The 56,320-nt window shown below is 31.8% G+C and overlaps 6 protein-coding genes across 12 annotated transcripts; 5 read left to right on the top strand and 1 right to left on the bottom strand.

Moving 5' to 3' along the window:
• Positions 10,573-12,290, top strand: LOC109332084 (probable aspartyl protease At4g16563). 3 transcript variants are annotated; one of them, XM_019566903.1, is made up of 2 exons: positions 10,573-11,246; positions 11,436-12,290. In XM_019566903.1, exons 1-2 carry the CDS (start codon positions 10,670-10,672, stop codon positions 12,107-12,109), a joined length of 1,251 nt encoding a protein of 416 aa, XP_019422448.1. In that variant the 5' UTR covers positions 10,573-10,669; the 3' UTR covers positions 12,110-12,290. The 3 variants fall into 3 exon arrangements, with proteins under 3 accessions (XP_019422448.1, XP_019422447.1, XP_019422446.1); XM_019566902.1 differs by having other exon boundaries at positions 11,331-12,290; XM_019566901.1 differs by having other exon boundaries at positions 10,573-12,290.
• LOC109333498 (phosphatidylinositol/phosphatidylcholine transfer protein SFH11) lies at positions 17,224-22,195 on the top strand. 4 transcript variants are annotated; one of them, XM_019569008.1, is made up of 12 exons: positions 17,224-17,386; positions 17,962-18,325; positions 18,677-18,776; positions 19,529-19,795; positions 20,127-20,204; positions 20,870-20,971; positions 21,094-21,143; positions 21,291-21,399; positions 21,500-21,571; positions 21,645-21,761; positions 21,850-21,897; positions 21,970-22,193. In XM_019569008.1, exons 2-12 carry the CDS (start codon positions 18,000-18,002, stop codon positions 22,009-22,011), a joined length of 1,311 nt encoding a protein of 436 aa, XP_019424553.1. In that variant the 5' UTR covers positions 17,224-17,386; positions 17,962-17,999; the 3' UTR covers positions 22,012-22,193. The 4 variants fall into 4 exon arrangements, with proteins under 4 accessions (XP_019424553.1, XP_019424552.1, XP_019424554.1 ...); XM_019569007.1 differs by having other exon boundaries at positions 17,225-17,386; positions 21,850-21,894; positions 21,967-22,193; XM_019569009.1 differs by having other exon boundaries at positions 17,226-17,386; positions 21,853-21,894; positions 21,967-22,195.
• Positions 23,108-26,639, top strand: LOC109333499 (vesicle-associated protein 1-2-like). Of its 2 annotated transcripts, none has more exons than XM_019569011.1 (7): positions 23,108-23,370; positions 23,480-23,550; positions 23,928-24,009; positions 24,133-24,248; positions 24,338-24,502; positions 25,084-25,161; positions 25,937-26,639. In XM_019569011.1, the coding sequence occupies exons 1-7, from the start codon at positions 23,319-23,321 to the stop codon at positions 26,045-26,047; spliced, it is 675 nt and encodes a 224-aa protein (XP_019424556.1). In that variant the 5' UTR covers positions 23,108-23,318; the 3' UTR covers positions 26,048-26,639. The 2 variants fall into 2 exon arrangements, with proteins under 2 accessions (XP_019424556.1, XP_019424557.1); XM_019569012.1 differs by lacking the exon at positions 25,937-26,639 and adding an exon at positions 25,369-25,564.
• LOC109333489 (autophagy-related protein 8f-like) lies at positions 27,860-30,754 on the top strand. Its single transcript, XM_019568991.1, has 5 exons — positions 27,860-28,260; positions 28,364-28,419; positions 29,615-29,667; positions 30,264-30,382; positions 30,488-30,754. The coding sequence occupies exons 1-5, from the start codon at positions 28,206-28,208 to the stop codon at positions 30,577-30,579; spliced, it is 375 nt and encodes a 124-aa protein (XP_019424536.1). The 5' UTR covers positions 27,860-28,205; the 3' UTR covers positions 30,580-30,754.
• LOC109333488 lies at positions 31,732-34,051 on the top strand. Its single transcript, XM_019568990.1, has 4 exons — positions 31,732-32,089; positions 32,242-32,329; positions 32,737-32,792; positions 33,468-34,051. The coding sequence occupies exons 1-4, from the start codon at positions 31,973-31,975 to the stop codon at positions 33,612-33,614; spliced, it is 408 nt and encodes a 135-aa protein (XP_019424535.1). The 5' UTR covers positions 31,732-31,972; the 3' UTR covers positions 33,615-34,051.
• Positions 35,324-51,345, bottom strand: LOC109332576 (oxysterol-binding protein-related protein 2A-like). Its single transcript, XM_019567554.1, has 14 exons — positions 50,750-51,345; positions 47,961-48,323; positions 47,334-47,482; positions 47,050-47,102; positions 42,872-43,347; positions 40,083-40,445; positions 39,508-39,604; positions 38,200-38,609; positions 37,716-37,871; positions 36,895-37,062; positions 36,596-36,736; positions 36,207-36,434; positions 35,972-36,085; positions 35,324-35,678 (listed from the first exon to the last, which is right to left on the bottom strand). Exons 1-14 carry the CDS (start codon positions 51,134-51,136, stop codon positions 35,499-35,501), a joined length of 3,285 nt encoding a protein of 1,094 aa, XP_019423099.1. The 5' UTR covers positions 51,137-51,345; the 3' UTR covers positions 35,324-35,498.

Raw genomic sequence — 56,320 nt, 5'->3', positions numbered from 1 at the left:
TTTATAAAAGTTGTGAGCACCCTTGTATAGCTAAGATTTTCCATAGATCACCATTATACTGATGAAGCCATCTTGTGACTTAACCAAAATTGAGTCATTGAAATTCACATGGTTTTACCCTTTGAGGCTTCCCATGTTTATTCGTAAATAATGAATGAGTGTCCTACTTTTTTGTTGACTCAGCTTCACGAAGGTGTAAAAAAATCAGGCATCTTGGGTTTTTGTGATCCATGTCCAGAAGAACCTAAAAAATATCTTGGGGTATTAACAGTGTGCTCATGTTACTGTTTTCAAATTTTGTATTATATATAAATCACATTAGTGATCCATTATTTATGATATAGAATTATGATGTCGTTCGATTAATGTAATCGACCCCACATAAAAACAGGCTTGGTTGTTGTTATGTTGTATAAACCACTTTTATTTGGTTGATACATGGGCATGGGCTAATTCAAAATTTGAATTATTGTTATACGAATCAGTAACATTGTTAGCTCTTGCAGTTTTGCCTGGCTTACATAGATGCTTGAGGTATATCATGGCAAATAAGCTATAATAGGCTTTTTGTTATACAGGGTGTCCTTTTACTTCAGTGACAATCACAGAAATTGAAGAGCTTTCATCCACAACTATTTCGTCTACAATTAATATGTCCAATAAGGTAAAGTAGGCCCTTTGTTATAAAAAAAGTTAATAAACAAGAAAGTTGAGCAAACAGTGTTCAAAACAGTTTGTACATTTTTAAAATAGACTTAATATACCTAAAAGGGTAAGCAGTGGGGACAAAACTAGGAGAGTGAATTAGTGAACCAATCAGAAGTTGATTAAATGGTATAAAATCTCACTAGATCCTCAAGCAATTATCATATTTATGGTTAAAAATTTGATTCATGTAAGCTTGAGAAGGGTAGTAACATAATGACACACCGAAAAATGACCGATGAAATACCATTAATTACACCAAAAAAACTAACAAAATCAAAGATTTGGAGTTGGTAGGAAAAGGTCCATCTCTGATAATATCGTCCACAGAAATGAATGCAGATCCCCTATTCAATGCTTATCATTAGACAAAACCTTTTGCACCAAAATCTCATAAGCAACCCCCACAACATTTATATCAAAGTATAGAAGTTAACAAGTTAACCCGATAGCTTAGCGGGTAGATTTGGGATTGAAAATTGTTCACTAGATTGCCAGTTCGAACGGCTATTGTGGAATTCAAATGATTTTAGCCAGAATAACTCATAACTATTTTTAATAGGATGAGTATATTTGTGATTCGTACAAAATATTGAAATTCTTATGAATGCATATTGATTCAAATGGGAAAGAACTTGTTCCAATAGTGTGTTTGTAAGTTGATAGAAAGGTTGAAAATGGTTGAGAATCATCTTTAATATTTTTGCATACAAAAAAAATCTCAAGTTTTACGCAAATAAGTGAATGGGTTGATTTAGTTATGTAAAATTCACTAAATTTCATTTACTATCTCACAAGTTTAATTCTTAAAAGTAATATTTGTTAAGAAAACGATTACCTTTTTCTTTATAACAAAACAAAGGAACGATGCCGTGAAGGCAAAAAGAATCTGGTCACGAATATTTAATGTCGGTGTGAGTTAAAAAACTTCCAAATAAATGATTAGACGTGTTGGCTTTTCGGGGAATGGTCTCATATTTCATAGTAGCTTCTGAATTGTCTATGTACCCACCTTCATTATCTTCATTTTGGTCTTCCCCTACCATTCATAATTTCATGGAAACATTATAATTTTATAAATTATAATTCCTACACTAGCGGTAGATGGAAGATCCCTCACCCCATACAACAAGCAGAATCAGACAATACATACCACTTTTATGATTGGAATCAATCCTCGCTAGAAGAAATAGTGTGCTCATATTATTCTCTTGACTGCATTAATTGTCACAAAGATTAAAGATAATAAACCCAATCATAAAGAAAAGGAGAGCATGCAATTTATATTCACATAACTTCATACCAACCAAGGCATGATAGAGACTAATATATTGGGGGATTGAAATACTCTCTACTTAGCCCAGATTCTAACATATGGTACCAAAAATCTAATGATGTATAACTTTTTATTATTTTGGGCCTAAATTATTTTTACTTTCTCTTAATCACATTCGAGTAGTGTAGACTATAGAGGAACTATACACTATAATGGGCTGAGCCAACATCATGACAGATTAAAAGAATTTTGAAGATTTAGTTAGGTCTTAGTTTCTTTAGTGACCATGCAAGAACAGAATGAAATTGAAAGAGCAAAAAGGAGAAGAAAAGAATTGAACTTTTATTATTGTAATTGATTATACATAAAGGCAAAGTGTAGAGAATTTATACAATGGAAAAAATTGGTAGTTATTTGAAATTCAAGCTACCATTTAAAGTAAAACTAATTTTAACTACCATAACTGAAAACTATCTAGAATGAGTCATCTCCATCTTTAACACTAGGTAAAGTATTAGTAAGATGTGGTTAAGAAAGTGTAGATATGTCAATTTTTGGTAGTGTTAGTTATTCATTCAATTATATAAAAAAAATTAAGATTTTTATTTTAGTTTATAGAACATTTTTAAAGTACCTTTATTTACTCAAAGCATTACTCTTTTTCAAACTAAACATTTTACTACCTGTCCAAAATAGCTATCATCCACTGAAAAACATGAAACTGGCCTGAACCTGAGTTGGTGGAATATAATTGCACAGCAATTTTAATAGTCATTGTTTGCACCACCTCAGCCAAGAAGTGGGCACATTCTAAGTTTAACATTTATACATTTTTTAAATAATTAATAGATTATTTATCTATATTGTTTTTTAAGAATTAATGATAATTAATATATGAAGAGTAAATAATACGTGGATAATATAAAAATGAATCGAAAATTTTCTCAACTGATATATAGCCATATTGCACACATTTGCAGAAAAACATAATGAATGTGAATGTCAATACTAAAAAACATTTTTGTTTAATCACGTTGGCTTTTGCAGTCAATGTCCACGTTCATTTATTTTGTCCACATTATGCTATTTTGTCTTTCTATTGTTTTTTTAGTGGAAAACATTGTTTCATAGAAGCCTTTCACTATCCAAGGGAAGAGGCTTGAACTCAATTTTCATATATGTGAATGATAATAAAACTTTGTTATTAGTAATATTAAATGGGTTAAATTACATTTAATATATGTGAATGCAATTTATCCAATTAATGAAAATATAAATTAAAAACATAAAATAAATTAAACATTCTTGGGTTGTGACTTGGGAGTGGAAAAATATATATTAGATAAACTAAGGTTTTTTCATTTTTGGGATAAATGTTTCCCCGTCTTGAATGGTAATAAAAAAATAGATTTCACTCTAAAATTGCTCCCTGTGCTTGCTGTCATTCTCCTTCTTTGGGTAAAATGGGCTTTTGATTCATCTAAATTGATGTTCTTGTCGTTAGAGTTTGGTTGCTCATTTATTAATTGTTCTCATCAAAACCAAGGTAAGGAAAATGACTATGGGAAATAGAGGTTCACAACATCCTCTATCACACAAAGTGTGATATCTATTGTAGTGTGAGTATAATATTTATATATAGTGAGAATTTCGAGAACTGATATCGGTAGTAAGATTATGAAAAAAGAATTGGTACATGTAGTTATATTGTGAGTATTTTGAGAGAATTAATACTAGTAATCATATTATGGTGGTACATTCGATGTCGATTCTTACAGTAAGAAATCGAATAACAAAAATTAGACTATTTTATTATGGGGATAGTTGATAGTCTACTTGGAGTGAGCATTTTCCTTTATCTAATACTAGTGTGTTGATCGTTACTTCGTGTCTATCAATCCACATTCTTATTTTTTTGTTATGTATCATTTTATGTTACATATTTTAAAGAAAAATAATTTAATATAAGAAATGTTAAATAGAAAATCAATAGAGACGAAATATGTTAAAAAAAGAAAAGATAAAAATAAGAAAATGTGTGGAAGAATAATGATGTATTGTGAAAAAATAAAAGTAATATATATTTGAAAGTTTATAATGTCTATTAATGGAGGAGTTACAAAATGGTAATTTTAAAATGTAAAAAATTATACCATATAGTTATTTGTAGTTTGACTTTATATATATTATAGAAATATAGATATTATTAAAAATGGCCAATCAACCTTAAAATCTCAATCATATCAATTATATATCAAATCCTATCTAATACTAGATAATGTGACATTTTTATAACTTCAATATAATTAAGTGACACTTTTATAGTTTTATTGTTTAATTTGAGTAATAAACAATAATTTGAAATGATTGTTTTGCATCATTAATTATTGAGGTTCAATTGGTTGTTTTGTTTCCCAACCAGCCAGCCGTCGCCAGTCAATAAAGTCACACTCATTACTTGTCTACGCATAAATGTATGAGTTTTGTTTATTAATAAAAGTACAGAAAAAACTTTCATTATAAAATATAATCCTTCTTCTCATCCTAACGCTAGCTATTTAAGCTAATTGTAACAAACAAAGGGTAAGCCAAACTCGGACAAGGATCATCTGTTCAGTAATTTTTCTGTTTTTCTGTCTTAGACTAATCAAATATCATGCTAAAGTAATCTGTTAAAGTTTTAAAGTAATCTCTTAATTTATGAGGGTTTTTTTTGCTACCTTTGGTAAATTGACTGAATAACTTGTTGAAGAATGAAAAATTGGTTGAATACAGAAAAACTAGAAAGTGGAGATAGTAAAATATTTGTAGATTTTGAAGGTTATGCTCCTCCTTAGGCAAATGGCCTCAAATCCACTTCTGAATCATTTCTATTCCCTCCCCCGCACTATCTCCTTATATTCTTATTCTGCCCCCATCCTCTAACATTTCCCATGTGAAATTTCTAAGAAATATGTGGTTATGCTAATGTTATTGTTATGTGGACTCACAAATGATTATAATAAATGTTTTAAATATGGGACCACAAGTGGTTGAAGGAGTAGTTGATACCATATCGTGATCACGATCGTGACTATCGACTACAGATCCCTGCAATTGTTCGAAATGTTAGGATTTTGGAAGTTCCTGAAACCATTATTTAAAAATTCGATTACTCGTGAGGGTCTTTTATGCATTAGCAGACGTTTAGGAGGTCTTTGGCATGTCGTCCTTTTGACATTGGTATTTAAGATACTCTCATACCCTAGTATCTTCAAGTGAAGATACTTGTGAGTTGTAGATTTCTCTATTATCCTATGTTTTTCATATAACAGGGGAACCGAAGGTGCTAGCTGTTTTAAATACACAAGTGCAGTCCAAATAAGAATTTATATGTATAACAGTTGCATGCACTGGTGCATTTTTGCGTAGTTCAACTTTTCAAGAAATTACATGTCTAGATGCAGCCATACCTATACCCTTTTTGCTGAATTCTATTGAATTGAACAATATCGTGGTTAACATCTTCCCTGGGGAAAATATTCGAGCAGGTTCAAAAAGCAATGGTTGCATCAGAGAAAGCTCAGAAATCACTACAAAATGTTGCTACTAGGAAAAGAAACAAACAACTATGAATAGAATTATTGCACTAAATATACATAATATGCAGAACACACAGCAAAAGTTTAATATTATTGAATAAAACCAAATGTTTCCATCAGGATGCAGTGTCCAAGGACATGGTAAGGTTCCTAACTTCCTATATATGATTTTTTTTTGTGTTTTTGAGCCTTTTTCACCAATGAGGCAAATTTCTATTTAATTATTATTACTGAGTTTATGGCTTTATGCGCTTGTCATTTTATAAAAGTTGTGAGCACCCTTGTATAGCTAAGATTTTCCATAGATCACCATTATACTGATGAAGCCATCTTGTGACTTAACCAAAATTGAGTCATTGAAATTCACATGGTTTTACCCTTTGAGGCTTCCCATGTTTATTCGTAAATAATGAATGAGTGTCCTACTTTTTTGTTGACTCAGCTTCACGAAGGTGTAAAAAAATCAGGCATCTTGGGTTTTTGTGATCCATGTCCAGAAGAACCTAAAAAATATCTTGGGGTATTAACAGTGTGCTCATGTTACTGTTTTCAAATTTTGTATTATATATAAATCACATTAGTGATCCATTATTTATGATATAGAATTATGATGTCGTTCGATTAATGTAATCGACCCCACATAAAAACAGGCTTGGTTGTTGTTATGTTGTATAAACCACTTTTATTTGGTTGATACATGGGCATGGGCTAATTCAAAATTTGAATTATTGTTATACGAATCAGTAACATTGTTAGCTCTTGCAGTTTTGCCTGGCTTACATAGATGCTTGAGGTATATCATGGCAAATAAGCTATAATAGGCTTTTTGTTATACAGGGTGTCCTTTTACTTCAGTGACAATCACAGAAATTGAAGAGCTTTCATCCACAACTATTTCGTCTACAATTAATATGTCCAATAAGGTAAAGTAGGCCCTTTGTTATAAAAAAAGTTAATAAACAAGAAAGTTGAGCAAACAGTGTTCAAAACAGTTTGTACATTTTTAAAATAGACTTAATATACCTAAAAGGGTAAGCAGTGGGGACAAAACTAGGAGAGTGAATTAGTGAACCAATCAGAAGTTGATTAAATGGTATAAAATCTCACTAGATCCTCAAGCAATTATCATATTTATGGTTAAAAATTTGATTCATGTAAGCTTGAGAAGGGTAGTAACATAATGACACACCGAAAAATGACCGATGAAATACCATTAATTACACCAAAAAAACTAACAAAATCAAAGATTTGGAGTTGGTAGGAAAAGGTCCATCTCTGATAATATCGTCCACAGAAATGAATGCAGATCCCCTATTCAATGCTTATCATTAGACAAAACCTTTTGCACCAAAATCTCATAAGCAACCCCCACAACATTTATATCAAAGTATAGAAGTTAACAAGTTAACCCGATAGCTTAGCGGGTAGATTTGGGATTGAAAATTGTTCACTAGATTGCCAGTTCGAACGGCTATTGTGGAATTCAAATGATTTTAGCCAGAATAACTCATAACTATTTTTAATAGGATGAGTATATTTGTGATTCGTACAAAATATTGAAATTCTTATGAATGCATATTGATTCAAATGGGAAAGAACTTGTTCCAATAGTGTGTTTGTAAGTTGATAGAAAGGTTGAAAATGGTTGAGAATCATCTTTAATATTTTTGCATACAAAAAAAATCTCAAGTTTTACGCAAATAAGTGAATGGGTTGATTTAGTTATGTAAAATTCACTAAATTTCATTTACTATCTCACAAGTTTAATTCTTAAAAGTAATATTTGTTAAGAAAACGATTACCTTTTTCTTTATAACAAAACAAAGGAACGATGCCGTGAAGGCAAAAAGAATCTGGTCACGAATATTTAATGTCGGTGTGAGTTAAAAAACTTCCAAATAAATGATTAGACGTGTTGGCTTTTCGGGGAATGGTCTCATATTTCATAGTAGCTTCTGAATTGTCTATGTACCCACCTTCATTATCTTCATTTTGGTCTTCCCCTACCATTCATAATTTCATGGAAACATTATAATTTTATAAATTATAATTCCTACACTAGCGGTAGATGGAAGATCCCTCACCCCATACAACAAGCAGAATCAGACAATACATACCACTTTTATGATTGGAATCAATCCTCGCTAGAAGAAATAGTGTGCTCATATTATTCTCTTGACTGCATTAATTGTCACAAAGATTAAAGATAATAAACCCAATCATAAAGAAAAGGAGAGCATGCAATTTATATTCACATAACTTCATACCAACCAAGGCATGATAGAGACTAATATATTGGGGGATTGAAATACTCTCTACTTAGCCCAGATTCTAACATATGGTACCAAAAATCTAATGATGTATAACTTTTTATTATTTTGGGCCTAAATTATTTTTACTTTCTCTTAATCACATTCGAGTAGTGTAGACTATAGAGGAACTATACACTATAATGGGCTGAGCCAACATCATGACAGATTAAAAGAATTTTGAAGATTTAGTTAGGTCTTAGTTTCTTTAGTGACCATGCAAGAACAGAATGAAATTGAAAGAGCAAAAAGGAGAAGAAAAGAATTGAACTTTTATTATTGTAATTGATTATACATAAAGGCAAAGTGTAGAGAATTTATACAATGGAAAAAATTGGTAGTTATTTGAAATTCAAGCTACCATTTAAAGTAAAACTAATTTTAACTACCATAACTGAAAACTATCTAGAATGAGTCATCTCCATCTTTAACACTAGGTAAAGTATTAGTAAGATGTGGTTAAGAAAGTGTAGATATGTCAATTTTTGGTAGTGTTAGTTATTCATTCAATTATATAAAAAAAATTAAGATTTTTATTTTAGTTTATAGAACATTTTTAAAGTACCTTTATTTACTCAAAGCATTACTCTTTTTCAAACTAAACATTTTACTACCTGTCCAAAATAGCTATCATCCACTGAAAAACATGAAACTGGCCTGAACCTGAGTTGGTGGAATATAATTGCACAGCAATTTTAATAGTCATTGTTTGCACCACCTCAGCCAAGAAGTGGGCACATTCTAAGTTTAACATTTATACATTTTTTAAATAATTAATAGATTATTTATCTATATTGTTTTTTAAGAATTAATGATAATTAATATATGAAGAGTAAATAATACGTGGATAATATAAAAATGAATCGAAAATTTTCTCAACTGATATATAGCCATATTGCACACATTTGCAGAAAAACATAATGAATGTGAATGTCAATACTAAAAAACATTTTTGTTTAATCACGTTGGCTTTTGCAGTCAATGTCCACGTTCATTTATTTTGTCCACATTATGCTATTTTGTCTTTCTATTGTTTTTTTAGTGGAAAACATTGTTTCATAGAAGCCTTTCACTATCCAAGGGAAGAGGCTTGAACTCAATTTTCATATATGTGAATGATAATAAAACTTTGTTATTAGTAATATTAAATGGGTTAAATTACATTTAATATATGTGAATGCAATTTATCCAATTAATGAAAATATAAATTAAAAACATAAAATAAATTAAACATTCTTGGGTTGTGACTTGGGAGTGGAAAAATATATATTAGATAAACTAAGGTTTTTTCATTTTTGGGATAAATGTTTCCCCGTCTTGAATGGTAATAAAAAAATAGATTTCACTCTAAAATTGCTCCCTGTGCTTGCTGTCATTCTCCTTCTTTGGGTAAAATGGGCTTTTGATTCATCTAAATTGATGTTCTTGTCGTTAGAGTTTGGTTGCTCATTTATTAATTGTTCTCATCAAAACCAAGGTAAGGAAAATGACTATGGGAAATAGAGGTTCACAACATCCTCTATCACACAAAGTGTGATATCTATTGTAGTGTGAGTATAATATTTATATATAGTGAGAATTTCGAGAACTGATATCGGTAGTAAGATTATGAAAAAAGAATTGGTACATGTAGTTATATTGTGAGTATTTTGAGAGAATTAATACTAGTAATCATATTATGGTGGTACATTCGATGTCGATTCTTACAGTAAGAAATCGAATAACAAAAATTAGACTATTTTATTATGGGGATAGTTGATAGTCTACTTGGAGTGAGCATTTTCCTTTATCTAATACTAGTGTGTTGATCGTTACTTCGTGTCTATCAATCCACATTCTTATTTTTTTGTTATGTATCATTTTATGTTACATATTTTAAAGAAAAATAATTTAATATAAGAAATGTTAAATAGAAAATCAATAGAGACGAAATATGTTAAAAAAAGAAAAGATAAAAATAAGAAAATGTGTGGAAGAATAATGATGTATTGTGAAAAAATAAAAGTAATATATATTTGAAAGTTTATAATGTCTATTAATGGAGGAGTTACAAAATGGTAATTTTAAAATGTAAAAAATTATACCATATAGTTATTTGTAGTTTGACTTTATATATATTATAGAAATATAGATATTATTAAAAATGGCCAATCAACCTTAAAATCTCAATCATATCAATTATATATCAAATCCTATCTAATACTAGATAATGTGACATTTTTATAACTTCAATATAATTAAGTGACACTTTTATAGTTTTATTGTTTAATTTGAGTAATAAACAATAATTTGAAATGATTGTTTTGCATCATTAATTATTGAGGTTCAATTGGTTGTTTTGTTTCCCAACCAGCCAGCCGTCGCCAGTCAATAAAGTCACACTCATTACTTGTCTACGCATAAATGTATGAGTTTTGTTTATTAATAAAAGTACAGAAAAAACTTTCATTATAAAATATAATCCTTCTTCTCATCCTAACGCTAGCTATTTAAGCTAATTGTAACAAACAAAGGGTAAGCCAAACTCGGACAAGGATCATCTGTTCAGTAATTTTTCTGTTTTTCTGTCTTAGACTAATCAAATATCATAAAATAATATTAAAATATTAATTTCTATTTTTATAATTTTTCTTTTTAAATAAATGAAGTTCTATGATTGACTTGGTACATACATGAATAGGGACATGTGATCACATTCACCAAGCTCTACCTTATAACCTTACTATCTCTCACTCACGGACACAATTTAAAACCTCGTCCTCTGCCTCCAAACCTTCCCCCACTCTTAATTTTCACTAATGGCAACTTCCCTGTTGTTGTTGTTACTCTTGTTCATGCTCTCAATCTCACACTCATCACAAATGCTCCTATTACCCCTCACCCACTCACTCTCCATAACCCAATTCAACGCCACCCACCACCTCCTCAAATCCACCTCCACCCGCTCCTTAGCCCGCTTCCACCGCCACCACAACCACCACCACCGCCGCCACCAGAGCCACCAACTCTCCCTCCCACTCTCACCAGGCAGTGACTACACCCTATCATTCAACTTAGGGTCCCAACCAATAACCCTCTACATGGACACAGGAAGCGACCTTGTTTGGTTCCCATGCTCCCCCTTCGAGTGCATCCTCTGCGAAGGTAAACCCAACCCTACCAAACCCCACAATCTCACTCTCTCTCAATCTCACACCGTTTCATGCCAATCCCATGCATGTTCTGCTGCTCATAATCACGTGCCGAATTCTAACCTCTGCGCTATTGCACGCTGCCCCTTAGACTCTATCGAAGTACGAGATTGCTCTTCTGTCACGTGCCCACCTTTCTACTATGCTTATGCTGATGGAAGTTTAATCGCTAACCTCTATAGGAGTAACCTATCTATATCTTCTCTTCGTCTCAATAATTTTACCTTTGGTTGTGCACACACCACACTTGCTGAACCTACCGGTGTAGCTGGTTTCGGTCGCGGTGTTTTGTCTTTCCCTGCTCAGATTTCAACGTTGAATCCCAAACTTGGTAACCGTTTTTCTTACTGTTTGGTTTCTCATTCGTTCGAAGGGGAACGAGTTAACCCACCGAGTCCACTCATTCTCGGTCGTTATGATAACGCCGGTGGTGAAGAAGTTGAGTTTGTTTACACCTCTATGCTTCGAAACCCGAAGCATCCTTATTTCTACTGTGTTGGGCTCGTTGGAATCTCTGTCGGGAAGAAAACTATTCCGGCGCCGGAGATGCTGAAAAGGGTGGATTATAAAGGGAGTGGCGGGGTGGTTGTTGATTCCGGCACGACGTTTACGATATTACCGGCGAGTTTCTATAACTCGGTGGTTGATGAATTCGATAATCGAGTTGGAAGAGTTCACGTGCGTGCGAGTGAGATTGAGAAAAAAACGGGTCTCGGACCGTGTTATTACTTGGACCGAGTTTCGGAGGTTCCAACGGTGTCGTTTCATTTCGTTGGGAATGGTTCCAGTGTGGTCCTGCCTACGAGGAATTACTTCTACGAGTTTTTGGACGGTAGTGATGGAGTTAGAAGGACGAGGAAAGTGGGGTGTATGATGTTAATGAACGGTGGTGATGAAACTGAGTTAAGTGGTGGGCCCGGAGCAACTCTAGGTAATTATCAACAGCAGGGTTTTGAGGTTGTGTACGACTTGGAGAAGCAGCGCGTGGGTTTCGCGCGGAGGCATTGCGCGTCGCTTTGGGATAGCATAAACCATGTGAAAAACTAAGATGCGCTGCGTACACTAGATTACTTCCCAAGATCGTGCGTGTCCTTGTGTGTATATAGTATGAAAGTATTTAATAGGAGAATTACACTCTGCTTTAAATGCTTAACGTTCCGTGCATTTTTGTAAAGTGAATGCGGATACACGTGGGAAAATAATGAAGTCTGAATAGGTTACAGTGTTATGTTGGTTAAGTTTTACACTTTAATGTTTTATTTTATATTTGTGTTTTATCTTCATTTTACTTTTATGTGTAGAATGTGAAAAATATAATATTATGTTTATGAGGTAGGATTTTCAGCCCAGGTCAACTTTTAGGTTTGGTCTGGCTGCAGATTATTTAAATGGATAATCCCTTAATGATTGTGTTATTCATCACTCATATTTGATCATTATTAACTTTTAAATAGTGATGTATAGACGTGTATAAATGAAATGCATATTCACACTTTGAAGGGACATGTATATTGCAGTCTTCATGGTTTGTTGAGGAGAGGGTACAAGGTAAAATTAAAGCAATTACAACTCTTCTTTTTTATTTGTATTTTTAAGTTTATGATATATGAATTAATTAATACATGTAATTAAATGTATATTTTGAGGAACTCTTTGTGTTTTACCATCTTTGCGTAGAATGATTGGAAAAAGAAAATGAAGCAAATAGATAATTAATGTAATAAAGAAAGTGGTTAAATTATGTGTAGTATGGTGTTCTTCCATGACAAAATATTCTCATATATGAAAGTTGAAAGGGGACAAAGTGCCTGCGGGGTTATTTGTTATAACTCTTACATAAATTGATGAATTATTGTAAAATTAATGACTTGAAGTAGATAGTACAACATGGGGGTGAGAGGGATAAAAACAAGTTAATATAATAATCCAAAAAGATTTTGGAGTTAGTCCATCTCATCTAGTGATGTAATGTTTCACTAAATTTTTAGGGTGATCAAAATGTTAATGATTAAATTTCTAAGAGCAACACCTGTTGGGAGAGACAACTATGAATACTGAAAGAAATTAGATTTTTATCCAAAAGTGAGGATATCCTTCGTAATGCCAAAAATAATTAATTTGTTAATTGAATTTTGAGAGAAAAAGGAAATAATTTTTTTCATAATTATCTTATATGTACATTTATGATTCACAAGTGTTTTATTTATTTATTCCTGCTAAACTTAATTCAAAAATAAATTTTAAGATCTGTGTGAATTGATGCTCAAACTGTAATAAAAAAGAAATGGTTTAAAGATACGAAATACACTTGTTACAATTTTAAAGTATTTGATGTCTCTTTAAAACCAAATTCATAAAAAGAAAGTACAAACCAACATTTTCCACCACTTTTATTTTTTCTTTTGTTTTGTGCAACCAAATTATAGATTTTGGACCATTCCTGTTAGGTAAGTAATCATTTTATTATTGACTATATACAAAGATTCTCGTTTTTGTTGACGTCATTGTTCGTGGACTTTTCCCCAGCATTCTCTTAATATACAGCTTTTGATTTGTACTAAATTGGTGCAACCTGTGTGGTTTTTATTGTCAATTGTTGCCAGATAAATTTCAAAACGAATAAATTTTATGAGATTGTGACGACTCTTTTCACATCCAATAGCTACACGTTCTTCTAAAATAAAGTTTACGTGAGTTAGTTAGTGAGACTAAACTGGAGTGTGTAACTTTAATGCTTCATTTGGTTGACAAGAGAAAATAAGAAGAGAGAAATAAGTGAGAAAGAAAGAGGTGAGAAAGAGAAGAATTAGAGTAGATTTTTGTGATGTTTGGTATAATAGAATAAGGAGAGAAAATGAATAGAAAGAAATATTTTCTTCTCTTACTTTTGTTTGGTTGAATAGAAAATGAGAAGAGATGGATAATGTTACGATTCAAATGACAAAAATGTCCCTAAAATAAATAAAAGACAAATAAAATTATTGTTTTATTATTAATTAAAAATAAATTTTATAATTTATTATAATTTCAATTTTTTAATTAATATTTTATATTTAAAAAAGATTTATGTATGTTAATAGTATTTAAAGCAAGAGAAAATATGTATGTAATGTTAGTATGTGAGTTTTCTACGTGGTCACTATATTATTCATTATTCATTTTCGATCATTATTTACTATTAAATAAAATTAATACAAATGAATAATGATTGATGCACTGACTATGTATAAATTTTTACACTATCAATACAAATATAAAAGTTTGAGAGTATATTTGACATTTCAAATAAAATCACTATTATCTCTTCACTTTCTCACCACACTAGAGGAGACATAACATATGATGGGCCTCACACCTTTTTTATTCTCTCCTTCTCCCTCCACAACCAAATGGGAGAAATCTTCACTTTCTCTCCAAACTCTCTCACTCTTTTCTCTCCACTCTAATTCTATCTTACCAAACAAAAGCTAAGAGCATTTATATAAAAATTGCAAAGTTCTCTTTGGATGGTCCATAATAAAAAACGGGTAAACTTTGGAGTAGCTAGGAGTAAAGAGGAGAAAAGTTATTTAATTTACTAGGAAAATGTAAACAGTTATTAATAAGTTGTGAAACCCAAATTATTATTGGAATGTGCAAATTACATATTGAATATGCCAACTTTAAACTTACAATTTTATAAACAATGAATAATTCCTCTATTTAGAATAAATTACACTAGTACCGATACTCCTGAGTTTTAACGAAATTAGACAAACTATCCTCACTCTTATTTTTAACATGACGTTTAGCCTTCCTTTGGTTGATGAGAATAAGTTAAGAGGAAAGAAAGAGGTGAGAAAGAGGATGGGGAGAAAGAAAGAGGTGAGAAAAAGAGTGAAATTATGGGTTGTTTGGTAGAAGAGAAAAGGAAAAGAAAAAGAAAAGAAAGGAGAGAACATGACTTAATTTTTCCACATATTATAGACAATTATACCTTTATTCACATTCATACTATTTTTCATTCTAGATTAAAATTAAATCTTAGTTAAAGTTTTTAAGAAATATAATGTTACTAAATATATACTTTTATGTAAATGATTAAATAATTAAATTGTCTAAAAATAATATTGAACTACGATTGAAATATTTAATAAATAAATTGATTAATATTTAAAATCAATCTTAATAATGATGATGACACACAAACAATAATATTTTTAATTCCATGTGTGACTCACAATTTTGTTAGGGATATGTCATTAGAGATAGATGATAAATATAATAATAGTAAAATAAAAATTAGTGAACAAAAAATGGTAAATAAAATGTGAGTTTTTTTATGTATATACAAGTTTATCTTTGTAAATAATCATATACTAACTTTATTTTCTAAGTTTTAAGTATAAAAATGTATTTGGTTTTTAAATGAGTAAATAAATTAGTATTTATTTCAACCTTTTGAAAGCAAATATTAATTATACTTTTAAAATAGTTAAAAATATGAAACAAAAGTATCACATAAAATGATTATATGATATTTAATGGTTAGAACTCCACAATAATATATTTTGCCCATGTATGTGATAGTGTGAAATTAGTGGGGACAATTTTGGCATTTGCAAATTTTTACTCTCTCAACTCACTTTCTTCTCATCTATGGAGAGAATAAAATTTGCCATGAGATCCACCATTTTTCTTTCTCTCCACTCTCTTTCACTCCACAACCAAAGAGGAAAAATATATAAACTCCTCTCACTTTCTCTCTTCTCCTTTTCTCTCCTCTCATACTCACCTAAACCAAATGAGGCCTTAGAGTTTTGCTATAAACTATAAACAAACAAGCTGTGGATACAGCTAACAGCCAGCTAGCTTTGCTATCATGACTCTATACACACGTGTGATATAGATGTTAACAAACGTAGGGTCCACACCGCTCTATACTTGTGGGCCAATACAAACGAATGAGATTAACTGTCCCACTTTTTGTTATCTTATTATGTCTCAATCCAATAAAAATTTGATAAATACTTAAAAAGAAAATTAAAAATATATAAAATAATATTTTTATGTAAAATATGAGAACATAAAACTTTTGGAACAGAGGATCTTGGTTCCCATACAAACTAATTGAATATGACACCAGACTCCACGGAAATGTTGTGAATAAAAGCAAAAAAAATGTAATGTTGTTATATTTGGAATGATATTTTTGTTCTTAAATTTAAAACTAAAAACATTACTTCCATTTTTAGTACGAGAGAATCTCTACTCTTGAATATGTGTGTGCTTATGATCTTATTCAAATAAAAATATAAATATCATATGTAAATTAGTTGAATTTATTAAATTTTATTGTCGACCGTAATAAGTTTTATCATATACAATCTACATACACGAAGTAAAGAGTGAGTAAGATCCATGAAATTGTTTCGCCCCATGTCTTTTTTAAGGATTAGAGTTTAAAAAAATTAGATCTCATATACTTTTGTAGTGTTAAAATGGTAGAAATATTGAGAAAAAAAATGGGAACGAAAAAGAATAATATTTATCAATTACATTACGAAGATATAATAATGACCTTTTATACTAAAAGAGAAGGAAACACAAAACATAAATACTATTAACAATATAATTAATTAACTCTATTGATAATCGATTATTGTATACGAAACTTAGCTTAACTAACTGAAACAACTAATTAGACAATCGGTTAATTATATTGTTAATTGATTATACAAAACATAATCACAACTATTTTAATATGTAGATCATATTTACATATCAAACTAATCTAACATCGTCACAATTGTTATATGATATGATTGAGTCGAATTCAGATCATGATTGAATCAAGTTTGGGTCTTAATAAATATACTTTTCAAACTATTCGACTTAAGTTAAACCTTTCTCATCTCAACACGTAAGTATTATAATTTTTGTGTGTGATTCCATTATTGTAGAATTATAATACATAGTGAAATATGTTGTTTTGCATATAAATATTATATGTCTATTTTATGCATACATATAATATATTTTATAGTAGCCTAGAAGTACCTTTGATTTTGGAGTATAAGAGTAATGATCTGAGTCTGTGAAGATTAATAAACACAATGTAGCTAATGGGCCTATAAAGCAAATAGAGAATTTGGAATCAGATGCAGAACTTGTTTAGATTGTTTTCGCGGTTTCTTGGAATACAGGCTATTCCAATTCCATCCTTCTCCAACATGTCTTCTTCATCAACCAACAAAAATCATCACTCTCACTATTTTTCTTTCCTAAAATACTTCTTCATCTTCTTCTTCTTCTTCATTCTTCCACATACCTGATTTCATTCTCGTAAGTAAACCTTTCTTTGCTTTCTCTTTCATTTCCACTTTCTTATTTCCACTCTATTTCACTCCTTCTTCATTATTTTCTCCCTTCACTGCACTTACTAAAACTTACTTTCATTTTCCATTTTAATTCCAACTTCTCATGCATTTTATTTTCCGGTATACTCACTTTTCTGTTCATGCATCATGCATACTTGGTTCGTATAGGATTATAATTCATTTGAATTTTTATAGTTTTTTTTGGTGTACTCGAGTTTCTGAAAATATATCGTGAAAATTCTACTGTCAATGGATTTGGATTCCTTACCTCTGATTGTCGTAGAAGGGGTGAGTCTCGACACAACGGTAAGATTGCTGCTTATTAAGCAAGAGGTCAAGGGTTCCCAGAAACAGCCTCTCTGCTTGCGGGAAAGGCTGCATGCATTTCGCCTCGCCTGAGCCGCCTTTGTACCCGACCCCATGTTGTAGTTCTGATTGTTGTAGAAAATATAGTTGGTAAAATTTATTACTGTTAATAGTTTCAAGGCAATCCATATTGAAATATTCAATAGATTTGTGTCAATGCATTTTTGTCTCCAGTATTACCACTTTTCAAGAACACCATCTTCTCCTTACAAATGAATAATGCAAAGGGAAAGGGAAAATACAAGGATATTGTTATAGGAGGTGACTTTGGTAGCAGTAATAGGACCAAATCTTTTTATCCTCCAATTGAGACACATTGGAGTCTTCCTAACAGTGAAGGTAAAAAGACTTCATTGTCCCCCATCAAGGCACTGTTGTCATACCCGCTCATGAAACTTAGAAGGAGCAAAAGCATGCAATTGATTCTTGAAGGTGCTCGTGATTCAAAGGACGCACAAATAGTCGAGGATTTCCGCAAAATGCTTCTTGTTGAGGGTCTTTTACCCCCTCAACATAATGATTATCATACTCTTTTAAGGTATCTATGTATCTAGCTGTTACTGCACGTTTGTACAATTGGTCTTCTTCTTAGTAAATATCCATTTGGTTCATGACAATGTAGTGTAGTCACTCATCACTTTAGTCTTTGAGAGATAGATTTTACATGTTTAGCCTATTATGAAAGTGTATCCCGTCTAGTCCCTGGAAGATGACTAAAATGATTGACGAGATACACTTACTTGGAAGAACATGCAATTTCTATCTGTTAGGGACTAAAGTGACGAGCTACTTTGCTATCAATTACTGAAGTGGTTATTTAATCCTTTTTTCTGTTGTATTAGACTATTAGTAGAGTTGGTTTTTTTAATTGTGTTACCTTTTATGTAAGGTTTCTGCGAATGAGGGATTTTGATATGTCAGCAGCCAAAGACATGTTTCTGAATTACTTGAAATGGCGCGAGGAATCTCGAGTAGACATGCTTCCTAAGGTGAATAAAATGAAACATCAAGATATTTAATCTACACACACAGTCTGACAAAGATTCTAACCCGATCAATTTAATTGACGCAGTTCATCCTTATTAGTTGTTCCAATGGTGCTTCACATACTAACGTGTATTTATTTGAGTAATCAAGAATTGGATATAGTTCAATGAAATTTCTAAAAGTAACTTAGCTCAATTTGCTTCATACACATTGCTTTGCATTCTATTAAGTATTCACGAGTTCTGTTAATAAAATGAGATTTAAATCATAGGTTCTGTGATGTCTGTTAATTATACATTTAAATGCAGGGACTAGAGAGAGATTAATTTTTCTAAAGCATCTACCAGAGTCTAGGATCTATTTGGTAGAAATTTTGATTCTGAGTTAAATGTTTACCACTTAAAAAATAGAGAAACATGTTCTGTTCAACTCTATTACTTAAAAATTCTCAAACAATGGATTCAGATCCCTTTATTGCTCCACTCTATCAGTAATCATTCTACTCTACTGCAAATTTAACATTACTTCAGAGTTAGAAAGTAACTGCATTTAGCAACATGAACTTAATGTCATTCCTCAAGATTGAATTTCAAAGATCTTCACCTGTAGTCCTCATTGTAACCTTTTTTTTATAACCACTGAGTTCTTTACTTTCCGTCTTCATGCTAAAATACAATTCAATAATGATGCTACTGACTGATGTTGAATTTGATTTACTTATGGGATTAACCTTTTGGTATATGTGGATAATCAGGAATTCAAATTCACAGAGTACACAGAAGTAAAGAAAATCTATCCTCATGGATTCCATGGAGTTGATAGAGATGGAAGACCCGTGTATATTGAGAGAATTGGGATGGTAGATGCTAACAAACTAATGCAAGTAACCACAATTGAAAGGTTTATCAAGTATCATGTGTCAGAGCAAGAGAAAACACTTAGAGTAAGATACCCTGCATGTTCACTGGCTTCTAAAAGGCATATTGCATCCACTACAAGTATCTTGGATGTCAATGGAGTAGTAAGCAATTTTTCCATTGAAATGTTGACCTTTCAATTTTTTTGGTAAAGATAAATTTCATGTTTCATAAATTTCAGTTTCTTTGCTTTTTCTTTGTTGAAACTTTGCTTGCTATTTTCCTGTCCAACTGATTCTAAGTTCTTCAAATGAAGAGGATCACAAGATATTTATATGTACGGAGATGGAAGTGGTTTTTTTGCCATTTGAGCTTACGATATCGAAAATGAAACCTTGTTGGTGGCTTATGCAGAGTCACTTCACTTTCTAGCAGTCTATATTTATATGGTTTTCTCAATTCTTATTTGATCATTGGGTTATTGTATTCTTTCAGGGAATGTCTAATTTCTCGAAGCCCGCAAGGTACCTCTTTATGGAAATTCAGAAGATTAATAGTGATTACTATCCTGAGGTACGTCTTTCTAAATTGATGCTAAAGCACAAATGGTTTGGATATTCTTGTGGCAAATGTGTGAACCTAGAGGCCACTGTATCTTGATGATAAGTCAATGATTAGTATTCAAGTTTTGTATAATGATTCAATGACAAAGAAAATAAATTTTCTTTCTATCAACAGTTTCTTGTTTTCAATCTAAACTTCCTAGTACATTGGTGGTGTAATTATCACTTCTATAAAGTTGGGGAATGGAAGTTTTTTAACAAAAATATGTAGCAAACTGAACTGTATGCATTTTTCAATTTGTGTTGAACAAGCCCAGATATTATTTACTTATAAAGTGATCTTTTTTGCCCGGGTGCATTAGCTAAGTTGACAGGGCATGTTATGTTCGTGTCTTTGAGTGAATTCATATGATCATTGATTGCTCTTTGCCTCCAGCTCCATGCTTGTCATCCCCCTCCGTGAGATAAGTTGATATTCTAATTTTAGTGCAAGGTTGAACTTATTGATTACACTTGGTGCGAAGAAGACATGAGAGAATTTGCATGCAAAACAGTTTGCTACATACAAGTGGAATTTAATTATAAACCATGCAGGATGGAAAAGAGCTGCTTAAATTTTGGTTTATGAGTGTTTGTGTGCAGTTAATTACTTACTACTCATTAATGTTCTTGCAGACTCTAAATCAGCTTTTTATTATTAATGCTGGATCTGGGTTTAGAATGCTGTGGAAAGCCGTGAAGACATTCCTAGATGTACGCACAGCAGCAAAAATTCAAGTATGGATCATACTAATTTCATTTATTTCATTCTCAGATATTGTCAGGTTGCACATAATATATTGTGGCTTTATCATTCTTCAGCCATTAAGTTTGTTAACCCTACAAGATTGTTATTTCAGGTGTTCGGCTCTAATTACCTCAGTGCGCTGCTTGAAGCTATTGATCCAGGGTAACATGGCTTTTGGCTTTTGCTTTATCATTCTTCAGCCATTAAGTTTATAAAAGTGCTCTCACTACAATAAGTACTGACAACCTAATTTGTTTGTGAGGTTCTTCAAGTAATGATAATCCTATATTCTATTGTCTAATTTTACAGTAATTTGCCTACTTTTCTTGGTGGTAACTGCACATGTTCTGACTATGGAGGTTGCCTGATGAGTGATCGAGGCCCCTGGAAAAGTCCAGAATTATTAGAAATGATTCAGGTTTGGCAGTATCAGGAACAAAATGTTTAACTTATCAACTCAACTAGTCTCTTTCTATGAATGTGTTTAGTTGAGAGGGACGTCTCGTTTATTCTCGCAGGCCATTTCCATGAGAGAAGGGAACGGTGAAAATGGCGATGTGGTCTCAGAAGATCCCTTGACGCCCAAAAAGGTGTAGAATTATTCACCCTTGTCCTCCTACCTTACTACATGGACACACCTTTGGTTAATGTAATGAAATGCAGGTTGACATACAAAACAAAAATGAGTGTCGTACGAGTCTGGCTCTTGAGAAGACAACATGTACGTTAGCATTACAAAAAATCAATGGTCTAGAAGCTGCTATCGGAGACACCAAGAATGTAAGTTTTCACATGATTATTCTTCTATGTTAAACTAAGGCATTGCAAAATTATTAGCAGTTTTTTTTTCTGATACTTGTACAAATAGCAGATAATCAAGAAACTTGAAGATTCACTTCAGGACACCAAGATGGTAAGCTCAACAATATTATTGAATCCTTCCCTCTACCAAATTGAAATGACTGTTTCTTTTTCTCTCTTCCAGGCCTTAAAAGAACTTGCACAGCACATAGAAGAGTTAAAAACTTGAGATTGAATTAGTGTTTTATACCAGAAAAAAAACATATTTCTTGTGAACTTTTTTCAATCCTTATGAGTTTGTTGGCCATGCTAATGTGTGATAGTTACTTTATTCAATGTAGTTTATTGTGAACCTTTCCTACTATTCTTGTGCTACTTTTTTGTATTATTGTTGTTGGCATTTTTTATTTCGTTAGCTAACTCCATCTTACTCCTTCTCAAAATTGTTGATACCATTATGGTGTGTGGCCTCAAGCACCAAACCTTGATTTTTTATTTCTTAGTTTTTGAAAACTTATTCTTTGTATTACTTTTTTCTTCCTAATGTCTTACTCAAGTAAAAATTGAACCACAAAAGTCATGCATGTTGAAGGAATTTATAGTGAGAAACATATATAAACTTAATGTTTTAGGATGTCATTAAAGTGACAAAAAATCCAACCAATCAATTGATGAAATAGGTCTCACACCACCTTTAACATTTAATTTTAGCCATACTATTTTATCTCGTTTTTTTGGTCAACCTAATCATGATCAAAATTTTAAACATGTTGGTATGAGCTTGACTAGCCATAGAATTTGGGATATATTATTGAATAAATATCAGCAAAACTATTCCTTCATATATTGTTGAGTAAATATGGTTCTTTTTTTGGAAAATTTGCAATAACAAGTTACTTTTTTGATATGAAAAATTAAATGAATTGTAGATTCATAACGATACATGATCAAATGTATGGGTAGTCTTCTACAAGGTTGTGAGCTTTGTAAAGTACCTTAAGACAATTACTAAATGAGTTAATCTATGGAGAAATTTTAGCTCTTACTAAAAATTAGCAATTAAGTAAGAATAAAAATGATAAAAGAACACCTTACAAATCTATCATAAATAATGTATATCTTGAATATTGATATCATGACATGGTGCTGTTATTTATTTATTAAATAAAAATAATAAAATAAAATGCTAAAGTGCACCTAAAATTAAGTGGAGTTTGATAATTTAAACTTCTAAAAGCATGTAATGTTTGGATTTGTCAGTTTTTTTATTTTTATTGGTAATTCGAATAATTTTTAATTTTACTTTATATAGAAAGTTTAAACGCACGTTGAAATGGCGACACTCTCCACCACGAGAGAGAAAATAGAAAAGAAGAGAAAAAGGGAAATTGAATCAGAATCACTGTCTCTGTCATCACCGCATTTCAAATTTCAATTCCCTTCGCTTCTTCCCTTTCCTACCATTCCATCCTCTCGATCATTTCTCCGCTTTCTCTGTTTTCTTCTCTTCGTAGATCACGCTTCCATTGATTCGATATGAGCACCGCAGAACTTCTCAGCATCGAACCTCACGAACTTAAGTTCGTCCGTAAGTTTTTTCTTCCTTTGCTATTTCATTCCCAATCTCTTTTTTTCTTCTTCTAGGGTTCTTATGTGTTTTATTTATTTAGTTTTTAAATTCTCGTTAATTGTTTTAGTTGAGCTGCAGAAGCAGATCTCGTCTTCTCTTCAATTGTCAAATAACACCGACAGTTATGTAGCTTTCAAGGTATCATTTCATTCTAGCGTCTCCTTACATTATCTCCTTTCATAATGCGTTTTTTTCTTCTTATTCCGGAAAATATGTACGGTTTTATAGTGCGATTTGATTGTAATTTTAATCGTTGTGTTTGGTTCAGATTCGAAAGTAATCAATGTCCAAAAAGCCAGCTTAAAAAAATGTTATTTTCACAGAAAAACAATCACAGAAAACAGATCATGTTGTTGCCAAACACCTGAGAACCTTCGCTTTTTCTAAAAAAAGATATAATCCGAACCAAGCGCCTTTAGTTTTTTATTTTGCAAAGCTATAAGATTTGCTCAATCAACATAATATCAATTACCCTAGAATTTTAATGTTAAAATTTGTATTTAATATTTGTTCAGGTGAAAACAACGAATCCCAAGAAGTATTGTGTTCGTCCAAACACTGGAATTGTCTTGCCTCGATCTACATGTGATGTTATAGGTACCAATAGGGATAGCATTGTCTGAAGAACATATGTTAATTCCCCCCTCCTCGTTTCCTGTTTCTTTCTAAGTTTTAATTTATCCATTAATTGATGATTTGGTGATATTTCGTTTTGTGAAGTTACAATGCAAGCACAAAATGAAGCTCCACCTGATTTGGTATGCAAGGATAAGTTTCTTCTGCAAAGCATAAAAACACATGATGGAGCTACTACAAATGATATCTCTGCAGAAATGGTATAACCATTCTAGTTATGTACAGTTTCTTTATTATTATTATTTGCATGAGATGAAGTGCCAAGACTTGCGACATTTGGATTTTGTAGTTCAACAAGGAATTAGGGCATGTGGTTGAGGAATCCAAGTTGAGAGTGGTTTATGTTGCTCCACCTCAACCACCATCTCCAGTCCGAGAAGGTTCTGAGGAAGGATCATCGCCAAGAGCTTCAGTTTCAGAAAATGGAAATGCCAATGGCGCTGACTCCACAACAGTGAGTTCTTGCCCTGTCATTGTTATTAAATTAGTGCTTTAATTGTTTTTAGAATTTTGTGTGTCTGTGCAGATATTCATTACTTTTGTTGTTGTGTAACTGTCCAATCCAAATCTAACATATAATATTACTGAACGACATTGAAGTCATATACATAATTACATACTCATGTAACACAGATTGTTTAGAACGTAACTTTTGGATTTCATGTGATATATATTATTTGTTGCGTTTTTAGTAAGTCATTTCATATAGCTTTAGGAGATATGCAACTTTTTTAGAAGCATTTTTTCTGCTCCAGAATCTGAATGACGTTGTTAAATGATCTTAACTGGAAATTCTTTATGGTCTAATGATTTTATGTTTCCCTGTAATATCAAAGCTAAGGGGTAACTTCATATTTTCAAGTACCAAAGTATCAACTCATTATGTTGTGTTTGTCTGACCTATCAATTTTGTTTTATCAGGATAATAAGTGAGTTTCTTCTGTGTTTTAGTTGCAGGCTGTAATTTAATTAAAACCTTGTAAGTTTTTTAGTTTTTTCTGAAGTAACCATATAATTTGAGTTGCTTTCATGCAGGCAAAAGAGCTTATCTCAAGGCTGACTGAAGAAAAGAATAACGCAATTCAACAAAATAACATGCTCCGTCAGGAACTGGTGAGTGGCTAGGGTTTACAAAATATATGTTGTAGATAACTTTATCTCCCCATCTGACTGATCATATTTTTCACTATGGTCAGTCAGTTGTGGAGATAAATCTGTTAGGAAGAGAACAGTCATAGATCTATTAAAGGATTGGACATTGGTTATTTATTTGGAAACCTGACTTTAACTAAACTTTAAATAAGTTATGTTCTGTGTTAGATGTGGAACTGTGGAAGAAAGTTACAGGTTTTTTCAAGATAACTTCAGGAAAGAAGCTTCCACTTGAACATAATGCATGCTCTTTTATTTTCTTCTTAAAATTTCTATTTTTTAGTGTGTTAAATTATGACAGAATATGACGACATTACACATTCATTAGCTGACCCATGCAGCCAACACCTCTAGTGTGAGAGACTGTTGTGTTCTATCGTTCTTTATCAATTACTTGACACTAGGGGAGCAAGGAACATAGATTTTCAGCATCAGAATTTGAGCTTTAGTTTAAATAATATTTGTGTAGTGCATGGTGATATTTTTGCTTCATGTCATGTTGTTGCCTGTTCTATGATCTTTGTCTTCATTTGAATTGCTTTTCATTGATATATGTTCAACTTGGAAGTTAGAACAACATAGTCTTCATTGATTTTTAGTTGTGCATATGATGCAGCAATGTCTTATAGAAAAGTATATGACGAAAAAAGAATTCGGTATGTCTATTTGTATTGAAGCAACTGAGCTAGAGGGCCTTTTAATGATACACTTACTTCAATTATCTTATTACTTGTAGGATCTGCTGAGACGTGAAAGCAACAAAAACCGTGGGGGTGTCTCAATGATCTTTGTTACATTAATTGGTTTACTTGGCATAATTATGGGGTATCTCATGAGGAAGACCTGAGTAATAAGATATTTGTCTTATTGTTCCTGGGTCTGACTATTCAAGAAATGATGACGAAAGGCAAAAGAGATGAATTGAGCAGGTGTTGTTTCTTCGTGTTTGTTTTCTTTTTCGTTTTGGCAGGGTAAAGGTGTCAATATCATTTTGGACTTGGAAAACGTCAGTTGAATGTGTGGGTCTATGGTTGCTTGGGGAGCTTTTTATTAATGACACAAGGTATCCTGGCCACGCCAGAATAACCCCGGGCCTGTACAGGTTGTGCATGTCAGGTGAATACTACAGTGGACTTCTCCCGGACTTGAACTGGCGATCTGGTGGTTAATTTTGCACCCCAGATCTGCCAGCTGAACCATTTACTCCAGTTATTTGGAGAGCATATCATGGTGAATTTACTCATGCTTTCACTAACTTGCATTCTTTTTGTAACTTAAGAGGGACACTGTTGTTTTTTGTGTTGTTCATTTGGTGACTGTCTGGTAATGTTTACTTATTAGCACTGGTAACACGGATCTTCATAGTGTCGAATTTTCTAAGTTTGTTCATGTGAAGAATATTGTATTTTAGTTGTTAGATTGACTGCTTCTTATATCTATCATCCTTATGTTTGGCGCAATAAGACTGAAAGTTGGTTTAAGGTGAGAAAAATCTGTCGCTAAAAATGCATGATCAGTAACTTAGCTGCTCAGATTCCAAGTATTTGTTAAACTCAATTGATTAACTGTGTAAAATTATGTAAAAATACTGTTAAGCCATTGATTAGCCACAAATTACTCAATTAACACATGATATCAAGATTTTATTGGTGAGGGATATTTTTAGTTTAACCATAGGTGAAATGATCTGAAAAGATTTAAATATTGGTCTTTTGTCAATGAATATGACTTAGGTTAGAATATCATGACAAATCATCCTTTTACACTAGTGATCACCGACCATGCAAAGAGACAACAAAAAGTTTATGAAGCTCATTATCTAACCTGGATCATAAGATTGTACTAATTTGTACAACATTAATCTGGGTATTTCAGCATTTTGTTGTTTTTGGGTGGAGGGATTTTTGCTGTAATTGTAGAGTTAATTCTTTCCAATAGTCTGGCCTATTCTAATTAAAAACTTCTTTACCTATCTTAGCAAATCCCAATAAAAAATGAAATAATTAAATTATTAAAATTGACATTAAATCTTTCCACATTTTCAATTTGTTTTTAAATTATATCTATTGTCATTTTTTATTTTTAAATTTAAATTTCCCATCGTTTGATTGAAATGAAGTATTAGTCAACAGTCACGAATTTGATAAAATTTAAAGATGGCAGTAATAAGCAGTTGAATTTGGTTTTTGAATTAATAAGGTAATACATGTCCCAGTCCGCATTAGAGAAAAATTATGTAAAGAGTATCACTATTGTATTAATTTTCTTTAAGAATGAATATAGTTAAATATGAATAATTGGTGTGATATACTGACAATATATAATAGATACATTTGCCCCTCAAATTATTTAAACTTTCCTGCCTCAAATTATTTAAACTTTCCTATTTAACACATTTTATGTTAATTAATATAATTGCTCCTAGAAACGGCGATTCATGATTAATAATTGAAATGATTTAATTTGTTTTAATGAATAAGATAATTATTCCTATCAATAGAAGCAAAGCAAAGTAGGTGATATGCTTATTTATTGCAAAGCACGGGTTTATGTTCTGTGTCTATTGGAGTTTTGATCAAAACATCTTTACTTCTCTCACTAGCAACAGGTTCATATCCCTTTATTACTTTCTTATCTTTTTCAAAAAAAAATATTATTATTTTTTTGCATCCCACAATAATTATTGAGAAATTATTATTTTTTGTGCGAAATTCCGCTGCTCTTAGAATTCATCGGAAAACACAATAGCTGATCATGTTGAAAAACCGGACTTTTTTTTCAGATGAAATTCGCCCATGCTCCCATCTTAGTGTTTATGTTTTTACTTATCTGTTATTGTTTCTTTGGTTCATTTTGCTTAATTTTTGGGGTCTTATGTCCTTTTTTATATAACCATGCCCCTTTCTTTATTTTAAAAAAAATAGATTTTATTTTGAATGATTGACGAATTGCTTTTCACTTGTCAAAAAATCAAATTTGATTTTACTTTTCATTGAATTTTTATAATGATAATCTCAGGAGGAATGGCAAAGAGCTACTTCAAACAAGAGCATGATCTAGGTTGGTCTATACTTAGAAGAAATATTTATATGTTACTTTGGTAGTGTGTTTGTGTAAAAAGCTAAGTAACACAGTAACAAATGATGATAATTTTTGCATCCAGAAAAGAGAAGAGCTGAGGCGTTGAGAATTAGGGAGAAATATCCGGACCGGATTCCGGTAAGAGTTAGTAGTTATTTTATATCTGCAACTATATTATACATTTTGTGTATGGCTTTTACAGATAGGTGATCCTTGTTCTTCATTAACAGTCTTTCTTAAACATAAATTTTGTTCATAGTGATTATTGCGTGTTGGATTCATGCTAATTTGATTTTCAGGATTTAGATGCATTCACCATCTACTGTTAGATGAAAGTAATTACTTTTGCATATATCTATTCTTTGTTTAGTGATCATCTCATTATGTATGCTTGCTTTTTGTGTTAGTGCCATTGTTCTTTCCTGGTTTTCCTACCTTTCCTTCCGCATATGTTTGAATTTTGAGGGTTTCGTAGGGGAAGGGAAGACGTGTTTTTCCTCCATTTTTTATAAATGCAAGTATAGACTATGTTCACTCGAAATATAGAATAAGCCCCCTTCCCTTCCCTGCCAAAACTCTTCCTAGTATACCCTAAACGGAGTCTATTATTTTCCTGAACATTATGTTCCTCACACGAATGGTCTGTAATTCTATTAATGAAAGCTTGTAATGTGTTTTTCACTTCTTATATTTATTTTAGACCAATTTTGATCTTTGCATGAATAAATAATATTTATTTGGAAATATTCTTCATTGAAGGTTTAAAAATAATAATTAGTAAGCGCATAATTAGTATCTTGAGAACATAATTAGTAAGCACAAAAACCAAACCCATAGGAGAATGAAAATTTAAGATGACAAAACCATCAACGAAGAGCTAACATCAAGCCCAACAAATAGATCATGAATTATACAATGAATTCAAATTTAAAAAAGAAAGATGATTTTACTTTTGTAAACCTTGAAATTTGTGGAGTTTCTCAAAGTTGGTTTGGAAGCATCTGTTGCTTTCCAACTGTTATATTTGTTGTTTCACTAGTTCTTCTGAGTGATTATACAGTTCTAAGGATTTTCCATTGCCTTATTCAAATTTACTGCAGTGTTAATATCCTCATGAGTTGTGACCATTTCATCCAACTAGATGTCAATTTAATTTGATAGTTATATCCATCTTTATACTATAGGGAACTTTAATTTTTCAGGAAGATACACATACAATATTATATCTGTCAAGGGTACAACATTTTGGCTTCTGCTTATATATGTTGTCTGATATTCATAAGTGTATACATCGCTAACTCTCATACTAAATTGTCCTTGGATATTCCTGAAGGTGATTGTAGAGAAGGCTGAAAGAAGTGACATCCCAAGTATTGACAAGAAGAAGTAAGATTTTGTCTGTACTTTCCTTTTAATGCGGAAATTGTCACTTTAATTACCAAAACCAGTAACTATTATTCAAAAGCAAGCTTACACCAACGGAATTTGTTCTGTTACCATTGGACTAACAATTGTGCATTCATGCATATAAGTTCACATAAAATCGAAATTGTTTCACTCCGTTCAGTTGTATTGGAATCAATCTAAAATATATTATTCTTGTTTACAAAGAATATTTAAGCATTTGGTTGCATTCCTATTTTTTTTTTAACAAGAACAATAACAACAACAAAGCCTTTCTCCATTAGGTGCCATTCACATCTAAATTCTTTAATAGTTTTGCCATAATGTTTCTGTTGTTGATTAATTATTTAAAAATTTATAATAGTTTCGATGTGATATGTACTCGGACTCTATTGGCATAATAGACTATTGGCAATAGTTAAGACTTAAGAGATTTGCTGTTATCAGTAAGTAATTATATGTGATCTCAACAGCTCCTAATTCATAATGTGGTGGAAAACTAAACATGTAAGTATTGCTTCTATTGAATAAATGATTCATTTTGTGAGAGGAATTCAAACTGAATGAATTCATTGCAGATACCTTGTCCCTGCTGACCTGAATGTTGGACAGTTTGTCTATGTTATCCGCAAAAGGATTAAATTAAGTGCAGAAAAGGCAATCTTTATATTTGTCGACAACGTCCTTCCACCTACAGGTGAATTTTCGCAAATTATATGCTCCTTCATTTTTTCAATATGATGATCTACCCTTCTAATGTAGCCTTTGCTTATAACTTGATTGGATTATTGACTTTGTTCAGGAGCAATGATGTCTGCTATATATGATGAGAAGAAGGACGAAGATGGGTTTCTTTATGTTACATACAGTGGTGAGAACACCTTTGGGGTTTAACTTCCCACATCCAGTAACCTTTTATAAATTTATACCCAATGATCCACTCGCTGTCTCATTGGTATGAAATTTTTTTGTTACCATACCAAGAACCTTGCTCTTAATGTTATGTACAGTTGTATATAAATTCAGACAGCCTCATTAATGATAAAATTTCTGTCATTCAGTCTTTCAACTCTTCTCATTTTTTCCTCATGCATATCTTCGGATGTTTGTTTTGATTAAACATTAATTTTGTCCGGTGCCATGAAGGTCAGAGTTTCAAATCTTAAAAATGACATCTTTGTTTGCAAACGAAGGTGCCCTTTATTGCTACCTCGGCGTAGTAGTATAAGGTTTGAATTCAGATTTCTCCTTTTGTTCACTAACAAAAGAGGGTATGTAATGATGTGGTAGACACAGTTTTTACTATCACTTGTTTCCCTTCTAATCTGGTGGGGGTTGAGTCACAGTGTGGCAGAATGGAGACCCATTTGTAATATGTACTGTGGGATTTTATCGTTGGGATTTTATTGAACTTGGAGCAATTAATTTTCTCAGTTGCCTTTAAAAGAGCTGGGATCAAATACATTACTCAACTATATGGTGGAAATATTCATTTAATTACTTATGAAGTTGTGCTGCTCGAACTTGCAGAAACTACCATGATCTTATTTTCTTTTGAGGACCTCGTATTGTTTCATTTTAGGCAGAAACGGACCCAGTTTCCAGCACATTGTTCTCAATTGTTTGAGGACCTGGTATTGTTGTCATATTTCACTACACCACTTACTATCTAAAGAAAATATCTATATGTGATTAATCCCACCACTATTCAGCAACCACCATCAAATCTAACGTAAATTTAAGCCATAAACAACTAGTAAGTGCATTCAATTTTTGGGACACATAACTTCTTTCAAGTATATCAAAAGTAAATTTCATATCTCAGCCTTTGAAGGTGAGTTTAATGCAATGGTAAAATTGTTACTTAGTGATCATGATATTATAAGTTCAAATCATAGAAATAAACTTTCCACTTGTGGGGTTCAAATCCCAGAAATAAAGACACTCTTTCATCATGTACTAACCACCCTTTTTAATGTTATTTCATAACTCATTAACCGTTGTGGATAGCTTAAAACCTTAATTCAGTATTAAAAGCTATCAGAGAAGAAGGATTGGGGGACAAATGTGGACCCTTCATATCCTTCTATTTACTTTATGAAGATTCATGACCCAAACACATGCATGTTCTCTTTAAGAACGTCCTCCATCCCATACAAAACCTGCATTTAATGCACTTGCTATTCTACCATTACATATTACGTGAAACCTGACCCGAGACAATCCTCACACATCAAAATAACCACATTATTGTTCTGTAACTTGGACCCAACAATCTCATCTCAACATGTCTTCTTCTCTTCCTCTTATTCTGCTCTTCCTCCTCTGCGTTTCTTTGCATGCATGCGCCACGCGTCCTCTTGGAATTACTAAACAAGACACTGAAATATACCATTTTCATAAGGTTGGTTCCAAATTGTTATCATTCCATTTTAGTATGCTACAATCTTCTTCAGTACCTTGCTTCTTTGATTCTTTCTATTAGCAGACAAAATTGTGTTGTTCACCACTGGAAAGTATCAATATAATGAAACTATAATTTGTGCTTATCTGAAGGAACTAGAGAAGGTAACATTGTTGGAAATTTGTGAGAGTTGTAGCAGTACAACAACTTTGAAGGAAATGATCATTGAAGGAACTTCAGGTGCTAAATTTTGTACAATCTCTACTTTGAAATGCTAACACTCACTGAAACATCCTATATTTATTAGAATGAGTGTCAATCGGTTATTGAGAATTGAGATCAATGTACTCTCTTCTTAACCAATAAAATCTAAGTGCAAATTAGCCTACAAGACCTAGTATTGTATGAGGATTTGTAGGCTAATTTATTAGAAGATATATCATTTTTATTTATTAATTTATCTCAAAATATTTGCAGCCATGCACGAGCACATATTTGGTATCACAATGTGTGCCACTCCATGTGCTGGCATAAGCTATGATTGATAAAAAAAAATGTATTTAAATTAACCAATACTCAATAATAACATTAATTTCACTTTGTATGAATAATAACAACAATAAAACGTGATGGTGGTTGGTTTTCAGGGACTGAGCTTTCCACATCTCTTCATACGGATTCACCATCATTTCTTGCAACAAAGGTAACATTTGATACAAAAGTCTGTTCTTTTTTGGATAATTTTGATTTTGTTAGAGGCCCTTTTCTTGGTTTAAGGACCAGTTTAGTATTTAAATATATCTTTAAATTAAATTAAAAACAGATCAAATATAGATTTTCAGCATTGTTTACTTCTGAGTTTAAAAAAAAGAAAAAATGTGTGCCCTGAAATGTAAGAGTTTTTTACAATATCATCTACCAATTGGATTTAGTTATATATCATTAACTTTTAAATTGAAGTAATACAAATGAATTGTAGATAATATACTGATTGTATACTCTAATAATGGGTAAGTGAAGTGAATATGGGAATGTATCTCTCCATTATAAAATACAAAAAAATGAGAGGACCCATTCCCAGTGTGTATACATCCAAATTTGAAGAAGACAAAGCTTATGTGTTGTTTGTAGAGTGTTTGTGATGTCAGTTGTTACACATTTTTATTGATGAACTACATGTTCAGTGCTTATTAAAACAACCCTAAGTTTTGTCCTTTATAAAATGAGTTGCATGCAAAATGTACGTCAAGGAGAGGGGCCATGAGTGATTTGTATAGCATATGGAGTAGTATAATTAATATGGTGGGATACATTATGTGTTCTACTTTGAGATTTCTCATTTGAATGATAGAAAGTGATGAGACATATACTTGTGTAGGAAAAGATGAGGCATGCCCGGTCAATGCTAGGACCTACTAGGCATCATGTTGAAGAAACATTTATTACAAACCCAAGTGACACTTCAGAGGACATTGCCCAGATGGATTATGCTCAACCCCACAGGAAATTACCTATTCACAATTAAAAGCCATGGCTGCAACATGATTTGGTTTTTTTACAGTTTCCAATAGTATTTTGATTTACAATGAATCAAAGAATGCTTCCTGTGTGAAGTAGTTTTTGAATTACATATGACCTGTTCTTTATGTTAAAGTATAATTTCGTCAAAATATGTGGTCTGAATCATAAGATATAAGGCATGTGCAATGGGTATTGCCTTGTTGAAATTTCATAATACCCGTTTTTCTTATTCGTTCAAATTTGGTTCTTGAAAAGATGCAGTAAATTTATAATAAGTGGAATGCAAAGTGTATTGTAATGTTTAACCGATATATACTGTAGCAACAAGTACAACCTTAGCTTTTTATTTTAGGGACAGACTTATTTTAGAAGATTTTCTTCTTCTATACAATGTTATAGCATTGCTAGTGTATATGTCACTCTCCCCAAGTTCATATCCGTTAGATATCTTCTCCAAGCCAAAATGGTATTTTGGCAAGGACAGTGGCACGAGCACAAGGTTAGTGGCGCAGGCACGAGCAGAGTCGTGGCACGGTCACTACCACGAGCCAAAACAAGGCCAATGGCAGTGGCACATGCAGAAACCCAAGGCAATAGGTGGCAATCATTAATTAATTCATTTGTTAGCAAAAGTTAGTTAGTTACGTTTTACCTGTATAAGAAGCTATGTTAAGAGTTCATTGTAAATTATACAATTCATTCCATTCATTGAAGTTCAATATACAAAAATTCTCTCATTTTCATCTTTCTTTCATTCTTGAGCTTCAATAGCTGGTTATTCTTCTTCTATCCTTTTCACATAGACTGAATGCTGAAAGTAAAATAGATTGGTGACAAATTGAATGAGTAGGTTGAATGCATGATTTATATCTATTATTTGTTTTGTCAGAAGGATTTTTTCCCCTTTCAGTGGCTTATGTTTTCTTTCTTAATATGGACAAGACCTATTGGATCATGTCAAATATATCTTTGTATGTGCATACTTCTAAATTTTGATACTGTGAGAGAAGACAAATGAAAGTATTGTACATAATCACACTATTGATTCTACACAAAAACTATATCTAAATGGTTGTCTTAACTCATTTCTATAATACTCTGAACTATATAGTTTTTTTACACCAGTAACCATATAGTAGTTCAAGAAAAAGGAAGGAATAGAATAGTTAACAAAATGAGATTGTGCAAATAAAATTGGCCCCCTCCTTGAACGGGCCAGAATAATCATTAGTCTTTAAGCTGAATAAATTGCTATAACAGATTCAAAGGAGAGGACATTCCATTAGCTAATATGACCATATAATAATTAATTATAATTACATACAAACAAAACTAATAAGGGAAAAAATATGATGCCTGGATCTAACTTTCTACAGTTCGAGTCTTTGCTACCACTTGATCCCTAAGGTCGAGGAAATCACAACTTTACCAACCATAGGCCATTGTAGTAGTCATTTAAATTCTCAAAGCAACGGTCAGAAACAATACAATGGCTGGAGCCTGGAACTGGAAAGTATTATTTTGCTACCCCCTCCCTGGGTTTCACTGTTCATATATGATAAATCACCAACAAAGGAGAATCATGGAGGTTTCTAAGCCTACTCCCCCACTCAGTCAAAACACATTGTCATGCAAGAAGGTTTAAATTATAAACCTGACAAATGCTTATTAGATTTCATGAACATTATCTGCAATAAATGAATTCATTGTTATATGATTGCTATCACTTGTGAAGTTATAGCTTAAAGACCAATGAGGTGCCTCTTGAAATCATGCAAAATGGAGTTGTAGCTTTTAATTGGAAATCTATATATGCATCTATAATTCTAGTTTAGACAGCACATTAAACACACTTCGTGGAAAAAATGTAAAGTGTACCTGAATTAAATTAAGATGCACCCGAAAGATCGACAATGTCTTCCTTACACTCACCAAATATATTTGAGCATCCGTCCCATTTTCCTTGCTCTTTTGCTTCCCAATAACCGCCGACATAACGGAATGTCTCATTATCACCTTCTCTTTGGAACCACCTCGGCTTCCAACCACTTTCTTGTATTGTTCTTGACTGTAGACATGAGAAAGAAGGGGTAAAAAGAAAAGGTTACAGTTTGCTTACAGTAGAGACTAAAAGTAGATATAAACTCTGAATTTAACCTCATGTTGAATTGTGTAGATGACATTACTAATGCTTATTTAAAAACTTAATCAAACAAACTGAACCACAAAATTTATTACTTAGAATTAAAACTAGGAAAGTTTGAGAAAGATACAAGGAATAATGAAGGGCAACAAAATTCAGACAACTAAGAAAGTGTTATTGCAGAAACTGGAAAAACATGAAAGTGGCCTTAAGCATACCATTCTCTGCCGCTTTTCCAACCTCTGTTTCTCCAAATTAGCCTTCTCATATTCACCATTCTCTAGATGCCGCTGGTCTGGTCTGAGCCTGGAATCCGTGGGTGGGAGCTTCACCTTTAATCCGTGATCAAACACACGGGATCAGAAAAGGCTATAAAAACAATTAGAGAAGCATATATAAGCAAAAAATGGAAATGCATGTATCAAATATTGATTCAATGCATCATTTCTATACCTTTAGTCCTAGAGTGAGTTCATTCAGTGTGATGGCAAAAGATGTCAAATTGTACCGAGTGACATTAGTGGGTGGCAAGGTCCTTTTCCACAACAATGATGCATTTGATGAAGTGAAATCTTTTGGTTTGACATTCACATCCCCATTAACATAATACATACTATCATCCCACTTGCCAAATAATGTAGCAACTTTTTTTCCTGTCACATCTTCAACAAATCCATGCACCTAATTGGATATAGTACATATTGCAATTGATATTAAGCAAAATGGACTAAGAAGATAAGGTTACTATGGAAATTTGACAAGGGTTGTGAGTTGTGACAATGAAAGGACAAAGATCAGGCTGCAAGAGAAAACGTCTGCTATTATCAACCAGCCACACTCACCTGGTGAGGATATCGATCAAGAATCGCCTGCTCTTTGAACTTGATTCTGCATGAATATTGGCGATTACCACGTATATCCATGTTCCCATGATGATCACAGTATATTTTACCAAGGATAAGATTATAAATTTTTGTGGTTACCTAATAGGAGAAACAACATCAATATCAATCATAAGTCAGCAATAATTTAGAGAGAATCTATAGGATGAGTTTTGAATAGCAAATCACTAGTACAATTGTTGTAATATCTTATATGTAATATTCCGGATAGACAAAGTAACTTCCAATGCCATGCCCACCTTGCTCCATTGAAATATTTCACCATCATCAAACTCTAGGGTCAGAACTCCAGCTGGCTCAAGCTGAATTGACCTTCCCCAAAACTTCGAATGGATGTTGCTGTCAGCCCAAAACTTCCATCCTCGACCTTCACAGTGGCAGGCAATGAGAGTTGGATGGTGACTCACCTGTTTCCCACATAATGTCTATCTTTATGAGAGAATATGGACATATATTGCAACAATGTTTTCATGTCAATCGTGGTACAACATATGATGCCCTTTGAATTTTTTGATATGCACAAAAAAACGATATATATGATATCATTCTAAATAAAAACTTGGGCACACCTTATTATGTATAAACTGTTGCAACTTGAAACATTCATGCTACTTTAACCTCTTCTATATATTTGAAGAAAAGTGGAGATTTGCTTTAGAAAAAATGTCAGCAACAAGTTGAGAAAGAGGAGCAAGACCATGCATTGACTTAACTTCCTTGGCATTGTTATGATACCACCACTAATGAGCCTATATCAATTTAAACAAATTTATTTACTACAATAGAGTAACAACTAAACCACTTTCCAAATAAGTAATAAAACCATTTGTTGTTGCTTTACATTCTCTTTCTCTGAGTTTGCTGCTCATAATCATAAATATATAATAAAAGTAAGTTTATCATGTTGAAATGTTTAGTAAAATTAATTTGTATGTCAAAGGTTGAGATTTATCATTATCCTAAGTAAAAACTGAAGCTCAAGTCGTCTATGGCACCATTTTATAGCCCAAGTCAGATTCTAATGCTAAATCAAAGATTTATTGAGTCATAGGGAGCTAACCTTCTCAGAAAAGAAGCGAATCCCTTTCTCAGGATAGTCAGCTTCATAGGTTTCTCCTAACAAGGGATTGAAGGGTTTACAATGACGGCCTTCAGATGATGCATATCCAGAAATTGCGAAGGCAGCAACATTCAGTGCTCGAACAAGATTGTTTCCCTGAAAATCAGATTCAAAGGGAAAAGTATCACATATGAAAACATCAATTGATGTCAACTTTAAACTATATTTTCACTGTATTCTTTTTTTACTACCAAACCAAATAAACTAAAGTTGTCCTAAATAAGAGAGTAAGGCTATTAGAGCAACTGCATGGGCGTAGAACAGAAGAAAGTCATAAAAAACAACCATGTCCGAAAGAACCAGAGCAGATTTCAGGGTGCCCTTGAAAATGCAGACATTCCACTCCAATAATACATTCAGATATGAATTGGCTGCACTTAAACACAAGCAAATGACACAATCAAGAGCAAGATTTATATCTTACTGATTTTCCATACTCATATGCTTGATCCAGAAGATGAGAGTACTCCAAGTCCTCACAACATTTTTGAAGGGATGATATCGGCTCATTAAAGAATACAGGAAGACAAACTCGTGTGAGATCTTTTCCCACATTGTCTTTGATCATTGACCAAAGACTTACACCCCTCTCTTTCTCAACAGGATCAGGGAGCAGTCTTCGTCTTTCTATCTCAGGGTGCCTATAATTATAGACCACCTTCTCAGGTTGAATGTTCTCCATATCCACTTGATCCGTATCTCTTGTCGACCCGTACCTAAAACCAGGCTCAGTAAAATACTCTCTAGTATCATAATATGATATTTCATCTTCATCTGACACTTCTTCCATCTCCTGTTTCTCAATATCATCGGATGATTCAGTTGTACTGCATTCTGAAACCCGAAAATATACTGCTTTATTATAAACTATACAACACTAACGTGCAAGAGACACACTAAGTTTTTAAAATGGATAAGACATGGACACAACATATATAGGTACATTGAAAAATTAAGAAAGATTCATACCTCATAATATTGTGTAATTTTTAAATAGGACACATATCATTAGAGTATCTATGTTTGTATTACTAAATTTAACACCAAAGTTAGATACCTTCCACTTTGAGACAATCAAGGAGAAATAACAAGTATTGAAATTATGTTTCTCTCATTTGTTTTCCTGAAATGTATTGCGTCTAATTTTCATGTGAGTAAGTTATACAAATATATAAAAAAAACATTTTTGAAGAGTGTGTTCAATACAGAATTAGAAGCCATCAAAAGGGGCCATATGATCTTGGAGCTATCAGCAGTATTTATTTAGCCAAGTCATATGATATTGATACAAAGGCACTCAGCCCATCAGGTAGACATTTGATGTAATACCTGTCATTATCATATGAACTTGAATTTGAAAGTTGAACTAAAATAATTGTCAAGATAAATTCTATACAGGTAATATCATCGAGAAACTTGTAAAAAAACTCATAAGAGCTTAAATCCAAACTGTACACAGCTTAGACAAAAAGGAAATAAACAAGTCTACGTTCCAATGGCATTTATCCACAAACTTCCCATCATTCAAGAAACGCTTGTGAAAACAATTGGATGTCAGCAATATTCTTCCTGTTCATATAAAGACGGAACCATAGGCCCCTATAACCTTCAACTCAACAAATATTCCGTATATAAAGCCACATTCTTAATACATTAAACAAGAAAGGAAAAAAAAATCACTGCATAATTAAGTAAAAGTATAAATTATAAAGAGCAGCATTTGCAGTCCTACCACTATATTTTCCACGTCCTAGATTTGAAAGTTTACTCTTTGTTAATGAGTATTCACCGCCATGTATTGCAGAGACCACAGGTTCAATATTAGCTGCCTGTTTATGATCAATAACAAATTAGTGTACTAAGTCGCGTACAGATATGATTCTTGATTTAGTATATACAAGAAGTTTAAAACATCATAGTTAGAAATTAGAACTTTCTGTACAAGACAAACACAAATTAAAAAGAATGATGCACATGACATCAAGTCTTATTGCATGTAACCGTGTAAGACATTTAACTTGCTGAAAAAACTGATAAACTGAAATAAAACTTTTATGATATTAAGCAAACATATTTCAGTGAATATTTTATCTAGCTAAACAAAACAAAACAAAACAAAACAGAAAAACATTAGAAAACAAATCACTTGAAATTATTATATTGTTTCCATAATTCTTAACTCCGAGAATGTCATGTCTCTTTCACAAAATCTAAAATGTAAGATGAGTTGGACAAGTAAGTAAACTATTATTTCCAAGTTAGATGATGAAAAGCATTGTACAGGTGAAGTACAAGTTAAGAAATTACCTCAAGGTGCATTATTGTATCAAGCAAAGTAGAACGTTCTTGACAAAGAAGTTCAAGTTGACCATGTATTTGGTCACACTCAGAGAGCATGATTTGTTGGCACTCGTGTACGAGGTTGTCGGCGGTACCCTCTTCAAGCAAACGTTTCTTAAGTCGCTCTGTTGATACATTTATTATTCCAGTGGGTGCAACAGTGAGATGGTTACTGAGAGTTTGAAGTGGATACACTGCACCAGTTGATAATAGTGCTTGTATCCATTCTACTCTATCTTTTCTTGAATCAGTTCTCAGATGAAGAGTCTTCATCGCTGTAAATATATAGAAACGCCGATCATCTGATTTGCTCTCTCTAAATGACGAAATCTGCTAAACCATTCACACAATATTGTAAGCCTTCGCTTTCAAGAAAGATAGTATGATATCCCTTTGGAGAAAAGGTCATAGAGACTAACTATATTATCATTGTGCTTATATTTACTTTATAAAAGAGGAATGATGCATTAATCATTAAATTTTGTCAGAAATTAACAAAATTAATTATTAACTTTAAATGTAGGTGGTATTTTCCTATTCGACTATAGTTATTCACTTTTACTAATTATCTCTTTTATTCTTTCTCAAATATAGTTATGCATTTTTACTAATTTTCTCAAATATAGTCATCCATTTTCACTAATTTTCTCAAATATAGTTATCTATTTTCACTAATTATTATCTCTTTTATTCTTTCTCAAGTATAGTTATTCATTTTCACTAATTATCTATTTTATTAGACACATAAAGGTAAAATTGTAAAAACAATCATTATTATGTTAATTTTTTGAACTCAAAATGGAACAGAGAAGGTAATTACTTAATACGTAATAAATTCACAACTGTGTTCATTAAAAGCAATTAGAGAATTACAAAGCAGCGCAACAACAAAACTTAGAGGAGAGTTCACGTTGCTAATATGAAGAGAAACGGAAATAATTAGCTTCCCAACAACACACTAGACAAAATAAACTAAGGTAAGGACACCTTTATGCACCACAACAAGAAGCACCAAAAATTTGTAGCCATTAAGGGCACATGACCAATAATCACAGCACGCGCATCATACAGGCCCGCCAGGATTTGGACTGCGACTCCCCAATCAATATATTATGTTATGATGGGAGAAGATCTCCAAATCTAAAGAATGTATTACTTTTATAATTAGTTAGAAAAATATTTAATTATTAAATTTTTATATTTCTCAACTGCATAAAATGACACATTAAATAAGACAGCAAATGTCTTCTCATGTAATAAGATCCTTTTATAGTTTAAAAGATCTTCCAACAAAATAATTAAATAGAATGATTCAACAAGCAAAGGTAATATAGCCTAACGCATAATTTAGTGTATCTGGCTTTCTTTTTTCTATCATAAGCTGGGTGGTTCTTTAATGGATATGAGTTTTACTCAAAGCATATGTGGTATGTGGATTACCTCTTTACTAAAGTAGAATCATAATAAAATAAAAAGAACTAAAAATAGTAATAACTAAACTCCTTAATATTTATATAAATATATAAAATTTATTTTATATACAATATTTTATTTATAAATCACATGTATCATCATTCACTAAAATAATTTTATTCAATCTGTATATATCTATATTTATACTAAGTTAAAATATGGTGTAATTATCACAATTTCTACTTACATATTTTTTTAATTTCTAAAAAACCATATAATCATATGTAAATATCATCATAAAATTAATTTCAATTTGAAACTACTTCTCTTTTTACAATAAATTGAACAGCATTCACTTGAAAAAAGAGATGCACATTTTTCTCTTCTATGTTTTTTCCCTTTTTATTAAAAGGTCCTTCGTTCATGGCTGAAATGAATGTCATATAAGTTTAATATTACACAAAATATTATTGAAATGTAAAGTACATAAACTACCTCGAATCTTGAAACAAATGCTACCCAACCCAAATGTTAGTAAGTCCCTTAGAAACTCTAGCTAGAAAACATATATTTTTTCTCTCGAAATTATAGTATTCTCAAAATAAGTGAGAACAAATTGTGCAAACAATTTCCCTATTTTATAAGGTTGCTTGAAGTAACATCTGATGCATTCCAATTTAGTAAGCAAAACCCACACATGCTACTATAGTCAAAGATCCGCAATCTTCGATCACCAAATTCCATTCCATTCCCACCCTAGGATTGGTGAATGCATAAACTACAGTCAGCAGAAACAGACCAGTGGGAAAGGAAGGTAAGTAAGGTAGGGATGATGTGACCTAAAGTTAATGCTTTAGGGGCAACTACGTAGGATACTCCTACCCATTTCGGCAATCTGTTCATGTGACCCACCCGACATTAATCCCCAAAACGGGAGAGAAAACAAAAGTCACACCCACATACCCCATAACACATTGAATTATGGCTTAAACCATCGGTCTTCCACATTACTACTAGCCAATCTGGCCTATCTCATTTTTTATCTTAATCAATAAATTATTGGTCTAATAATATAAGGTTGATTTTCAATTCATAAGAGTAATAAATATTGAAAATGTAATATGATTAATTATTATTTATCCATACTGTAACTAAATACTTTTACTGGTACAAAAAAAACTCTCTCTCCTATTTAATCATTTTTTCAGTTCCTCCACAAGCATCTCCATCAGGTGTACTATTATATGAATGAATTATGTAATCACCATTATCATATTGATCAAATAAATAATTTCTAATTTACTCTATTTAAGTTTTTTGAACGAGTGTGTAGGTAGGTGTACCTTGAGATGAACTACACCAGGAGTTTTGTGGTGCTTGCGTCGCGTGGCGGCGGCGGCGTTGATCCTAGCGAGGCGGTGGGAAGAAATTTGGCCGATAAGGCGGAGGTCGTGGGAGGGTGAGAGAAGATTGAGATTCTCCGGGTGGCGGATCTTTGCGTAAGAGAGGACGCCATTTCGCAAAAGGAACCAACGGAATCTCCAGCCTTTGCCGTAATTGGTCCACTTGTAGAGAACGCCGGCAACCGTAGCCTCCGATTCTTGGCCAGCATTGCCGTAAGATATTCCCGTTGGGACGCTCCTCGTCCGCGAAAGCGGCGCTGCATCTAGTTCCGGCGAACGGTTGCCAATTCGAGGACTCTCCAGAGAGATGCAGCACAGTGGGTGCATCGCTTTCACTCTCACGCAAAATATGTTCTCGAATTTAGCTTCTATTGTTGTTTCAAATGATTTGGTTTTACTGGCAAATGCTGTGAAATCTCAATTCTTCATATTGAAACAACCATGGCGACAATGATTTTGGGTTGTTTCAGAAGGAAAAACAAAATAATGAAACGAAAAAGAGAGGAGTTTGGAATTTATAAGAATTGATAGGAGTAGAGAAAAACAAACAAAAATAAATTATTATGACAATGACATTTTTTTATTTATGTTTTGATTACATTTTTATCTATAAAATTATACAAAAAACACAAAACTCTCATCTTATGAAGAAGAAAGTGATAAAGAAAAATAAAAAGCGTTATAACACTTGTATTGTATCATTTAATTTATAATGTAATTATATTTTATCATTAAAATTATGTACAAAATATAAAACTCATCTTTCCATTACAGATCCTGGACTCCTGGTTCAATTGAGATAGATAGAAAATGGAGTTGTAGAAAGATTAATTAAATATAAAACTAGAATACATTTATTTTAAGTAATTCTAAATAGAGAACTTCAAATTAGAAAATAAAATACAACAGTTTTACATATGTTAAAATATCAACTTTCAAAACAATTTTTTATTTTCTCTTTCTTAAATAATATCCTTAACTCATTTGCTAACATTTTATAAAATTAAAAGAGTAATAATAAAAGGAAAAATATATCACGGGCCCCTTCTTTCTCTTTCCTTACAAAATTATAAATAAAAAATGCAAGTTTAATATTATACAAACTTTAGAAGACAAATAACATTAGGGTCTTGAAAATCGCTTGAAGGATATATTTTTAGAAGAAAAGTGAAGAAATAAATGAAAGTTAAAAAAATATAAGTAAAGCTCTTCTCAGTATCTTTAAGTAGTCATTAATTTCACTCTTAAGGATCTTCCTCAAATAGTACTACTTTGTTGTAATGGTGGTAATGTAATTTCAACTATACTGATGTACCTAAGCTATTTAACTACATCAGAAATAGATTCCAAAACGTGAGCATATTTTCAATGTCAATCTTGTACTTACTTAATTAATACTTGTTTCTTTTTTTTACTTCTAATCTCCTATGTAGATGTTGTTGTTGAGCGTTGAAATTGGTTTGAATATAATTCTAGTACATGTTCTCATTAATCCGTGCCTATAGCTAGGCTTTCTAAACTTTACAGTCCTATATAGACCTTATTCCTGTAAGCATAAGGAGGCCCAAATTTGAAAGGAGAATGTAGCCCGATTTGGCTTGATATGGTAGTGGAAGTTAATAGGAAAAAAATGATATCTATTTTGAAAGTTCAATCCAATTATTTATCACCTCTGATTGACTGAAAAAATATTTTAACATTGATTGAAAAAATTATTTAAATTAAAATAGTAATAATTAAATATTTTTCTGATAAATCATATTTCTTAACACATTGAGTGACACAAAAAAGTAAGATAACATATATGGACCCCTTCTAACTACTAATGACAGCTGAGGAGAAAGATAAGAATCGGAAGTACCGTAAAACGGGAATAAAAGGAAATGAAAGGCTAGAACAATTTTCTTTGGTGAATATGGAAAAAATTAATGAGTCAAACAATATTAATTAATTATTAGTTGATTCTCTTTTATATATTACTGTATAAAGGCACAATCTATTAGGAGTTTCCCATGTTGCCTTAAAAATATCAGTATTTACATTTCTATATTATAGTTGAGGTTTTTATGAGTACATAACCAAAATGGGAATCATTAATTGTATACTTTCTGTACGGCAACTTTGACATATTTAGAAGTATCACTTCTCCTAAATTCCTTACTCAATGGTGATCATGACTTCTCCATAAATCACTTATTACATTCATTCCACTTTCTAATTCTCTCACAAAACTATACAAATAAATTAACTATGGACTACATCACTTCCACCTCTACAATGAAATATAAATATCTTATCAGTTTTGATTCTCATACAATTTCCTCACATTTAAAGGTGTTTTTAATTTTCTCCTTTCATAATCTGATGATTTATTTCTTTCTCATTTAAATATTTTATTAAATCCATGTGTGATGAAAATTTATATTGACCTGAGGTTTCATTTCATTAATGTGACTGCCAGAATTTTAAATCTTTTTTATTTATTTATATTTTCATGATATTTAATTTAGAATAAACTTGTTTAATTTCAAGTCATTAGTCTTGAGACAAATGTAATAATTTATATAGGTTGACAACTCCACATGTCTTCGTTTCCCTATCAATTCAAAAACTAAATATATCATAACATAGAAATTGAAATGTTCCTACTAGCACAGTGGAATTGATGGTGTGTGCTGAAGTGTGTGAAGAGTGCATGAACCATGAAGAATATCTGAAGAGTATGGTGGCTTTTTTATGTGAGGACTTCATGGTTTTAATATAGACATATCCTTGGAGTTTTCTTTGGTTGTTGCTTTTAATGGGAGATTCCGTGGAGAGATAGTGTGAACAATTCCAAAAGGAAAAACTTCACTTTCATCCAATTATAGATGGATTCCATCATATCTCACTCATCCAATCTCTCGATATGCATGCATTTGTCTCTCTAAACAGCACTTAACCTTAATAGATGATATAAAAGTATTTCTTTACGGACCACTTATTAATACCACTTATCCTTTAAATATTTGGTTCACATAATCAGTTTTTTTTTTGCATTATATCCCTCATAACTAATTCTTTTCGGGATACGTGATTGTCTTTCTCATTATACATCGTTCACATGAATTGAACCTTTAAACTTTTAATCATTTTAGAGATCTAATCAATCCTTATATCACTAGATCAACACTTTATTAGGTTCACATAGTTTGGTACATTATTGCAAAGAAAATGAAAAAGCAAAAACATCTAACCATATGTTATTTTAGTGGTCAATCAAGGAAAATGGTAAAACGAAAAAGGTGAGTGAGGCCTCTACATGAGAAATGATAATAATGAGTGGGGTAGTGGGGTAAGGTAGGAGACATATTTCTAATAATGCCAAATGTCTTCATCTCTTGAAACTCTTTCTCAACCTTTTTGATTTCCAGGTTCTGTCAGTAATCTTTCTCTCCTGAATCTCTCCCTGTCCACTTTCTCAGTTTGTATCATTAATAAAAATTGGATACATGGCAAAATTAGAAAGACACGAAACTCATTAGTATCTACCTCCAATATCAATTTGGTTGAGTGGTCCTATGTCAGTTTTTTTCATAATATGATTTCACAAACACGAGTCTGAATTGTCAGCAAATTTCTAAAATAATTTGTACGAAGCTCAGAAAAGCATCACATGGTAGCTAACTTTCTACGGCTGCAGTCACAATTTGCTAGTTTAATGTCGGGTCATGATTTGTGTTGCATCATTGTTCATCATTCATCATTGCATTTGAACATGTCTAGGGCTATGAGCTTATTATCCTCGTCCTAAATAGATTTGATCTTGATCAACACATGTAACATGTCAGAAGTCCATGCAAATCTATTTGTGCATGGTTAATTATAGCTGCTTCAACATTTTTAACAAAGATGTATAAATATACAACGGCATGCTTAATCAAAAGACTTGGACACTTGGTTAAACGATTAAACTCAATTTCCTTAGATAAACAATAAATTTGACTGAAGCTTTTCTCTAATGACTTTGTGATACAATCACAACAATGGCATGGTATAGGGAAAAATCTGTAAAGTAAAATCAATTGCATTATGTTTACACAATGTTTTTTTTATCTGCAAAATGATAAATTCTATACAGGTAATATCATCGAGAAACTTGTAAAAAAACTCATAAGAGCTTAAATCCAAACTGTACACAGCTTAGACAAAAAGGAAATAAACAAGTCTACGTTCCAATGGCATTTATCCACAAACTTCCCATCATTCAAGAAACGCTTGTGAAAACAATTGGATGTCAGCAATATTCTTCCTGTTCATATAAAGACGGAACCATAGGCCCCTATAACCTTCAACTCAACAAATATTCCGTATATAAAGCCACATTCTTAATACATTAAACAAGAAAGGAAAAAAAAATCACTGCATAATTAAGTAAAAGTATAAATTATAAAGAGCAGCATTTGCAGTCCTACCACTATATTTTCCACGTCCTAGATTTGAAAGTTTACTCTTTGTTAATGAGTATTCACCGCCATGTATTGCAGAGACCACAGGTTCAATATTAGCTGCCTGTTTATGATCAATAACAAATTAGTGTACTAAGTCGCGTACAGATATGATTCTTGATTTAGTATATACAAGAAGTTTAAAACATCATAGTTAGAAATTAGAACTTTCTGTACAAGACAAACACAAATTAAAAAGAATGATGCACATGACATCAAGTCTTATTGCATGTAACCGTGTAAGACATTTAACTTGCTGAAAAAACTGATAAACTGAAATAAAACTTTTATGATATTAAGCAAACATATTTCAGTGAATATTTTATCTAGCTAAACAAAACAAAACAAAACAAAACAGAAAAACATTAGAAAACAAATCACTTGAAATTATTATATTGTTTCCATAATTCTTAACTCCGAGAATGTCATGTCTCTTTCACAAAATCTAAAATGTAAGATGAGTTGGACAAGTAAGTAAACTATTATTTCCAAGTTAGATGATGAAAAGCATTGTACAGGTGAAGTACAAGTTAAGAAATTACCTCAAGGTGCATTATTGTATCAAGCAAAGTAGAACGTTCTTGACAAAGAAGTTCAAGTTGACCATGTATTTGGTCACACTCAGAGAGCATGATTTGTTGGCACTCGTGTACGAGGTTGTCGGCGGTACCCTCTTCAAGCAAACGTTTCTTAAGTCGCTCTGTTGATACATTTATTATTCCAGTGGGTGCAACAGTGAGATGGTTACTGAGAGTTTGAAGTGGATACACTGCACCAGTTGATAATAGTGCTTGTATCCATTCTACTCTATCTTTTCTTGAATCAGTTCTCAGATGAAGAGTCTTCATCGCTGTAAATATATAGAAACGCCGATCATCTGATTTGCTCTCTCTAAATGACGAAATCTGCTAAACCATTCACACAATATTGTAAGCCTTCGCTTTCAAGAAAGATAGTATGATATCCCTTTGGAGAAAAGGTCATAGAGACTAACTATATTATCATTGTGCTTATATTTACTTTATAAAAGAGGAATGATGCATTAATCATTAAATTTTGTCAGAAATTAACAAAATTAATTATTAACTTTAAATGTAGGTGGTATTTTCCTATTCGACTATAGTTATTCACTTTTACTAATTATCTCTTTTATTCTTTCTCAAATATAGTTATGCATTTTTACTAATTTTCTCAAATATAGTCATCCATTTTCACTAATTTTCTCAAATATAGTTATCTATTTTCACTAATTATTATCTCTTTTATTCTTTCTCAAGTATAGTTATTCATTTTCACTAATTATCTATTTTATTAGACACATAAAGGTAAAATTGTAAAAACAATCATTATTATGTTAATTTTTTGAACTCAAAATGGAACAGAGAAGGTAATTACTTAATACGTAATAAATTCACAACTGTGTTCATTAAAAGCAATTAGAGAATTACAAAGCAGCGCAACAACAAAACTTAGAGGAGAGTTCACGTTGCTAATATGAAGAGAAACGGAAATAATTAGCTTCCCAACAACACACTAGACAAAATAAACTAAGGTAAGGACACCTTTATGCACCACAACAAGAAGCACCAAAAATTTGTAGCCATTAAGGGCACATGACCAATAATCACAGCACGCGCATCATACAGGCCCGCCAGGATTTGGACTGCGACTCCCCAATCAATATATTATGTTATGATGGGAGAAGATCTCCAAATCTAAAGAATGTATTACTTTTATAATTAGTTAGAAAAATATTTAATTATTAAATTTTTATATTTCTCAACTGCATAAAATGACACATTAAATAAGACAGCAAATGTCTTCTCATGTAATAAGATCCTTTTATAGTTTAAAAGATCTTCCAACAAAATAATTAAATAGAATGATTCAACAAGCAAAGGTAATATAGCCTAACGCATAATTTAGTGTATCTGGCTTTCTTTTTTCTATCATAAGCTGGGTGGTTCTTTAATGGATATGAGTTTTACTCAAAGCATATGTGGTATGTGGATTACCTCTTTACTAAAGTAGAATCATAATAAAATAAAAAGAACTAAAAATAGTAATAACTAAACTCCTTAATATTTATATAAATATATAAAATTTATTTTATATACAATATTTTATTTATAAATCACATGTATCATCATTCACTAAAATAATTTTATTCAATCTGTATATATCTATATTTATACTAAGTTAAAATATGGTGTAATTATCACAATTTCTACTTACATATTTTTTTAATTTCTAAAAAACCATATAATCATATGTAAATATCATCATAAAATTAATTTCAATTTGAAACTACTTCTCTTTTTACAATAAATTGAACAGCATTCACTTGAAAAAAGAGATGCACATTTTTCTCTTCTATGTTTTTTCCCTTTTTATTAAAAGGTCCTTCGTTCATGGCTGAAATGAATGTCATATAAGTTTAATATTACACAAAATATTATTGAAATGTAAAGTACATAAACTACCTCGAATCTTGAAACAAATGCTACCCAACCCAAATGTTAGTAAGTCCCTTAGAAACTCTAGCTAGAAAACATATATTTTTTCTCTCGAAATTATAGTATTCTCAAAATAAGTGAGAACAAATTGTGCAAACAATTTCCCTATTTTATAAGGTTGCTTGAAGTAACATCTGATGCATTCCAATTTAGTAAGCAAAACCCACACATGCTACTATAGTCAAAGATCCGCAATCTTCGATCACCAAATTCCATTCCATTCCCACCCTAGGATTGGTGAATGCATAAACTACAGTCAGCAGAAACAGACCAGTGGGAAAGGAAGGTAAGTAAGGTAGGGATGATGTGACCTAAAGTTAATGCTTTAGGGGCAACTACGTAGGATACTCCTACCCATTTCGGCAATCTGTTCATGTGACCCACCCGACATTAATCCCCAAAACGGGAGAGAAAACAAAAGTCACACCCACATACCCCATAACACATTGAATTATGGCTTAAACCATCGGTCTTCCACATTACTACTAGCCAATCTGGCCTATCTCATTTTTTATCTTAATCAATAAATTATTGGTCTAATAATATAAGGTTGATTTTCAATTCATAAGAGTAATAAATATTGAAAATGTAATATGATTAATTATTATTTATCCATACTGTAACTAAATACTTTTACTGGTACAAAAAAAACTCTCTCTCCTATTTAATCATTTTTTCAGTTCCTCCACAAGCATCTCCATCAGGTGTACTATTATATGAATGAATTATGTAATCACCATTATCATATTGATCAAATAAATAATTTCTAATTTACTCTATTTAAGTTTTTTGAACGAGTGTGTAGGTAGGTGTACCTTGAGATGAACTACACCAGGAGTTTTGTGGTGCTTGCGTCGCGTGGCGGCGGCGGCGTTGATCCTAGCGAGGCGGTGGGAAGAAATTTGGCCGATAAGGCGGAGGTCGTGGGAGGGTGAGAGAAGATTGAGATTCTCCGGGTGGCGGATCTTTGCGTAAGAGAGGACGCCATTTCGCAAAAGGAACCAACGGAATCTCCAGCCTTTGCCGTAATTGGTCCACTTGTAGAGAACGCCGGCAACCGTAGCCTCCGATTCTTGGCCAGCATTGCCGTAAGATATTCCCGTTGGGACGCTCCTCGTCCGCGAAAGCGGCGCTGCATCTAGTTCCGGCGAACGGTTGCCAATTCGAGGACTCTCCAGAGAGATGCAGCACAGTGGGTGCATCGCTTTCACTCTCACGCAAAATATGTTCTCGAATTTAGCTTCTATTGTTGTTTCAAATGATTTGGTTTTACTGGCAAATGCTGTGAAATCTCAATTCTTCATATTGAAACAACCATGGCGACAATGATTTTGGGTTGTTTCAGAAGGAAAAACAAAATAATGAAACGAAAAAGAGAGGAGTTTGGAATTTATAAGAATTGATAGGAGTAGAGAAAAACAAACAAAAATAAATTATTATGACAATGACATTTTTTTATTTATGTTTTGATTACATTTTTATCTATAAAATTATACAAAAAACACAAAACTCTCATCTTATGAAGAAGAAAGTGATAAAGAAAAATAAAAAGCGTTATAACACTTGTATTGTATCATTTAATTTATAATGTAATTATATTTTATCATTAAAATTATGTACAAAATATAAAACTCATCTTTCCATTACAGATCCTGGACTCCTGGTTCAATTGAGATAGATAGAAAATGGAGTTGTAGAAAGATTAATTAAATATAAAACTAGAATACATTTATTTTAAGTAATTCTAAATAGAGAACTTCAAATTAGAAAATAAAATACAACAGTTTTACATATGTTAAAATATCAACTTTCAAAACAATTTTTTATTTTCTCTTTCTTAAATAATATCCTTAACTCATTTGCTAACATTTTATAAAATTAAAAGAGTAATAATAAAAGGAAAAATATATCACGGGCCCCTTCTTTCTCTTTCCTTACAAAATTATAAATAAAAAATGCAAGTTTAATATTATACAAACTTTAGAAGACAAATAACATTAGGGTCTTGAAAATCGCTTGAAGGATATATTTTTAGAAGAAAAGTGAAGAAATAAATGAAAGTTAAAAAAATATAAGTAAAGCTCTTCTCAGTATCTTTAAGTAGTCATTAATTTCACTCTTAAGGATCTTCCTCAAATAGTACTACTTTGTTGTAATGGTGGTAATGTAATTTCAACTATACTGATGTACCTAAGCTATTTAACTACATCAGAAATAGATTCCAAAACGTGAGCATATTTTCAATGTCAATCTTGTACTTACTTAATTAATACTTGTTTCTTTTTTTTACTTCTAATCTCCTATGTAGATGTTGTTGTTGAGCGTTGAAATTGGTTTGAATATAATTCTAGTACATGTTCTCATTAATCCGTGCCTATAGCTAGGCTTTCTAAACTTTACAGTCCTATATAGACCTTATTCCTGTAAGCATAAGGAGGCCCAAATTTGAAAGGAGAATGTAGCCCGATTTGGCTTGATATGGTAGTGGAAGTTAATAGGAAAAAAATGATATCTATTTTGAAAGTTCAATCCAATTATTTATCACCTCTGATTGACTGAAAAAATATTTTAACATTGATTGAAAAAATTATTTAAATTAAAATAGTAATAATTAAATATTTTTCTGATAAATCATATTTCTTAACACATTGAGTGACACAAAAAAGTAAGATAACATATATGGACCCCTTCTAACTACTAATGACAGCTGAGGAGAAAGATAAGAATCGGAAGTACCGTAAAACGGGAATAAAAGGAAATGAAAGGCTAGAACAATTTTCTTTGGTGAATATGGAAAAAATTAATGAGTCAAACAATATTAATTAATTATTAGTTGATTCTCTTTTATATATTACTGTATAAAGGCACAATCTATTAGGAGTTTCCCATGTTGCCTTAAAAATATCAGTATTTACATTTCTATATTATAGTTGAGGTTTTTATGAGTACATAACCAAAATGGGAATCATTAATTGTATACTTTCTGTACGGCAACTTTGACATATTTAGAAGTATCACTTCTCCTAAATTCCTTACTCAATGGTGATCATGACTTCTCCATAAATCACTTATTACATTCATTCCACTTTCTAATTCTCTCACAAAACTATACAAATAAATTAACTATGGACTACATCACTTCCACCTCTACAATGAAATATAAATATCTTATCAGTTTTGATTCTCATACAATTTCCTCACATTTAAAGGTGTTTTTAATTTTCTCCTTTCATAATCTGATGATTTATTTCTTTCTCATTTAAATATTTTATTAAATCCATGTGTGATGAAAATTTATATTGACCTGAGGTTTCATTTCATTAATGTGACTGCCAGAATTTTAAATCTTTTTTATTTATTTATATTTTCATGATATTTAATTTAGAATAAACTTGTTTAATTTCAAGTCATTAGTCTTGAGACAAATGTAATAATTTATATAGGTTGACAACTCCACATGTCTTCGTTTCCCTATCAATTCAAAAACTAAATATATCATAACATAGAAATTGAAATGTTCCTACTAGCACAGTGGAATTGATGGTGTGTGCTGAAGTGTGTGAAGAGTGCATGAACCATGAAGAATATCTGAAGAGTATGGTGGCTTTTTTATGTGAGGACTTCATGGTTTTAATATAGACATATCCTTGGAGTTTTCTTTGGTTGTTGCTTTTAATGGGAGATTCCGTGGAGAGATAGTGTGAACAATTCCAAAAGGAAAAACTTCACTTTCATCCAATTATAGATGGATTCCATCATATCTCACTCATCCAATCTCTCGATATGCATGCATTTGTCTCTCTAAACAGCACTTAACCTTAATAGATGATATAAAAGTATTTCTTTACGGACCACTTATTAATACCACTTATCCTTTAAATATTTGGTTCACATAATCAGTTTTTTTTTTGCATTATATCCCTCATAACTAATTCTTTTCGGGATACGTGATTGTCTTTCTCATTATACATCGTTCACATGAATTGAACCTTTAAACTTTTAATCATTTTAGAGATCTAATCAATCCTTATATCACTAGATCAACACTTTATTAGGTTCACATAGTTTGGTACATTATTGCAAAGAAAATGAAAAAGCAAAAACATCTAACCATATGTTATTTTAGTGGTCAATCAAGGAAAATGGTAAAACGAAAAAGGTGAGTGAGGCCTCTACATGAGAAATGATAATAATGAGTGGGGTAGTGGGGTAAGGTAGGAGACATATTTCTAATAATGCCAAATGTCTTCATCTCTTGAAACTCTTTCTCAACCTTTTTGATTTCCAGGTTCTGTCAGTAATCTTTCTCTCCTGAATCTCTCCCTGTCCACTTTCTCAGTTTGTATCATTAATAAAAATTGGATACATGGCAAAATTAGAAAGACACGAAACTCATTAGTATCTACCTCCAATATCAATTTGGTTGAGTGGTCCTATGTCAGTTTTTTTCATAATATGATTTCACAAACACGAGTCTGAATTGTCAGCAAATTTCTAAAATAATTTGTACGAAGCTCAGAAAAGCATCACATGGTAGCTAACTTTCTACGGCTGCAGTCACAATTTGCTAGTTTAATGTCGGGTCATGATTTGTGTTGCATCATTGTTCATCATTCATCATTGCATTTGAACATGTCTAGGGCTATGAGCTTATTATCCTCGTCCTAAATAGATTTGATCTTGATCAACACATGTAACATGTCAGAAGTCCATGCAAATCTATTTGTGCATGGTTAATTATAGCTGCTTCAACATTTTTAACAAAGATGTATAAATATACAACGGCATGCTTAATCAAAAGACTTGGACACTTGGTTAAACGATTAAACTCAATTTCCTTAGATAAACAATAAATTTGACTGAAGCTTTTCTCTAATGACTTTGTGATACAATCACAACAATGGCATGGTATAGGGAAAAATCTGTAAAGTAAAATCAATTGCATTATGTTTACACAATGTTTTTTTTATCTGCAAAATGAAAGATTTTATTAAGAGAGGAAATAATTACAAGAGAGAAAGAAGCAGAAAAAACTAAAAAGTCATTACAACATAGGATCAAAACAAAAAATTGAGTTTGTTATCCAGTCCCAAAAAAAGATATGATTTTTGCCCCTCTTCTCATTGATCCAAAGCTAAGAAGTAACCCTAGCAGCCTAAAAAATTTTCTCGAGAGAGAGTTACACAGAATTAAATATAAAGTCATTCCTAGATAGCCCAAATAATATATTTTTTTTTACTTTGATGTAGGAACATAATTTTATAATTCAAGCATGCTAGGAGAGCATACCCAAAACAAAAGTTTTTTGTAATGGTTCAACTTTTTTTATTTGCCTTTTTGTTTGTAGCTGATGGAGGGAACAACAGCTGAAACAAAGAAATAGTACAACAAATGTGAAACCTCGTCCAACCAAATCATGTTAGGTTTATTAAAGACCACGTCAGCTAAGATATCTGCTAGGCCTAAAAGTAATGGCTCCAATGAAAGTTTATTAAATATCTCATTTTCTAACTTTTCCATCAGAAATTATTACCTGATTTGAGATCAATAATCTGGCTCATATTTACATTTTAATTTAGAATAAATTGATTTAATTTTAAATCACCAATTAATCATTAGTGATAGTGATTTAATATGGATATTAATTCTATACCATATAATATCTTATAACATATACTAATTTATCTCAAAGAAAATTTAGAGCTGAGAAAATATGTGAATTATTAAATCTTCACTCATTAAAATTATTGTCACTAAACAAAGAAACTAAGTTTAAAAGTAATCTCTCATTTAAGTTGCACAGACTCAAGTTTTATAAATTTGAATAAATCATCTATGAATATTGTTGCATAGTAAGTTACAATTTTAAATATTGCTTATTTATATTAATTATAAGGGTCTATAATTAAGTTGTAAATTTCTTTTAAATTTATACTTTATTAAATATTACATTAATAAACTTAAAAAATAAATGATAAAAATAATATAAAAAAAACATGAAATGAGTTTTAAATGGATCAAGTACAATCTAATACAATCAGCTTCAATACAAAAATGCTAAATATATTTTGTTGAATAATTCTAATACAATCACCTAACTTTTAATTGCAAGTTTTCAGTTATAAGTTTGTTTTTTTGTCCTTAAATGCTAAATATTTCTTTTTTTCCAACATAATAGCAAATATTTGTTAAAGCAATACAAAATCTCCAATCACTCCCAACAGAGAAATAACTTATTTTCCCCCAAAATGGCATGCAAAGCCATTCTTCATGCGAGTGGTAGGCCCCTTAATTCTTATTTCTTAACCTCAGCAATACAAAATCTCCAACCAAGATTAGTAACCTTGATTCTTATTTCTTAACCTGAGCAATATATCCTAGATAAA

The sequence above is a fragment of the Lupinus angustifolius genome, chromosome LG18 (genome assembly GCF_001865875.1).
Source record: "Lupinus angustifolius cultivar Tanjil chromosome LG18, LupAngTanjil_v1.0, whole genome shotgun sequence".
NCBI classification, from domain to species: domain Eukaryota; kingdom Viridiplantae; phylum Streptophyta; class Magnoliopsida; order Fabales; family Fabaceae; genus Lupinus; species Lupinus angustifolius.
Note: the sequence above shows the minus strand (reverse complement) of the source record. Positions and strands in the feature narration are given on the sequence as shown.

Bases quoted from the DNA above. Each gene is read 5' to 3' on its own strand.
- LOC109332084 (XM_019566901.1), top strand. From the start codon at position 10,670: ATGGCAACTTCCCTGTTGTTGTTGTTACTCTTGTTCATGCTCTCAATC.
- LOC109333498 (XM_019569008.1), top strand. From the start codon at position 18,000: ATGAATAATGCAAAGGGAAAGGGAAAATACAAGGATATTGTTATAGGA. The intron at 20,205-20,869 runs GTACGTCTTTCT...ATGTTCTTGCAG, and splicing joins ATAGTGATTACTATCCTGAG to ACTCTAAATCAGCTTTTTAT. The intron at 21,762-21,849 runs GTAAGTTTTCAC...TTGTACAAATAG, and splicing joins CTATCGGAGACACCAAGAAT to CAGATAATCAAGAAACTTGA.
- LOC109333499 (XM_019569011.1), top strand. From the start codon at position 23,319: ATGAGCACCGCAGAACTTCTCAGCATCGAACCTCACGAACTTAAGTTC. The intron at 23,551-23,927 runs GTATCATTTCAT...ATATTTGTTCAG, and splicing joins ACAGTTATGTAGCTTTCAAG to GTGAAAACAACGAATCCCAA. The intron at 25,162-25,936 runs GTGAGTGGCTAG...TATTACTTGTAG, and splicing joins ACATGCTCCGTCAGGAACTG to GATCTGCTGAGACGTGAAAG.
- LOC109333489 (XM_019568991.1), top strand. From the start codon at position 28,206: ATGATAATCTCAGGAGGAATGGCAAAGAGCTACTTCAAACAAGAGCAT. The intron at 28,261-28,363 runs GTTGGTCTATAC...TTTTGCATCCAG, and splicing joins CAAACAAGAGCATGATCTAG to AAAAGAGAAGAGCTGAGGCG. The intron at 30,383-30,487 runs GTGAATTTTCGC...GACTTTGTTCAG, and splicing joins CAACGTCCTTCCACCTACAG to GAGCAATGATGTCTGCTATA.
- LOC109333488 (XM_019568990.1), top strand. From the start codon at position 31,973: ATGTCTTCTTCTCTTCCTCTTATTCTGCTCTTCCTCCTCTGCGTTTCT. The intron at 32,330-32,736 runs GTGCTAAATTTT...GTTGGTTTTCAG, and splicing joins GATCATTGAAGGAACTTCAG to GGACTGAGCTTTCCACATCT. The intron at 32,793-33,467 runs GTAACATTTGAT...ATACTTGTGTAG, and splicing joins CATCATTTCTTGCAACAAAG to GAAAAGATGAGGCATGCCCG.
- LOC109332576 (XM_019567554.1), bottom strand. From the start codon at position 51,136: ATGCACCCACTGTGCTGCATCTCTCTGGAGAGTCCTCGAATTGGCAAC. The intron at 40,446-42,871 runs GTACACCTACCT...ATGGTTTAGCAG, and splicing joins CTGGTGTAGTTCATCTCAAG to ATTTCGTCATTTAGAGAGAG. The intron at 35,679-35,971 runs GTATGCTTAAGG...TCATGTCTACAG, and splicing joins TGGAAAAGCGGCAGAGAATG to TCAAGAACAATACAAGAAAG.